Source organism: Lissotriton helveticus, chromosome 5_1 (assembly GCF_964261635.1).
Source record: "Lissotriton helveticus chromosome 5_1, aLisHel1.1, whole genome shotgun sequence".
In the NCBI taxonomy this organism is placed as follows: Eukaryota; Metazoa; Chordata; class Amphibia; order Caudata; family Salamandridae; genus Lissotriton; species Lissotriton helveticus.
The window spans coordinates 578,231,964-578,304,052 of record NC_136065.1 but is presented as its reverse complement, the minus strand read 5'-3'; positions in this window follow the sequence as shown (position 1 = coordinate 578,304,052).

Sequence of the window (72,089 nt, the reverse complement as noted above, 5' to 3'; positions counted from 1 at the left end):
CTTTACTTCTAGTTCTAGAGGGGTGGGTATACTGCTTAAGACCTCACTCCCCCTCGTGGTTGATGAAGTGGTTCTTGATGCTAGGGGTCGATATGCTGCACTGATAGGAAGGTGGGAGGGGAAAACGGTTTCATTGGTGTCTGTGTACGTTCCTCCTGGCTTACAAACCACAACATTTGCAGACTTGGGGCGGATGGTCTTGGGTCTCCCAGAGGGTGTTCTGATATTAGGTGGTGATTTTAACTCAGTCGTCTCTGGCAGAGCGGATCGCTATCCACCCAGAGACCTTACAGCTGCGCACTCCTGGTTGGGTGAATTTTTGGAGACATTGGTGCTTGTGGACTGTTGGCGGCTAATGCACCCAGAGCAGACGCAGTTCACTTTCCACTCGGGCGCACATGGTAGTCTTTCTAGATTAGATTATATCCTAGTGTCGACGGCTCAGTCTTTCTCGATTGGAGAGATTAGACACCTAACTCGGGGTATATCAGACCACTCCCCTCTCTGGTTTTATTTTAACTCAAATACAGGCGCTGAAGGGAGGGTGGCCCCGATTAATCCCTGGTATCTTCTTAACCCTAAAACCCGTACTGAGTTGATTGAATCATTAGATTTGTATTTTGCTGAAAACGTGGGATCCGTGTCCTCGACTGTTTCATTGTGGGAAGCTTTTAAGACTGTTATTAGGGGACAGGCATTGTCTTTGATCGGGTGTGCCAAGAAATGTAAAAATGAGGCAGTTCGTCTCGAGACGGAAATTACTGAATTAGAGACTGCATTGGAGCGCAATGTTACACGAGACGCACTGCATATCCTCAATCTTAAGCAATTAGAATACAAAAACTTAGTAACTGATGCTGCCAAGATGATGAGTAGGGAACAACAGGGACGGTTGTATGATGTGGGCGATAAGGCAGGGAAATTGATTGCCTGGCTGGACAGAAAGGAGTGTCGACGTTTCGACTCGGCTTCTGGCCTCCCGATGGTTTAAACCTGGGCCTTGCGAGTCTTCATCAGGACAGTAACGGGCAACCATACACCAATGGATGACCCCTAACGGAAGCCGAGTCGAAACGTCGACACCCATCTAATATTTACCTGGACCTAGATACTGTCACTCCCCCGTGCATTACAAACACCAATATAGGTTTCAGAATGACCTTATAATTAACGTTTGACTTATGGAAGGCCAGGTCCTAGTGTAGGGATAACTAAGGATCCTTTTGTATAATATAATCAATTTTTTTATGTCACTTATCTTTGCAATTCCTTTCCTTTCTTATCACAAAACTTTATCACTTCTTTCTATGTTTGCATGCTCCGCTTGGGGCAACCTACATGACCCAGATGTATTCTAAATAATTATTTACATCATTCAAAAGTGGTAGAAAAATAAATGAATCACCACTGAATACTTGTTTTGCTGTTGCGTTGTTATCCAATCTATTGATTAAGAGTAGATTATTATACTCTACCAATGAATGATGAAATTGTTGACTAATTGTGACACATTGGAATAATAGTCTTTGGACCATTGCTAAATCATGTTATCAGGTTTTTAAAGCCCTTTAGTAACCGCTCGGCTAATACGACCTTTTCTCCATAGGAGAACATTTCTATCGGATTGATTTACAGCTGCCCACACCCTTGCCTGATGTAATGAGAGACCCCCTCAGGATTAGGTATGTGTTGCGATGGCATGCGATCAAATTTTGGTTGTGAGAGACTAAAAGCGGTTTGATTACTTACTCTTAATCCCCTGTATTTTTACTCTCAAGGTCCCGAGATGGCGCTGTTAACTGGGATTTTTCTTAATTGATTTAAGAACATTTTTGAAAATCTAAAGGTAGGAACGTTCATAATATATTTAGAACATGTTTTTTGACTTGCCTAACATTTTATTGAAATGTGCCCTCACAATCAGATTTTAAGCAATGACATACATACTGTGTGGAGTGCGCTTGCGCCACTACAGTTTACATACCCTGTAGAGTGTGCTTTCACCATGATTACCAGATTGCGGTGTGACGATTTTTTTAGGGATCGTATTTGATTCCTAATTCACACTTGCTAGTGACAGACTACTAATAACAATTGAACGCTACATATATCACGTTTGATTCCTAAATGACTTACGTACGTTAGCTTTAGAAATGTACCATTATGCTGGGAGTGATATGTGAATTATGTTTCCATCTCACTGTGTTGGTATAGTTTTGGTTCACCGACTGTCCTGTGTTGTTTTTAGAAATATCTGCATTTACCTTTGAAGATTCATTTATGTGGCTCTTTTACTTTAACAATGGCAAAATGTGGTAATTAATTGTCCTGATTGGGACTCCATTTTTTCAGATATTTGATGATCTTTGAAGCATCTGTATGATAACGAAGTTGTCTGATTTATTGACCCTGTACTTTGGTCCACAATCCTGTGGCAATTATTTATCCTACCCACCATGGTAAAATACATTCTTATAATTCTTTCTTTTTCACTGACGATATGTCTTTACATCCTCTCCGAATTTGGCTGTGAGATGACTAATATATTATTCAATTTACTTTTATAGAACAACCAGTGTACCCCTGGGTTTCACTTTTATGTCCTGATGAAGACCCCAGTGTAAGGCGCTAATTACGCCTACAGTTGTAGTCTTGGGGTCGAAACGTCGACGGCTACTTTCTTCTACATCAGTTGACGCCACCCCCATTTTGGATATTGAGTACCAGCGTCATACACATGATATTTGATTGACATTTTAGAGATTAACTATTCCATTGTTTGGCTCAGGGACCTGAAGCCAATTTACTTTTGTTTGTTTAATTCGAAATAATTTGTGGTTGCACTAACTATTTATTCTTGCACATCCCCTTTTCCCTTTTCACTATATCATGCTACTATTTCCCCACCCTCCCTGGGGCACTATGACGAACATGATGTTATTATTATCTTCAATGTATTGTGAAGCCAGCTCATTGTGATTAAATAGCAGTGTGCTTTGACTAAATTATGTAATCAATGTGAATACATTTGATAAATATATAACGGTTCGCTTAGTCACTGTCCAGTACCTGCCTGGAGGTAAGTACTTGTTGGAACTAGATTTGTAATTTCCCCCTAGTCGGTGTCCAGCACCTGTCCTCTGGTAATTTCCTGGTTGAGTTAGAATAGTAATTTTGCCCCTTAACTACTGCCCAGCAACTGACCTGAGTTCAGTATTTAGTGGAGTTAGAAAAACAATATTTCATCAAGCTGAAATATCATCATGTGTAACATAATTTTAAATATATGAACCCAGAATGTTTTTTCCGGCAAACTTTAAATACATTTATAGTCGAAATCTGTAAGGTTAGGAAAATAAAAATTAATAGATGTGTTGTATAACTAGGCAGCACAAATAGAAGTATTTCATTGGGAAAGTTCCACTTATTTGGATGGGTAGATGGTGTGGTATGTGATAGTCAAGTCTCGTTTTGGTAAGAATTTGTGTGCTCCAGGACACAATCACTATAGCAGTGGATGTCAAAGCGTGGGCGGGCCTTTTTATATGTGTTTGGTGTGGTAGATGAAAATGTAAATTAGGATATGGGTTGGAATGTCAATTCACTGAGTTTTATTGTGTATGTGTTTTAAATGATTTTGTTCATGAAATGAAAACATTTCTTTGACTTATTGTTGTAAAACGAGAGCCATTTTTGGGGTGAAAGGTGACAGTAAGGTGTTAAAATAAAGGTAAGACTAAGTTGCAAACGTTGTATTTGGGAATGTGTTTTTTCAATATTAGTTGTATTGCCTCATGTTTCATTAAGATATTTATTTGTAGAATGTGTTTTGGAGGATATTTGAACATGTTCTTGTTATTTTTAGAATTTCTTCCATGTTTTAAATATTTTGTAAATTAAGGTGCTTTTCTCCATTCCTTGTCTTAGCGAATTGTAACGGTATGTGTGCTGATGTGATACGCGGTAAAGGTATGCGTGGTAATGACATTTAATGATATTCTATGTATATGCGTGGTAGTGTGTTTTGTGGTGAAAATGTGCATTGTAGTAGTTAGTGCATTATTTAGGTGTGTGTGGTAAAGGAAATCGTTGTTCCCTCTTATATCTGTTATGCATAGGTGGGCTGGCTTTTTTCTTTACTTTGCAAGTGCTCAATATGCAATCTGGCTCACTCTGACATTACCATCACCACTGGGTCTGGCAGTGCTTAATTTGTGCCAGTGCTTTCCGGTGCTTAGCACCTGCACTTACTTTTCAGGGCCAGGTGTACATACTTCTGCTCGACTGCACGTCACATTTGACATAATGTTACCTTTTTGACTCTGCACAAGTGTTTTTCTAACTTCTTGGTCTCCCGAGTCCCAATGAGTGCTTCAGTTGAGTCACTGAGTCTGAATGTGAGCCAGAGACTGCATTGAGCAAAGATTACTGCATTGATCATATATGTGATGGCGTCATGGTGGCCCTTGGTTCAGTGTTGCAGGTGGTGGGCGGGAGTCAGACAGCGATTGGGTTGGGCTGGATTTCGTTGTGCGCGTTGCATGCAGATTTATTTCGGATTGCCACGCCCACACGCACATTCAATGGGGACTCTTTACAACAGAAATAACCAGCCATCATAGCTGTGTGGGCCTCCTAACGCGGTGTGGGTACAACCAAGAGCCCAATAGTGGACCGAGTGTTTCGGACCATTGTCATATGAGATGCCCAAAAGGTTCCTGCCAGTAGGCAGGTCCCTCCATGACCCCTCCAAAGTCCCAAACCACCAGTCACTAAGGGCAAATGCGAGACAAATGATAAAGCCCAGAGGCAAGAGCCATCTTGAAGGTCAGCTGGCTATGGGCTCTAACATGTGCCAATTTAACCATGTTTCTCGAATAATTAGGAAAGAGAGGTCAAAGCCAAGTAAAAACGAAATCTTAAAAATTGCTGTCATCAACATTCTTTTTAAGAAAACATTCGATACTGAGCCAACTTTAAAATCACACAGTAACCAACTTAGTGTATTAAACAATGCTATTGAAAGAGGTCATGGTCTGGAACTGTCAGATTTCTCGGTAATTCATCCCTTAGTTGAATGGTTATTTACCTACCCTTGTTAACAGAAAATGCTACTGTCTTACGGATGATGGAGGCAGAATGTAACAATGCACTCGGACAGGTTATGTTCTCTACACTTGTCCTCCCATTGATTTGAGAGACCCTTACTGCTGACAACCTGTCACTTATCGCTGAAAGCCGTTTGATTCATTTTTCAGCTTTGAACCATTGTTCCGCATTTGACTTTAGAAGCCTTGTGATTGAAAAGTGCAGCGATGCAGTAGACTTAAGACATTCTTGTAACTGGCTTCTTAAAGAATAAATATTGAGATGGAAAAGTCCTCTTTTGTCCGCTGTGTGTGTATGGCAATCACACTGAATAGTCTGGACCAGATATTGAGAAATGCAGGAACCTTGTGTTCCAGAAAGGGCTGGCAGTATTGCTATGGCCAACTGTTCGGGTCATGGCCCAGACAAAAGAATGACTGCCGTGACCAGTGGGTCTAACCCACCAACTGCACCTGAAGAGTCAAAAGGGAACTCTTGAGTATGGTCTTATAGATTGCATTCCCTGATGGGGCCACCTGTGAATGGGGAATAACCGTGAATATGTTATGTGAAGGATGGCAGGACAGGGTTTTGCCTGACAATTATTAGTCTCTCCGACCTCAAGGGGGATTGCGTTGTTGCTTCTGAATGACATATTCTTTGCATGTGTAGTGTTATAAATAAAATACTACTTTATAAAAAAAAAAGTATTGTGTTGGACATTGATTTATTGTTCATACTGTCTGCACCTTGAGTTATGAGTTGTGTTCTCTGACCTGTATCTGCATCTCCTCAAACCCTCCCCCTGGGAAGCCTTTACTGCTTGACAACAGCTGCCCTTGACCCTGAAATTGCAGAAGGGGTACTTCGCCTATATGAGTGGGAACCATAGTAGGTCAGGCCCGGGACACCAGGAGTAAAAAGCGTCAACCAGCATGATTGGGCCCTGTAGCCCCAGTGTGCAACGTGGCCCTCTGAATAGGGTTCTGACAATGAACACAGTCTTTGAGCTTTATTTAGAAGTTTATCAATTGCTCTTAGTGGTCAGTAAACCTTCTGTCACCTTGTATAAGTATGGAGGGGCTTAATGCTTAAGTAGCTGTACGAATTATTATCAAAATGTCTAGGGACCCGATTCACAAAAGTAATCTGAGACAAAATCCTAATTTTACGACTTTCCATATTTACAGAAGGCATTTAGGAGTACTAAAGTTAGGATTCCTAACTTTACTACTCCTAAATGCCTTCTGTGAATACCGAAAGTCGTAAAGTTAGTATTTATCACAGCCATGAAAAATATACTACTAAGAAATAAATGAATATATTGTCCAAACATTAGTGGAGGGCTACAATACTTTTTGAAGCGCACTCAGAAGCCAAAAAAGCTTGCCCCTCATCTTCCTTCACTTCTTGTCCACACAGGGGCGCTTCCAAGCCCTGCCTTATCAAATTCATGCCATATATATATGCACGTTTAATTACCCCTGCTCACTGTAAAACGGGGGCACTGCAGGCTAACTGCAAAAACAAATAAAAGTCACTGCCTGGTCACTATCACTTAGTCCCCAATTTGCCACCTTAAATTCAAAGAGCCAAAAGTGACCTCTGGCTAATATGCTGCTTGTCAACATCCATTCCATCACATTTCCCCTATAACCACAAAACACAACACAGATATGGTGGGCTGATGCTAGATTCGCATACTTGGTCACTAAAACTCTATTGAATTTCGTTCAGCTTTTATAGGTATAAAAACGTGAAAGAGGCCAAAGCCAGAGATGGGAAAGTGCAGTGACAAGCAACATAATTTGCCCAAATCCTAATTGACTTAGCACAGGGAGGTGATCAGAAATATAGAGAAAATTATAGTAGCTGTGTGTACCAAAAGATTCCTGAGCATGAATGGCATTTAAAAAATGCCAATAGAAGTTATATGATTTGTTCTATGACCCTAGTAAAATTCCCGGAAGTGGCAGCACGTTAACATTAATTAATAACTTCGCCAATAAATTGAAGAAATGATAATAGTGCAAGATGGATAAAATACACAGAATGTTTCCAAAGCATATTATAGTTTATGTAGAACCATCGTATGTATTAAAGTGGATGCTTTTGTTTTAGGGATGCATCTATAAAATACTCGAGTGCAATTACTGTATGCACAATACAGCACCCTCAGTGACTCAAATCTTGAACAGCAGTCAGCATGCACACAGGTGGAGCCTCAGATGTCCAGGCACGGCCATCCTTGAATGCTCAGCTACTGCCCAAAATGCCCAGTCAAGCACAGTCTCAAATGAACTGGCACAACTAAATGAATACCTAGGCAAAGGCTAGGCAGGGGCAACCATCCTATGACTGGGCGTTATTTCAAATGCCCAGCACATTCTCAAAAGCCCACTGATAGCCTCAAATGATCAGACAACGGCCCACATTTGCAGGATTAGCTTCTAATTTCCACACACTGCTTCAAATTCCCTGGCATAAACATGCACAGTTTTAAAATCCCATGAAAAATCACCAAATAGGCAGTCATATCTTCAAATGCCTCAGCAAAGCCTCAATTGTCTAATTAATGTTTTGAACACTTAAGGCAATTCAAAAATGCCCACAAATCACTTCATAATGCAGAGGCCTACCTACAAATGCCTACGCAGAGCCACGATTACCCTCAGCCACAACGTACCAGCCACAAACATCATAGGTCCAGCTATTCAGGACTCTATTGCTGTTCAGGTGGGTTCGTGCTACACAAATACCCCTATCTCTATTCATGCATGCATCCATACATAATGTTGCAGCCACTACTTGTACTAGCATAATCTCACATGTTCTAGTTAAGATGCAAATGCCTGTTTACTCTGCACATGAGAAGATACAGAACAAAATACTAAAGTATTATCCTAGATATTAAAAATAAGTTGCAAGGAAATGGTATCTTTTTTTTTTAATGTCACAAACATTTTTATTGGGAATTTCAACAAAAGAAAAGCATTACATACATAACTTATAACAAAGGAAGACTGAAATCAGACTGTTAATCATAAGAAAATACAAGATCATGATACATTGACATCACGGGAAGCAGAAATCACAATTAAAACAAATAATAATAATACGTTAAAAACAGGCATATTGATGCAGATAAACATCGGTGTTTGGAGGCAACGTTACAGGTATGGAATCGACACACACTACCACTCGAGAAAGGGGTGAAGGAGCGCAAAAGAACCAAGAGGCAGCACGCACGGGTGATCATGGGGGTTTGTGGAGGTTAAAGTTGTCATCTAGCAAGGTCCACATTTTTCTGTGGGGGGGACGCCAAGGGGTATTCATGAGTGATGTGTTGTCGGCTCCTTTTAAGTTGGAGACCCAATTAAGCCAATGCGGAAAGGATGCCTTGTGGGTGTCCTTCCAATTGTTCAGGATTATCTTAACAGCAGCAGTGAGTAGGAGGTCAAGCAAGGCCTTATCGTTATCATTAAGTATTGCAGCCTTGGCAAAGCCCAATACAAGGGTGGAAAATTATCGTGGCGGAAATGGTATCTTTAAGTGCTTTATTCAGCTAGTTGAACCGTCAGCTTCCAGCCCTGGCAGCAACTGCCAGGGTGCAGAATTTCTCCCACACAAAAAAGCTCACATTCTAGAGTTAAGAAGGTGCCTTCTGTGAGGTAAGAAGCTCAACAATTCAATAACAAATAAAGAAATGCAAAAAAGGAAAATACATTGCATAGGCTTCATTACATAAAGTGAACATTGAACACTGGTTAACACAAACCCAACATTCTCAAAGAACGCATTCTACAAAACTCAAGCCACTACCAAACATTGACTTACAATAAGTACCCATAACACAGTGCCACAGTCTATCTTCCCAAGAACTTCAACCTATCACACAATCCTTGTATTGTCTTGACAACAACATGGACCATGTTAGATAGCACCTGCAGTACGTCACTCACATTTGAACTTACAGGAGGCTTTTCGCTAATACGAAATGTATCACACTTCTTCACATTTGAATTTAAGAATAATGGAAATCATACTTTTGTTATAAACTATATTGCGTTCCGGAACCATTGCATGGTACTTTGCTTTTTTGCCCGCATAGGGGTGCAGATAAAAGTTATCATCCTCTAGATACATGGACAGGTTTTCTGATTCTTTCTCAATCCTTGACGTGCAACATCCTATATGACACACTGGAACCCTACTTTTCCTACACCGCACTCTTCACACCAATCACATACAACCTTATCCAAATCTACAAACTTGCAACCCATCCATTACTCGTTTAATCGCTTGCTAGCCCCTATTTCTCTTAAAAAGGTGAACCTCCTGTGGTAATATGGAGAATGGTCTTCATTGCCTAGAGTTCATGTCTCATGACAGCTCTCCGACCAAGACCATTTACTAAAGTTAATTGTTATTGATCCTTTACTACCCGGCTGACCCTTTCCACCAAATCATTACCACGGGGATGATACAAGGGTATTTTGACATAATGGATCCTTGCAGTATCAAAGAACATCTGCATTTCAGCAGACACATACTAAGCTCCCCAGTGCAGTCACAAATGTATATTACAGCATACCCATGCAAAAATGCAGCTTCAAAAGCTTCATTTAAACTCTCAATATGCATGGTTACCCTCAAATACCCAGTACCAGAAACCAGTGTGCCTCAAGTGGCATTTGCATTCTCCAAAGCAGGGGTATACAAATGCAGCTATTAATATTCAGGTTTTGATATCAAATGATAGGTGTAATCTAAAATGCCCTTTAAAAGCTTCCCTAGTACATGTGCTGCCTCTGTGTACCAATGCAGCCTTCTTATGTGCAGGTTTAGTCTTAAATTGCCAGCATAGTCCACCCCGAGATAGGTGTACCTCTAGATGCAAAGTGAAGGATCCCCAGGCACCAAATTTCCAGTGTAACCTACCAATGCCCAGGATCAGCCTAAGATGCCTAGTGCAGCCCATGGTAGCACTGGTTTAGACTTAAATGCCCACTGCTGCCACAACATGGGTAGGTTCAGCTTCCAATGCCCTGTACAGGCTTTCAAGATACCAGTATATTCTCAGATGCTTAGTGCAGCCTCCTCATGTGCCCAGTTCATTCTCTCCATGGACAGGTAGTATCTTACATGCCAAGTACAGCCTCTTCATGCACAGGAATATCATCAAAGGCACAGTCTTGTCCCTGCCCATTTAATACACATAGTCCCAAGTATCAGAGCAGCCACCCTGTGAAAATGTATGATAACATAGCATTTTCACCTTGCAGCTCAAGACCTTGACGTTCTAGAGCCGAATCGCCAGGGGTCCGTGTCATGCAACCTTCCACAGCACTGTGGTGGTCCGCACACATGCTTGGACTAAGTGTGACATAAGATCATTCTCCTTTAGCTTCCCAAGACCTTGAAATCCCAGAGTCAGATAGCTAGATGTCTGTACCCCAAGTCAATCCTCCCGCATATACACAGACTCACTACACTGCTGACATACACAGAGAAACGACACTGTACCACTCTGCTCTATACGGATTCTCACCCCACACGTAACATGACAAAACACAACCCTTGACATTATGGGACCCTGAAGTTTTAAGACCAAAAAGCCATGGGTATGCACCCTGCATCCCCCAACGTGTCCCCAATGTGGACATTTGAGAGCCCAAACCCTCGTTGTGCCACAATTATAGGGGTTCCACTATATTTGCCACCCAGGCAACCTACGGTGAATCCCTTCACTCTGTAGTGTTCCCAAGCCCACTGTGAGCTTGGTGTGTGCTAATGCTGGGCCTTCAGCATGCATCCTAGGAGCATTCCTTAACAAACTCTGACCTCCTAAAACTCTGACCACTACAGGAATGAAGGGCAACCTATATGCCCCAGCTGTCAATCACAGTTTTCCTCTTCAGCTTGTGGACACCACCGGTAAGTGCATCAATGAAGAAGAGGCAGCTGTTTGGGGTCTGTGTACAGTCACTGCCAGAGGAAGAGGTGAAACTAGCCCTTGCTCCTCTGGGACTCTCTTGGGCTTAATATTCCTCTAGTAGGCTACCTTTAATTTACACATTTTAATCCTATGGAAGGTGCACCTTCTTTCGCCAGAATGGAAATATTTCTTGCACACAAACACACAGTCTTGAACACCAGCATGCCAACTGTACAAAATGAGTGCCCATCGTGATAAAGTGATTTTGTAGGTTGGTACTGCATGCCAGACATTATTACCATAATTTCACCATGGTCAATATTAGAGTAATCAATGCTCTGGTATTATTGTATTCAATGTTCATTGATGCCATGAGCTCAAATTTGTAACTGCTGTATGAATTATTTATCTGTGAATATGAAGATTGCCTTGCCCCTCTGTACCTTTCTGCTTTTCTCCCCCGGGACCACCGTGGACTGCTCCCTCTGAGACCGCAACAAGCTATAGTGTACTATAATTTAAAAGTGACACTTGTTTTGGAGAAAAGCTACTTTAATGCAAAACCTACACCAACCTGCATTTAATATAATATGAATACGCCTTCATCCATGCAACCAGCACACCTCCGTTTACCCATCTTTGGACTTTCTCCAGATATAGAACAGCACATAACGATCAACAAAAATCCAGGCACCATCCTAGCAATCCCACCTACAAATGTTCATGCATAAACCGTACTCCCTAGGCAGAACTGCCTCACTACCATATGCAGAACACAGCACCTAAGCCTTGAAGCCAGGAAAGTACACCCACACTAAATGCCACTGTAACAATCCACACCAGCTGGCAGGATAAAGAACTAATGTCCCCTGACCCCTTCCCCAAATCACAAGAAAAATAGAAATGTATTCAGCAAGGCCACCTATTGACAAAACAACAAAAGATACTCCCAAATCAAACTGACTTTACACTTGTATATACACAAACTATTTTGAATCTAGCCACTGTAGAACCTGTGTACTAACAACACACCATCAGCCACAAAACAACAGACAATGACAAATAACGAATGATTAATGCCCTTACCAGATACACACAAAAGGGTGCCCAGATACAGAATGCTGCACCATGTTGTAACAATATTGGTTTGAGTGCTTAAAGATTTCTTCAAAAGCATGTGGGCTGTGCTGTTGAATGCTGAGCTGCCAAATGCCATGACAGTGTATTCTCGAGTCCACCTTATAACCCTTGAATCCATCATCAGGCCCTTCCTGCTTCTTTACCTCACTCTTGGGAAAATGCTCAAGTGCAAATTAGAACAGTGGAATGTTGAAAGCTCGGGTGAAAACGATGGAGTAGTTCCGGACTTGTAAAGGCTGGTATAAGCCTTCTGCTCCAACATTCGGATGTTACTCTTTTTACTCCCCCCCCCCCCCATTTTTAATTTGGAACACTCTTCCCTCTGTGGGTAGAATGTTCTAATAGCCTTATAACATGGTGTCTCAGCACAGGCGTGTATACCTGTTGTTAAAGGCCCTCACCATAGGCCACAGGTTCAGGGATTTTATCAACCGGTATAGCACTCAGCCCCCGGCTATAAGGCTATACGATAAACAATTACATGAATTAAAAATATTACAGATTGAAGATGGAAGGTCTGTGTCTCATTCGCAAAATGTGTGTGTTTGCCAACTGTTTTACTAATGCAAACAAGAGCTTTAGTTTTCAAGTGGTTCTCCGTTTGTGTAAAAATGGCCATGACAGATGGGTACCCATGAAATAAAAAAGACCGATTGAAACACAGAAATATAAACGTTGGTAGGTGAAACTGTTAAATCAATAAAGGATATATCACTTTGAAAAAGAATGCCAACTTCTCTCCAGGCAGCAGAATGAGTGCATGCGTTAGCACTTGAAAGTCATACCTATTGGCTTTGCCAGTGCTTATCGGTTCTGTGTGTGGCTGTACGTTGAATTTTCACTTTCACATTCAACTCACGTTTACAACATCGTTTTTTCTCTCACAGCACTTCCAGACTGAATGTGCATGAAAAACACACACTTGAGATTGCTCATTAGGGCCCATTATGTTACTGCTTTGGGACTATGCTAAAATGAAAAGCTGCGGTTTTTCAAATGTTTGCTCGTGTTGCCTTTTCTCGGGTTGAGGACAGGGAAGCTATTCGCCTAGCACTACAGCTATATTTATACTGTATTTTTTGCATAATACTGAGCTTTACATAATGAGATATTCACTTTACATCATAATTAGAGTGTGCAGTGATTAATGAGAACACTGTGCTATTTGAATGCTAGTTTTCCATCAGCCCTGAAGTTTACTAAAAATTACTTTGTGTTCATATTTTCGGTAGGTCCGAAGGTAAAGCCTAATTTCCTTTTACAGAAAGGTATTTTAAGAGACAGGACTGGGCATGAACCATTTCAACTGTTTTAATAAGTGGTGAAATCATGCATTTTACAGCACAATTTTAACTTAGTTTACTTAAAAACCCTAGGTTTTACGGGACGTTCTGAAGAAGCACTCCTGTAATATTTTATTATTTTCTTGAGGAACCAGATAAGGCTCATCATCTCTTGCCAATGCAGGTGGAGAGATCACTGGGATGATGACACATTACAAAGCAACTTGGCAAAATATTTGTTACAAAACAGAGCATTTTTGGGTCTAATTTCAATAAGCGAACGTTAGAAAGTCTTATTTTTTGCAGGCAGTTTAAGTGGTCCAGTGATACAATTGTCTATCACCCTGAAAACATATTAAACATATTCATTCAATTCTACCTTTCAACTCTGTTTATTTTCCCACTTTTCCTCCCTAACCCTTGGTGCTCATGATGGAGCGGTTCCGTCATGAGCCATGGTGGCCGTGTGCTCATGACGGAACCGCTCCGTCATGGCACCCACCCAAGGGCAGCCCATCTGCATTGCCAAGCAGGGATGGCAGCGGAAGAGTTTCTGATGCCACCCCCGACCCCCCACCCCCTCGGCGATCCTGTGACACACGCACAACGCGCACCAATGTCATCAGGAAGCGCTGGATGCCTGGAAACCATTTGTTTCCAGGCGTCCTGGTGAGGAATAGGTGACTTTTTGTGATATGCCCCCCCGGCCGGTGGGGCGGGGGGCAGATCTGTTCGCATTGAGGCATCAGGGGAGAGGAAAGAGTGTTTCCTTTCCCCTGATGTCTCAATGCAGGGCATTTATGCTGCACGATCACGCACAGCGTCGCGATCGTGCAGCAGGAGTGCCCCCACAAGAGTCCAGGGATGTATTTTTTCTTTAAAGGAAGTGACCCCTTGGGCAAAGGTCGCAAGACTTTTCTGCCCCCACTGGGGATAGATCACCCACATTTATCTTTCTGTTTATTTGGCCTTTCTGCCCCCCGCAGACACCAGGGAGTGTTTTAAATTTTAAATGGAAGCGACCCCTTGGGCATTGGTCGCTTCCATATGGGCCTAAATAATTTTTAAGACCCCCAGCTACAGATCGCCTGCATTGTTTGGCATTTCTGGCCTGGGGGCAGAAAAGCCCACTAGAGCCAGAGATTTAAAAATAAATAAATTGAAAGCGACCCCTTGGGCAAGGGTTGCTTCCAGGGGGACATATTTTTTTTAATATGTATTCTGCCCCCCGGCAGATCGGCCCATTTATTTAGCCTTTCTGTCCCCAGGGGGAGCAGAAAACCCACTAGGCACCAGGGATTTTGTTTTGTGTGTAATGGAAGCCACATGGTTGCTTCCAAGGGAGTAAAATTTGGATATTGTTTTTTCTACCCCTCCTGGGGACAGATCTGCTCCTTTTTTTGGCCTTTCTGTCCTAGGCGGGAGGGGGGAGGAAGAAAACCCTACTAGGCACCAGGGATTTAGTTCTTTTGCAAGGGGGGCACATTTCTGTCTGCTATTTTCTCCCCCACCTGGGGGACAGATCGGCCTGGCAGACAACGTCACCCGAACCCCTTGGGCAAGATTACCTTCCATTTTTCTCAGCCCTATTTGAAGGCTTATCTGACAGATTGACCATTTGGGTAGTGACATAGTGTGTTTTATTGTGAATTGTTTTATTTCTGTGAATTGCAATTGTAATGCTTTATTTCTCCCTTTTTGTTCTGGTTCAAGGCTTTTGCTCTTTAGACTGTTCAAGGTTCATTCATTACTGATGGTTCTGCTGTTTGTGTAGTTGCATGTGTTTGGTAAGAGACTTTTTTGTACAATGTAAATGAGTTTCATTTCTCTGCATTAATGTGTTTTTTGTAAATGGTGTAATAGCAGTATGTTTGGCTCCTGCTTTTTGAGTGTCAAAAACTTTTTGCATTTGTGCTCAATGTGTATTTTGTTGTCTTGTGAGTAATTGTTTTTTGTTTTTTTCTTTCTAGTGGGATATCATTGGTTTTTTCTTTCTCTCTGCAGAGTAGGTGCTGGTGAAAGTAGCTGTCTCTTGCAAGTGAAACATAACGTTTTTGACTATATGGATCTCTGTGATAAAGGCACATATGTTTTTTAACTTATTTTGCATAGTGTTGGTTGAAGTTGACTTGTTTTAGCAGTCTCCTTTCTTAGTAAGGATAATGGCTAGCCGCAGGATTACTGCTCAGCAGGTTGTTGGTATGCTTTTTGAGTCTTCCTCTGACCATGGTTCAGAGATTGACTCTACATCTGAGGCAAAGCGAAAGGAGAAGATTCAGGCAGTGAGTTTTCTCTCCACATGGAGTCATCAGATGATGAAGCTACTTTTAGTGCAGATGAAGCTACTCTTAGTGCGGATGAAGTGCCTGTTTTAGAGGAGGACATTGATGTGCCGATAGTGCAGCAAGAGGCATCTGGGCTGCAGCCTGGGTCTGCAGGGCTTCCAGTTGCAAGTGATGACCCCTGGGTGCCCCAAGAATGGTGCAGCCAGCATTGCCAGACTTTATTGGTGTTCCAGGGTGTAGAGTAAATACAGAAAGTTCTTTGCCGATAAATTCATTTGTTTTTATGGATGATGTATTTTTGGTAGAGTTAGGTGAGCAGACTAATTCATATGCCGAACAGTTTTTGAGGGGTACAAAAGGGGGTGGTGATGGACGGAGCATCTGAACCAATCAAACACTTACACCCAGTCAACAGATCTGGGTTTAATCCATCACCGTTCTTTAGCCCACTCTGCCACCCCAGTTCAGACATGGCCATATGCAAATCAGTCTGACCCTGTGCCTCATGGGAACAGTCCAGCCTGAACTGCCAAACCATGCTTTGCCAGCACCGGAAACAAGCTTCCTAGGACCGGTTTCTGGCATTACAGCCGTCTTCAGCCAGGCTTGCTTGAATCCAGTGGCAAAGTAAGCAAGGGACTCACGTCTGAGCATACCCTGCCAACCTATGGCGAACAAAGCGGTACAAAAAGGGGGTGGTGATGGACGGAGCATCTGAACCAATCAAACACTCACACCCAGTCAACAGATCTGGGTTTAATCCATCACCGTTCTTTAGCCCACTCTGCCATCCCAGTTCAGACATGGCCATATGCAAATCAGTCTGACCCTGTGCCTCATGGGAACAGTCCAGCCTGAACTGCCAAACCATGCTTTGCCAGCACCGGAAACAAGCTTCCTAGGACCGGTTTCTGGCATTACAGCCGTCTTCAGCCAGGCTTGCTTGAATCCAGTGGCAAAGTAAGCAAGGGACTCACGTCTGAGCATACCCTGTCAACCTATGGCGAACAAAGCGGTACAAAAAGGGGGTGGTGATGGACGGAGCATCTGAACCAATCAAACACTCACACCCAGTCAACAGATCAGGGTTTAATCCATCACCGTTCTTTAGCCCACTCTGCCATCCCAGTTCAGACATGGCCATATGCAAATCAGTCTGACCCTGTGCCTCATGGGAATAGTCCAGCCCAAACTGCCAAGTCATGCCTTCCCTGGACCGGAAACAAGCTTCCTAGGACTGGTTTCTGGCATTACAGCCGTCTTCAGCCAGGCTTGCTTGAATCCAGTGGCAAAGTGAGCATGGGACTCACGTCTGAGCATACCCTGACAACTTATGGCGAACAAGGTGGTACAAAAGGGGGTGGTGATGGACGGAGCATCTGAACCAATCAAACACTCACACCCAGTTAACAGATCTGGGTTTAATCCATCACCATTCTTTAGCCCACTCTGCCACCCCGGTTCAGACATGGCCATATGCAAATCAGTCTGACCCTGTGCCTCATGGGACCAGTCAGCCCAAACTGCCAAACCATGCCTTCCCTGGACCGGAAACAAGCTTCCTAGGACCGGTTTCTGGCATTACAGCCGTCTTCAGCCAGGCTTGCTTGAATCCAGTGGCAAAGTGAGCATGGGACTCACGTCTGAGCATACCCTGACAACTTATGGCAAACAAAGCGGTACAAAAGGAGGTGTTGATGGAAGGGGCATCTGAACCAATCAAACACTCACACCCAGTCAACAGATCAGGGTTTAATCCATCACCGTTCTTTAGCCCACTCTGCCACCCCAGTTCAGACATGGCCAACAGCGCCAGCCTTAGGCCCCACTCTAGAGCAACCCGGTGGACTCCCACAAATCTGGGAGAGATGAAGAAGTTCTTGGATTGAACTTTTTTGATGGGCTTGCCAAGGAAGCCATCATTGGCTTCATATTGGTCTACTAGTCACTTGATGGCAATGCCTATATTTCTGGAAGTCATGAGTCATGATAGGTATTTGCTTCTGCTTTGGATGCTGTATTTTGTCGATAATGATTTAGCGTTGCCACGAGATCACCCTGAGTGTGACCGTCTTTTTAAGATTCGACATAGATCACTTTGTAGATCGATTTCCTGAGATCTATGCTCCAGGGAAAGAAATAGCAGTGGATGAGTCTTTGGTCTTGTTCAAGGGCCGCTTGGTTTTTATGCAATACATTCCTAGTAAGAGGGCACACTATGGAATTAAGCTATATATGCTGTGTGAGAGTAGGACTGGATATATCTCTAATTTCATGGTGTACACCGGTAAGGAATTCAAGATTAACCCCCATGGTTGCCCGTCCACTTTTGGAGTGACTGAGAAAATTGTGTGGGAACTTGATAGAGGACTTTTTAACAAAGGTCACCATTTATATGTAGATAATTTCTACACTGGTGTGCGATTGTTCAGGGAATTGGCCAAGGTGGACACTGTTGCTTGTGGCACAATCCACTCTAACCGTAAAGGTTTCTCAAAAGTACTAGTTTGTCAAATGCTTGTGTAGGGACAGTGCAGTGCGCTGTGTTGCGAGGAACTTCTAGCTGTGAAGTTTTCAGACAGGAGAGATGTCTACATGCTGACTACCATCCATGATGAAAGCACTTCACGTGTGACTGTTTGGGGTTAGGTTGCTGAAGTGAGCCAACCTGTGTGCATTTTAGACTATAATAGGCACATGGGTGGTGTTGATAGAGTATATCAGACTTTGGAACCTTACACTGCTCTTCGTAAGGCTTACATTTGGTATAAGAAGTTGGCTATCCATCTTTTCCACTTGGCAACCTTTAATGGTTTTGTTGTATTCAAGGATTCTTGTCCTGAGTCAAAGATGACTTATGCTAAATTTCAGGAGTCTGTAAGAGGCAGCCTTGTTGTAGTGGAACAGGCAAGTATTTCTAGGGTTGAAGTGGAGGAGGCTGAGGATAGATTGAAAGATCGCCACTTTCCTGATCACATTCCTCCCACACCCTCAAAAGACTTTACCAGTAGGAGATGTAGAGTCTGATGGCAAAGAGGTATGCGGGCGGAGACTCGTAGTACTGCCCCGAGTGTCCTTCTAACCCTGGGCTGTGTGCCTGCTTGTTTTAGAGTGTACCACACGCAAAATAATTTTTGGGAGCGTCCATGAGTGGTAAAGTGAACTGCCTGGTCTCTTTTGTTTTATATTTTTTGTTCAGTTTCAAGGTTGGCCTTTGTGTAATGTATTTAGTTTCAGATTTTGTGTTAGTAGATTTGTATCTATTTGCAATTTGTTTGTGTTTTCTTTTTTGTATAAAAAAATCTTAAATGTGATGGCGGTGGGTGTAGGCTGGCACTTGGCTGGTGGTGTGCGTGAACTGGCGCTTGGCTGGCTGTGTGTGTGGACTGGTGCTTGGCTGGCAGTGTGCATGGACTGGCGCTTGGCTGGCGGTGTGCGTGGACTGGCGCTTGGCTGATGGTGTGCGTGGACTGGCGCTTGGCTGATGGTGTGCCTGGACTGGCGCTTGGCTGATGGTGTGCCTGGACTGGCGCTTGGCTGATGGTGTGCCTGGACTGGCGCTTGGCTGGCGGTGTGCCTGGAATGGCACTTGGCTGGCGGTGTGCCTGGACTGGCGCTCAGCTGGCAGCGTGCGTGGACTGGTGCTTGGCTGGTGGTGTGCGAGTAGTAACTTGCTTCTGGTCACTACACACATTGCTAGCCAAACGCCACTCCACACCATCTGGGAGCTGGTGTCGTTGCTGTGTCAGGAATGTGGGCGTTTGAAAGTAATGGGCCCTTGAATGGAGCTGTCTGCTGTTGTGAGTGTTTTAATGTGCTGGGCCCACGGCTGGCGGTGTGAATGGTTTTGAATGTGTTACACATATGAAAGGTGTATGAATGGCCTGTAAAGAGGTTGGTGCCTTTTCGTGGCTTTACAGCTCTCGAGCTGTGAGTAAATGGTTCAGTTTCTTGTCCTTTCAATTATTAACAGTACATTTCATTTTTGTGAAATCTCTGGTTAGTACAACTGTATATACTGAACGATCACTCACCCTCGTGCCAAATCCAACCAGTATGTATGTGTGCTTGAGAAATAGGTGGTTGTGCAGAAATATTTGCCTTTTCTGTCTTTCTCAAGCAGGGTGTATCTTATCCCTTTTTGTGAATGTTGTAATGTGTTGGTTTCATGCCTGGTGGTGTGAATGGTCTTGTGTGTATCACGTATGAAAGGTGTGCGAATGGCCTGTAAAGCGGTTGGGGCCTTGGCGTGTCTTTACAGTTCGTGAGCTACGAGTCACTGGTTCAGTTTTTTGTCCTTTCAATTATTGACAGTGCATTTCATTTTTGAGAAATCTCTAGTCAATAAAAAGTTATATACTGAACCATCACTCTCCCTTGTGCCAAATCCAACCAGTATGTGTGTGTGCTTGAGGAATAGATGGCTGTGTAGTAATCTTTGTCTTTTTTGTCTCTCTGCCAAGTTGTATATTTCATCTAAGAAAAACCTACCAACTTTAGATATTGTCGTAAACTAAACACCCATGAGAGTACATTGTGATGTCTCTCTTGTGGATCCCAACACGTTATCTAACCCACAATGTCCTGCAAACCTCAAAATGTGACTGTCACATTTTCCCTGCATTATTGTGCCCACATTTTAACGCTGCAGAAAGTAACAACAAATTTCCGACCCCCCAGCATTTCCCCAAGTATCCCAATAGAAATGGTATCTCCCAAACGTGGGTGGGTCAAGGACCCACGACAGACAAGGGCCAAAACCTATGGAGGCGACATCAAAATTACCTATCACAAACCAACCTGGTTTTGCAAGGGGGTGCCTGTTGCGGGTCCTTGATCCACCCATGCAAGTGAGGTACCATTTTAATTGAGAGACCTTGTGGAATGCAGGGTGGGAAGAAATGTGTGGATCCACGCAGATTCCAGAACTTTCCCACACAGAAATTTGGAAAAAAAGTTGGTTTTTTCAGCAAAATTTGAGGTTTGCAGGGGATTCTGGGTAGGAGAATGTTGGGAGACCCACGCAAACCATACCTCGCTGGACTCCCCATGGTGTCTAGTTTCCAGAAATGTGTGGAGTTGGTAGGTTTCCTTAGAGGGCCACCGAGCCCCGGCCCCAAAACTCATGGGATCCCCCTTGCAAAACCAGGTTGGTTTGTGATAGGTAATTTTGATGTCGCCTCAATCGGTTTTGGGCCCTTTCCTGTAGCGGGTACTTGACCCACCCACGCAAGTAAGGTAGCATTGTTCTCAAAAAACTTTGGGGAAAGCGGGGTGGGTAGAATTTTGTGAATCCATGCAGATTCCAGAACTTTCCACTACAGAAATGTGAGGAAAATGTGTTTTGTGGGACAATTTGTTAGGTTTGCAAGGGATTCTGGGAAACAGAACCTGGTGTGAGCCAGTCAAGTCAGCCCAGCCTGGATTCCCCTGGGTGTCTAGTTTTTAAAAATGTATAGGTTTCCTAGGTTTCCCTAGGTGCCGGCAGAGCTAGGGTTAAAAAACAACAGCTAGGCACTTTGCAAAATAAAAAGCGTGATTTTTCCCTGTGAAAATGTGGTGTGTCCTTGTTGCTTTGTGGGCCGTTTCCTGTCGCGGGCACAAGGCTTACCCACACAAGTGAGGTACCATTTTTCTCAGAAGACTTTGGGAAATGTGGGGTTGGTGTAATTTTGTGGATCCGCACAGATTCCAGAACTTTCCACCACAGGAATGTGAGGAAAATGTGTTTTTTTGGACATTTTTTTCGGCTTGCAAGGAATTTGCATAACAGAACCTGGTGAGAACCAGTCAAAACACCACAGCCTGGATTGTCCTGGGTGATTAGTTTAAAAAAAATGTATAGGTTTGCTAGGTTTCGCTCGGTGCCGGCAGAGCTAGGGTTAAAAAACTACAGCTAGGCACTTTGCAAAAAAAGGGTAATTTTTCACTGTGAAAATGTGGTGTGTCCACGTTACGATTTCAGCCCTTTCCTGTTGTGGGCACAAGGCCTACCCACATAAGTGATGTACCATTTTTCTCGGAAGACTTTGGGGTACTCTGAATGGGTGGAATTTTGTGGATCCACGCAGATTCCAGAACTTTCCATTACAGAAATGTGAGGAAAATGTTTTTTTAAAACAATTTTTTACGTTTGCAAGGGATTCTGGGTAACAGAACCTGGTGAGAGCCAGTCAAGTCACCCCATCATGGATTCCCCTTTGTTTCTAATGTATATTGGTTTGCTAGGTTTCTCTAGGTGCTGGCAGAGCTAGTGTTAAAAAACTACAGCTAGGCACTTTAGAAAAAAAGGGTAATTTTTCATTGGGAAAATGTGGTGTGTCCACGTTGCGTTTTGAGCCATTTCTTGTTGTGGGCACTAGACCTACCCACACAAGTGAGGTACCATTTTTATTGGGAGACTTAGGGTAACACAGAATTGTAGAGAGCAACTGTTATTACCTATTGACTTTTGATGCTTTTCTGCCTTCCAAATGAAAGACAATTTGTAAAAAGGAAGTCATTTTGAAAAATGACCTATAATTCTCATGCTAATATGGGTACTTCCAATTTCGTTAATGTGCAAATATCTACTGTTTCAACGCTCTATATGTTGTTCCCATTTCACAAATACATAGCTGTCTTTTATACCGTTTTTCCATGTATACATTTTCCCAAACTAATTGCTATATACCCAGTACATAATAAAAAAACATTGCAAGACGCTGCTCAGTTATTGGCTCTGGGTTCGTTGGGTTCTTGGTGAACCTACAAGTCCTATATATCCCCACAACCAGAAACGTCCAACGGATGTAGCGATATATTGCTTTCAAACATCTGTCATAATTAGAAGAAGTTACAGATGAAAACTTTGACATAAATAGCTGGTTTTTTCAACTAATGTTCAATTTGTCCTATATTTAACTGTTAGTTTCTATTAAAAAAAAACCTTGAAGGATCTATACAAATGACCCCTTGATGAATTCAGAATGTTGTCTACTTTTCTAAAATGTATAGCTTTCCAGGATCCACTATTGCTTTCATACCCATTTCTACCATTAACTGGAAGGAGGTCGAAAGCCCAAAAAATAGCAAAAATATGCTATGTCCCAAAAACATGCCGATCATCACAACCCCTTTTTTATACCATTGCAGGGAAAAAGCCAGACGCTTTCATCTGTAACCCTTTTTTCCCATTTCAAAAGAGAAAAAAAAAGATTTAGCTGTATTTTAGCTAATTTCTGGGTCCCCTCCAGGGGAATCTACAAACCCTGGGTACCTTTAGAATCCCCATGACATTGGAAGAAAAGGACGGACATTTGGCAGGGATACCTTATGTGGTCTAAAAGTTACAGGGGCCTAAGCGCAAAGTACCCGAAATAGCCAAAAAAAGGCTTAGCACAAGGGGGAGGAAAGGCCTAGCAGCAAAGGGGTTAAAGTAGAATTTCGGTAATATTTTATGAGTGAGAATCTACTTGGAGGAGACAGGATTGGTTAGTGAATGAATGGAAAATGTCAATCACCATGCCTGGGATGACAATGATAATGACAAGTATGTCGTCAATGTACCAAGAGAGACCATCTTTTTTTCAGAGCTACCACAATGCCAATGATGTCTACAATATTTTAATGAGAACCACTGTATGTCAGGGCTACTGTGATGCCTGGACGTTCGAGAGTTGATAAAGAAGGCTACTATAACGACTAGAATCCCCTTTGCTCTTAAACACTGTCTCATGTCCACCACTCTTTCAATCCATTTTCAGCTTCTCTTTCGCTGATTCCTCTCTTATCTCTCAGTTCCCCCATCAAAACCCCAAACTACCATTTCAGCCCCACTTCTGATTATACTACTTTGTATGCTGCTTCTCTCCCCTAGCCCAGTCTGTTAGTCTCTTTTCTTTACATAGTGTTCTTTTTTTAATGTCTGCTTGCTCTCTCACGTCCCTACACCCCATACTTCCTCGTCCACCTCTTTCACTGCCGTTGTCTAACTTAATTTTTTTCTCTTCAATCCAATTTTATTTGATATATTTAGCTTCCAATTTGTTCCTTTTTTCTTCTTCCTGTTTCTTTTCTTGTTTCCTTTTTTTCTCTTTCTTCCCACTTTCTATTTTTGTTTACATTATTTTTCACACCCCCTTGCTTTCTTTTCTTGAGCTTTGCTCTTCTTCCCATATTAACCTTTCGTTCCACCTTCTTTTTTGCACTTGATTAGCTGAAAGCCCAACTTCTGCAGCTTGTTGGTGCAGCAGTCATCCAACCCTAGTGCATAGATAGTGTGGTGCAGAGGGACCCCAAACATGCAAAAGATCCAAATCCAAAATAAATGACCACAGAGGACCCTTTACCTGTCCCCTAGAAAAATGAAAACAACCTAAAACCTTCCATTCCAAATATTTGTATTACTTATTTGAAATACTTTGTCTGGAGATTGTGTAGTCCATGACAGTTTTCATTGTTTTACAAATGTAGTCTCCTTTTCATGAATTAAATTATTTCTAGCCCCTTCAAAAATTCATTATGCAAGCTATTACTAAATACTCATACTCAAATTAACAACAATAATCCTTATGTCTGACTTAAGTGACACTGTCTGTGTAGAATAATGAATATACTGCACTTAATTGACTGATAAAACTGACAATTGATTTCATTTGTTATTATTTGAGTGAAACTAGTATCATTATACAGACTAATGCAATTGTAACCGCATGTCGAAAATACGAAGACTAATACCTGTTCTAATAATTATGTGATGTATATACCATTACTGGACGTCTTTTTATAAAATATATGAAAAAATAAGAGGAAAAAAACTTTTATACCAAAAAATGAGTGAACAATTCTAAAAAATAAATAAAATATGAGTTTTTGATATAAAATAATTTTTGGGTGGTTACATAATTGTTTGTGTTAACTTGGCAGTCCACTACTTATGGTGTTTCCTATATAGCTTTTCACATAAGTCAGCATGACAGACCTCTTTCTAGCATGGATGATGACGATTTTTGAGAATTGATAGAAAATGTGTCCTTAGGTTTGTTTTTTAGACCATTATCCACAATTAATTTATAACAGAATGGAACGTCTAATTTTATTTGTTTACTTCAGTTTCATTGATTTTAATTGTACTCTTTCACTTCCAAAACCATGCCATTCAGGAGTGCTTATCCATTCAGTCCAGTTGTGGTGAAGCTGCACTAGAGCCCTGGCTTATCAACTGGCAGGTTGCTGCTACAGAGTGAATCACATCTTTTATACCAGACAGTGATCTCACATGGATCAGGAAGCTACTTATAAATATATAGTAAATGTGCCCTCATCATTTTAGCTTCTGGGACAGAGTCCATAATTAATTTCTGTGAGAATTGTGAGTGAACAGTTTTCTTCCTCAAACATGTTGTATCAAATCACAGTAGAGGATCCTAATTGTTCCACGGTTTAAGAGCACCCTGCAATTCGCCACAGTTCCTAAAATTAGGATCACACTGTCAATAACACATTATTTATATTGTGATTAAAATTGATCACCCTTTATAATGCTCCTTTTTAATATAAAATCGAGGCATCACTACTATGCATTCAATGAGACGAAAATAGTGGTAACTTACCACCAAAACATATTAAAATGTTAAGGGTCTTATTAACAGTAATATCAAAGATGGTAGGTAATCCTAGATAGTTATTGACTGAGGTGGTGCATGCCCCTTGTCTTTGCTTCAGTATGTCACTCGATCCCCCTCTAGAACTACCTATGAGTGCCCTCCCCTTGGATAATAAGGCTTGTTTAAAATCTCATGGGCAGACAAGTTCAATAACTGGGACCGCTTACCCTATGCAAATGCATGCATACATGTTTTTTAAGGGCAGGCAAAATGAAAATGTTTCTTTTTTTTTTTAATGCATCCCTTTTTCTTTTAAGGAAAACGGGCTGTAGAGGGAGGCACGATCAGATGCCACGATCATCGCGGAAAACCTGAACCTGCACCATAATACGACGGGGAAAAGAAAATTATGATGTGGCAACGGATTAGGAGCTCACCAATAATTATCGCCATAGTGTTCTAGCATGGCTCTGAAAACACCGACGAAGCGCCCGCTCGGCGCTCACGGATGCACCCTGACCTGCGTGGCTGGCGATGGCTGTGGCAGGACTCGCTTCTGTGTGAACGACTGCGGAGCGGAGCAATGCGTGATTGAGGACGGTGAGACGCTGAGAAACCTGACCCAGAGACAGCACGTTCGAGAGAGACTGCTCCACTGCTGTAGCATAAGCATCGCCAAAGCAAGAAGAGTAAACAGCACAGGGATACAGTGCGGCCTTCTATATTCTACGCCACAAGTAAGGATGACAGGCAAAGGGGGGAGAGGAGAAAAGGGCAATGCCGGCCAATCTAGTACACCACAGATCTGTACAAATCAGTTGCTGCCTCGAGTAAGCAAAAAAGTGGACAGCACCACAAATCTGACATTTAAAAATAAGGCTGGGTGTGAAAAGGGGGGTGAAAAAGTGGACAGTCGGGGGAGAAACTCAAAGGAGAAGGACTCTTTTAATAATCCGGCAAAAGGAGCTGTACTCGAAAACCCAAGGAGAGTAACAGTTTGCAACCACTAATCTCTACCAGTTTTGCGGCTACAGGAGGTGATCACAAGCCTGCGGTAGGTACTGCAGGCTCAGATCTCCGCTCAACGGAGGGCTTAATAGAAGAAAATTCAAAAGCAGTAGCCGCAGTAGCGCTAGATGGTGCTAAGGACTGTCCGCACTGTGGAGCTTTTTAACCCATCAACCCCCTTCCGTTAATGAGCTCCATAACACCCGTTGGTGATGTCCCCAGCAATTCTACTCTTCCCCCCGGCAACGCCTCAGGCTACTCACCTTCTTTCAGTCTGGAATCAAAAAACGCCAGACAATCAAGACAAGTTTTATTCATTGACAGAAGACTCTGAAATATCAGATATTAGTATTTCAGTCTCAAGCGGCGATGAAGTCAAACAATGATACAGTAGCCCTACCACAGATTCCCAGAGCTCCAGAGCAAGGGCCAAAAAGCTGCGTAAAAAAAGGAATAGGGCACGGGCGCCAAGAGATAATACCGCCTCCGAAAATGAGAGTGCTTGAGAAATGAAATGGGACTACATCAATACCTCTCTTACACTCCTACCTTCCCCCCCTTTAATTTCAGATGGAAACCCCACGGACAAAAACCTAACAAGTAGGTAGTAACAAAACAGACTATTCCCTCGCTGTGGTCCTGCAATCCTTAAAAACTTCCAGGACGAAGTCAAGGCAGATAGTCGAAGATCTCGCTTGGCTGCCAAAAAATCGCAAGGGGCAGTTAGATAAGTTGGGAGGACCTTCGCCGACATCGCGGATCGAATGACCATGGTGGAGGGAAGGACGGAACAACTGGAAAAGGATGTAAGTACTCTTCAATCACAGCATAAGGAGCACGATGGGATGGTAAAAGGTCTAATGTGGAAGATGGAGGAGCAAGAAAATTGTCAGAGGCGGAAAAATCTCCGCTTCTTAGGGATTCCGGAAGGGGCAGAAAAGGACGATCCAAGAAAATTCATGATCAAACTATTAAGAGGAGCATGCCCAGAACTGCAATCTTGGGATCTGGTGAAAGAAGTCCAAAGAGCTCATCGGTTCCCCCTGGTTCCTGGTAAACATGCGTCAGCCTCACAACACCCCCGGGCCATGCTGTTATTCTTTGGCAACTTCTTACTTAGGCAAGCCTTGTTTGATCTAGCCAGGCCTACAAAACCATGGACATTTGAGGGGGTCACGTTCTTTACAAGACCCGACTTTGCACATGCCACCGTGGAACGCAGGTGGAGGCTCCGCCAGCTCTTCGTGCCTTTACAAAAAATTGGAGCCGCAGTGTATCTGCAGAACCCGGCAAGACTAAAACATTTTTTTAAGGGGGCTGTCCGCAGTTTTGTCTCTGAAATACAGGCACAGAAGTATTTGGAGGAACTTTTGGGAGACCGGTAACTGCATGAGGCTGGAATCTTGGCTGGAAATAGGTTGGGAGCAGGCGAATTTAGTTAGATTAGCTAGATTATTCAAAAGGCGAATTAGTACTTTAACAATCACAGATTAAATACAAATGGTGAAATAGGGGTTAGGTTGGGTATAGCTTGTATGGTGCATTATTTTTTTTTGGGCTTATTTTTTTGGCTTTTGCTTGGTATGGTGGTTTTTGGTGGCTTCATGTTGAAACGCCTAAGACAGAGGGGGGCCCAGTGGGCGCGCGGGGCTCTGCACATCGGATGTCACACCCCTGGCTAGGCCAGGTAACCTCCAGAGGTGGTGGGCGGTGGTTGGGTGGGAGGGTGGGGGGAGGGGGGGAGGACAGGGCTGTCTAGGCAGACAGGACATAAAAGGACATAAAAGGGGGAAAAACAAATAAAGGAACACAAAAAAACATTCTTAGGCTGTCAGTTGGTATTTATATAAGGGGAAGGAAAAAGAAAGTGCAATAGGCGCAGGGCGAAAAAGCATGGCTGTATACATATATGGGATATCCTAAAATAATGTGATGGGTCTATTGAGAATTCTGACTATGAATATTTGTGGTTTGAACGACGTAAAAAAAAGACAAATGGTGATGGTTGCACTGCAAAACTGGGGGACAAATATCGTTTGCCTACAGGAAACTCACCTAGAAGGGTCGCAAAATAATATTCTGAATTCACTAGGGTACCGGCTAATTTGCGCCACTTCACAGGGTGCGCGGGTGAAGGGGTTGCTATTTTAGCAAAAGGCAAAGGGCTGATATTTAATCGCTCAAAAACGGACAAATTTGGCCGCTGGGTAATAACAGAATGTCTGTTTAATGGAAGCCAGAAACTGGCCATATGTGCCATTTATGGTAGTAACTTAGATGAGGCCTCTGCTATTGAGGAAATCTCAAATGAACTAGCACACTGGCCTCTACCACTGGTGATCTGCGGGGATCTAAATATGAATCTACCCCACAACTGGTCTGTGAATGAGGAGTGGCACTATACAGGGCGTAAACCTAAGGTTTTCAGGGCATTAAAACACCTATGCATGACTCATGGTCTAGTGGATGGCTGGCAGTCATCAAAACCCGGGGATCCGGGGTTCACATATTTCTCTAACCCTCATCTCACTCATGCCAGATTAGACTATTTCTTTGTATCCAACTCCATTAAATCTAAATGTCGGATAATGAAACTCCCCAGGATCTTATCAGATCATAACCCCCTTATCTGTACTTTGGAGCTAGACTCTGGAGTTAATGCACTTAATGAATGGACCTTTGAGAAAACCTTGCTGACAGATGAAAACTATTACAAACATATGAAGGAATGGATTCCTAACTTTTTATAATGAGGGCAGTGCTCCAATTGAAGTTATTTGGGACACACTAAAAGCCGGGGTGCGAGAGGAGACTATGCAGTATTCATTAAAAACTAACCAACAGAATCGGATAGTTATGCAGGGGCTGGTCGATAATGTGAGGAAAGCCGAGGAAGCCCTAATAGTTGGCACAACTTGTAGCCCCCAAAGTAGTCGAGATGAGGTGGTAAAATTACAGAATCTGGTGGCAATTGCAAAAGCGGAAGTCTGGAATATTTTTACTGATAAAGCTGTCAAAAAAGCTCTAGCTAAAAAAGGAAGGATATACGAAGTCAACGAACAAATCGGGCACCAGTTAGCAGTTCTGATGAGACGACAGGCTACATCAAATGTAATTCGTGAAATTGAAGATCCCCTCGGATCCCGAATAGAAGACCCCAAACTTATAAGGGAAGCATTTTGGCAGTTTTACCAAAAACTATACTTGGGAGCATAAGAGGCTAATCAGTTAGAAATTGAGGATTACCTAGACAATTGTAGACCTATTACATTGGATATAGAGGATGCAAATAGCCTATAAGGACTGCCCTCAGAGGATGAAATTTTAGGGGTAATTAAAAACCTACCTAAAGGGAAAGCTACTGGGCTGGACGGGTAATTACCTTGTTTGACGGGATGGAGGTGGCAGGGGACCCTATGGCGCTGGTCTTGCTCAACGCGGAAAAAGCGTTCGATAGGGTCTCTTGGCACTTCCTGTGGGCAGCAATGGCCACAATTGGGATCCAAGATGGGTACATCCATGCTGTTCAAAAACTATATATAGAGCCCAACGCCGTAGTGATGGTAAATGGCAGTCTGACAGAAGAATTTTGGCTGGTGTTTGTATGGACTAATAAAGGAACACTGAATTCCACATATCTTTCCAACAGCATTTGTGATTCAGCGTCTGCATGCATGTGGCCTAACGAGTTATTACTCTCCAACGAATTATTGGACAATTAATTTTCTAGCGGTGCTTTTTCATTTACGAACAATATAGAGCCCAACGCCGTAGTGATGGTAAATGGCAGTCTGACAGAAGAATTAAGAATCTCACGCGGGACTCGACAAGGCTGCCCGTGTTCGCCTGTACTCTTCGCGATTTATATAGATTCATTTATTAAACACCTAGAACAAGATAGAGCAATTAAGCCAGTAATTTTAAAATCCTTTCCGACCAAGACATTAGCCTATGCCGACGATATTGCTATTGTAACAACCGACCCATGCACTGCTATGCCGGCAATAGATGAAAGGGCAAAACAATTTGGAGATTTATCAGGATATGCACGTAATCAAGGGAAAACCTAGATTGTTCTAGGCAAAGAATGTTTAATGAATGATAATAAAGTGATGGAACATGCATCCTATCTAGGCATCTCAATTACATCCGACCTGGAAAACCTTGTTAACATAAATCTAAAGCCAATAACTAGTGTAATTCAGAAAGAAGTCAAGTGCCTTGATAATCTGCACCTTTCTCTTACAGGCAGAGTAAATGCGATCAAAATGGTTTTTTTCCCCCAAGATTCTTACCTACTTAGAGCTATCTGTCTAGAATTTTCTACTACCTGGCTTAGATCAATTGATCAGATGTTCGCCAGCTTCATCTGGGCATAGTCTCAACCGCGACGCACCCAGAACCTTCTCACCCTCCAGAAAGAGTGGGGTGGGCTGGGTCTTCCGAATTTGCAAGCATACTATTGGGCAACTGTCCTCCTGAATAGCAGGGAATTACTCGAGAGCAACCATATGAATGAAACAGGAGAGACCGCTACACCATCCACCTTCCAACTGCTGCTAGGTAGGGATAGTTTCGGGCACTGGTGGAGGCACCTACACGATAGTTATCACAAAAAAAATTAGATTTAAAACATTATTACGCGGGTTTAAAGTAAGGAAGACAGTCAGGAAGTTGGTAGGGGTTGGTAGACTCTCATTCTACACGCCTATAAAGGATAATGCCGACCTGCCCGCTATATTTAAAGATAATTATATGCGGAAATGGTATGATGCTGGGATTAACCAGCTGGGCTGCCTCTTTTCCACCGAGGGGATAATATCCTTTGAGGAGTTAAAAAACAAATTTGGGCTGGATTGGCGCGACTTCTTTAAATACCTCCATTGAAGAGATTTTCTATCCCTAAAGACGGGAGGGAGGAGAGGTATGGGTAAAAGTAATCTATTAGACATAATAATCTCAGGCACTGGGAACAAGATCGGATGCATCTATCTACATATTATGACATTGTTCCCAGATGATATGGAAAAAAATATCCCAGAAATGGCAGACGAAAACAGATATCACGGATAATGAATTTGACCATGCCTTTGAAATGTCACAAACAATTTTAATGTCAACTAAACTCCAGGCACAATTTTTTAAAACATGTTTTTTCTTATATTATACACCTGATAGAATAGCAAAATGGGGATCCGGTGTGAGTACTTGCTGCCCGAGGTGTAACCTCTATAGCGCGGATTGTATCCATATCTTTGCATCCTATGAGGGTCTAGCAACGGTTAAGCAAGAAATAGAGAAGTTCTTATCCACACTGCTAGACAGAACTGTTGTGTTAACCAATGGAAGCATCCTTCTGGGGATCGCAAATCCAGAAGGCACTGATATCGGCCACGAACTTATCTTTATTGCAATGGCAGTCTTTAGGCTATGCATTGCCTCTGCATGGCGAGACCGCAATGCTCCGTTGTTCCAACAATGGCTAGCTAGATTTCTAGCAGTGGCCAATATTGAAATTGCTATATATAAAGGCAGGGGTAGGCAACGACGAAAGAAAGGCCTAAAAATCTGGAATCCCCTGATAGCTTGGCGACAGGCGATGGGCGGAGTAGAGTAATTTCCCCGCTTTAAAGATTGCTATTATTTGATTATTGTATGGCATCCGTATTTTCTATTGTGTTCTTATACTGTCTGTGGTTATATTGTGCTTCTTGGTTGTATGACTTCGTATTTATTGATTTACTCTCCTGTGGATTTGTGTTCTTGTCTAGTGTATTCATAAGGCGTTTAAATGTCTATTTTTCTGTCTTCCTAGGGAGGTGGGGTGTGGGTCTGTGGGGGTAATGTAATTGTTGTGAAAATGTCGAATAAAAATATTACAATAACTAAATAAATTTAAAAAAATAAGGAAAACAGGCTGCATTTAAAAAAAAAAACTACTTTATTTAAAAGCAGCCCTAGACATCAGCAGCAGGTCACCATCCCTGGGAGGGCCAGACATTCACAATGGGGTCGCAAAATGCGAGTGCCTCATTAATACTAATGAGCCTTGCATTTTGCGACCCCATTGGGAATCGCAATCGGTGTCTCTGACACTGTTGTACATAGTAAATTGCGACTCGCAATCGAGCGCAAATTGCGAGTCCCAATTTACTATGGTCGTACATTTGGCCCTTGGTCATTGGGCAGAAGGTACTTAGGGCAAAGGAAAGGCCATACTTTGTTCAGGAGTATCCAGGTAAATCAGTAATGGCAGCGTCCCAAAAAAGCAAAGCAATGTCCTCCCTCATGGACATGGAGGCAAAGTAGAGATGCACTGAGTTTCCACTGAAGGGTCTCTACGATTTGCAGGGCAACTCCTTTATTGCAGTTGGGGTCTCTACCTCCATCCTTGAATACAGTCACTGACTTGCGTTTGGAAAGAAGTTATTCAATCCCATGAAGGTCAGTCTTCCAGTAGACGTTAGCACTATCGTAAATTATATAATTTTAGCACTGGACAGCCCATGTGCTCATTACCCATCTAAAACTGTTGCCCTCACCATGTTAGTTTGGCACAGTCCTAATTTTTTCAATCAACTCAACAGTCATGTGAACCGCTGTAGTTGCTTTCTTTAATGTTTTTTGGAAACAGCTGGTCTTACATTAGAGGGCCACCCAAAGAGTAACCACTTGAGTTGGCATGGCAGTAGCCTCGCAACATTAGCTTTGTGTTGACTGGCTGTGGTGACAGTTATGAGTACAGGGCTTTTAACCTCTGGTCAAAGTGGTGTTTTTGACCTTCATGTGTTTGACGTGAAAAATGCATGTAGCTTGTGTTTTTGTGTTGTGAATGGACTCGAGGACCTCACGTTACTTTGATGCAGAATGTGGTATTCGTTGTGTTGGGCTGGTGATGTCCATCTAGGCTTCCCAGCCTACACAACCACGCACTGCTGTTAACCTTCCCGGAAACTGGTGTACCTGATAGCTGGGAGAGGAAAGCCACTCCATTCCCTTCCTTCAAAGTATGTTTAACTCTTCCTGGGTGAAATTTGCTTTGCTGTGGCTATCTTTCCTGACAGTGGCTCTCAAGACGGGAGACGATCACATCGCATCTGAGCTTATTTTGATCACTGTAGTCCCTATAGCGTCCTTGACCTGGATGGAGGTCGTACTGAAACTATAACTATCTGAAATGTTGTTCTAGCCTTTTTGAAATGTGCCAGGAAGAAGTGGTGGCACCAACCACTGATTTGCAGAGTCACCCTCCACTGCAGATTGAACTGTCGGGGTGGGAGGGGTGAGATTATGCACAATCTTGAGATTGACGGGCTAGCCGCTTCCTCTATTATAGCTAGCATCATGAAAAATCAAAACACCCATATGTTTCAATAGTGCAGCCCAATAATAAAAATGAAAGCTAGGGATCCCCCAACCCCCTCGCTCTCTAGGCAATATGCACCATTTCATCGCTCTCCTAGACCTACGATAACTCCAGAGAAACCTGGAGCACATTCTATCGGCCTTAACAAAAAAAGGTGTGGGGAAGAGGAGAAGGATTGTGCGAAATAGATACAGAAATTTCGGAAAAATTAACATTTTTAAAACATTACTCCGCCCATACAACGATAAATGAAGATTATTCAGCCTTTCCAGTGTTTTATTTGCCGAGCCGAGTATGGGTTCCGTGTTCAACCGCAATATGTCCTCCATTTTTGCAGAAATTTTAATACCCAAATATAAGGCTTCAGATATGAAACTCATATCCTTTGGGCGTCCAATGTCTGAATGAATTAGTTGGGTTTTAGAAATGTTTAATTTATACTCCGAGTACCCCCCAAATTTATCAGCAGCTTCCACTAGAAGTGGTGGCACCAACCACTGATTTGCAGAGTCACCCTCCACTGAAGATTGAACTGTCGGGGTGGGAGGGGTGAGATTATGCACAGGTGTCTCAAAGTCAATCTGAGGCGAGTGCAGAGCCTGTGATGAGTGAGCCAAGAGTAGGCACAGTGAACCAGGCTTAAAAAAGCTGTAAGTGGGTGCAAGCAGTTTGGCCCGAGAGGGACAGAGAAGAGAAAGGTGGGCACGAATGGGCGAAAGACTAAGAGCTGTTGTGACGGAGGAACGCATCTCAGAAACAATCAAAGAGGAAACAGAGAAAAGTGAGCAATGTAACAGTGATGCAGAACAGCCAGTAATCAGGAGGTTAAAGAGAACACGGGTGACTAGTCTAAGGTATCCAGCTTCTGAATGGACTTCATTTGCTGAGAGTGGAACTGACTCGCAAAGACATGACACTAAGAATCAACAGAAATTGTTTGAATACCTCAGTGATTTAAACTGCTGCACCGAAGTCTAAACCTCGTTTTCTTGATTTTTAATTGACATGATTCAAGTGAAATCTAGATGACTGAAAACTTTTTGAAAAAATTTGTGAAACTTCATAGTCCCAGACTCCAGGAAAAAGTAGGGTCATCATTTTGAAAAGAAGCTGGCATAGGATTAGGGACAACTTCTGAAGTTAACTGAACTCAGTGTGAATTAATCAATATTTTATCAATTTGTAGAAATCAAGTGGAATTTGCCTTGATATTTTATTTTTGTGCTCTTTTGATCTGACTTGAGGGAAACCACGGTGCCTAACTCACTAAACAAGTGTAGAGTGATAATCACTACAGTGTCAATTGCAGTAGCTATTTTAAAATAGGTCTATTGGTGGGCCAAACTTCTGCTGTTAGCCATGCTTCCACTGAAACTAAACTCGAGTCATTATATAGAGGAATAGCATATTTAATAAGAAGATTTTACACAGAGCTAGATCTGGGCGAAATTTCAACGATAATGTTTTCTTTAAACTTTTGTGAGAGCACTCATGAGTCATGTGTGCACATTACTGTTACATATGCACCTACCTTTCTGCATCTCCAGCAACGAGAGTTACATATCACCACTTTCCTTTCACATACTCATTGTCTTGTAGCATAAGTGTTAGCTTTCTTTATGAGAAGGCTATTTTTGAGTATTATTTCGCAAACCCTCTGCGATGAGGTGCCCATTTATAATTATTTCAATCAACATACTCCTGCTAGATACATAAAGTGAAAAGTTATTTTAACTCTCTCACATAAATTGATGTTCCCCACTATCTTAGTGAAAAAATACAATGTAAATTAATCAACCATGAGAAGGATTTTATTGAAGAAAGAAGAGAAGGGATTGAGCTAAAGGCAAGGAGAGGAACTAAGAGCGATTGGGAAAAGGAGGAAGAAAGGTTGAAAGCTCATGGATTGCATCCAAAATTAAATTTGGATTAGCAATGGGAAGGAAAGCTTTAGGAAAGAAAAGGTCAGAAATCCTCAGATGGTGGGTTTGAGGAAATGTGTACAGAGATTTGAAGTAATGGGTGACCAGATATTTACAGGGAAGTATCCTGTTCTTGGAGTTTATCGTGTGTGGGGAGAATGTTTATTTCCAGCTTCCTGCAAATTGGAAATGAAGCTGCTATCTAGCTTTAATGTTTCCTAAGGTGTACCATGTGGATAAAATAGATTATTTCAGAAGTAGTGGGCGCCATTCTTGGTGCTATGATCCTTTCTGTAGGAGTAGTTTTAAATGACTGATTATTAGAAAACATCGCAGGAGCCTTGAATGCTATCACAGCAGGCGTAAGAGTGACTTGCCCATGTGTAATGACCAGGGCCGGACTGAGATCGAAAACCGGCCCTGGCAAAGTGCTCGGCCGGCCCCCTGGGGGTGCGACCGAGCTCTTTGCCGGGGCCGGTGTTCGTCCGTTTTCGTTACAGGGCCGATTTTGCAGCTATGCTGCAAAAACGGCCCTGTAACAAAAACGGCCCCGTAACAAAAACGGCCCCCACGGCCCATAACCGGCCCCCACCCTTGCGGCGCACCGGGGGATTGCCCGGTGCCCGCAACCGCCAGTCCGGGCCTGGTAATGACCCATTGCTGGAGTTGCGTTACTTTTGCGGCACACTCCAGCAATGCATTATTACTGACGTATCTGGAACTCCTTGCGACATGGAGCGCCATACAATAAATAAGGCGCATCCATCGTGTCGCAAGGAGGGCGCAGTGAAAGCTGTCACATCGCTGTTTTCATGCACTGATGCAACAGTTTTCATAAATTAGGTCCTCTATGCCCAAGTCTAAAAGGTAAGCTTTGAGGTGTCCAATTTTGCAGCAGTACTGTTCGGATGCTTGACTCAAATTTGAGAAAGACTCATTGCTCTATCTCTTACCCAACGACCCACGCGTTCACGTAGCCTTGCACTGCTGTTTACTTGTTTTATTTCTGTATGTCTTTGGCTGCTGCCCCATGCTTCTGGCTCAGAACAGCTCCTTTTTAGATTTCCAGTGCCAAGATGCCTCCGGGTGTATACGTCATGCTTTTTATATTAACAAATAATACACACAACCCAAATTCCTTTACCCATGCAGGCCGCAGGCCTTCATCATGTTACTGCTATCAGAGAGCTGTTATGAGATCCTGTATTTATCATAAGAATGATATATTTGGAGGTCTCTCCGGTTTGATTTTTTTCAAACTTTATTTTACTAATTAAATGCAGAGCCTGCCGCGCCACTGTTCGCAGTCTTAAAACACTATCTAGTGCAAAATGATGCCCCCCCCCCCTGCAGAATGTGATGGAGACCACTGAGTCTCATAGCTGTTAATTAATTGACTTTGGCCTGAAAGAGGCACTCGGGTGGGTTCGTTAAGCCCCTGCTCGTCTTGGAGTTGCCAGTTTATTGCTTCAGAAACGTGCACGTGCAGGCTTATACCTCCATCATTTACCTCTAACGTGTCTTTTATTTATAAATGGGGGGTGTACAAACGTCATGGGCCAGCTGGGCTTTCTTCGGGTGCACAGTGTGATCCTTTCATGCATACATACGCCAGACGCTGCAACAAATTGGCTGCGAGATCAGAAGAGGAACAGGTACAGAGGAAGGGGGGGGGGGGAGCAGCAGCAAATCCGTGGGGCCTGTTCTACTCGTTGAGGCATCAGATAAGCTAGTCACAAAGTGCGATTCACTGTCTGTCAATGACTGCACACGTGTATGAAATAAATAAAACCTGGGCAGTAGCGTTATGCCTTTAGTACATGGTATGGTAACAGAGTAATGCAACCTAAATGTTCTAAATAGAATTTAGAAAAATATCTCCCTGTTGGAGTTAAAGCTATCTCCCTTGTCCTCGTAGTTGTACATAACGTACCATAATATAAGTAAAGTGTTTTTACTTTACCAGTTTCCTGACCCGGAAGTAATTGCTAGGTGCCCCAGCAGTGTGTGTTATGTTCAACTATGCTTTACTCTTTTTACACGACACAACTTGCCACCCATGACATGTAGCAATGTGTTTGTCTCCTCAGTATTTACACAAATTACAAATTAAATATCACCATGTTGTGTTATTTCTTTCAGAGCGTTTGGCACTACTCATCCCATTGCTAGGTGTCGGAGCGCTTTACATCACACATAGAAATAATACATTGGCAATAAATCATGTGTGTGTACATCAACATAAAGGTTGAGTTACATAGGACAGTGAAGGTTACAAGGTGTAGGAGCCAAATATCCTTCATACCACATTGTGCTATAATAGAAGGATTACACTTTATGAACCGCAAGTAACAAAAGAATCTCTTTCTTAAAAGCATTAACCCACTTATCAATTTACATAAAATAAAAATGTAATCTGCGTGATACATAACGTGCTTTCCAGGAGACATATTAACCCTCTATGCTACTTTGATTCAAAACTAGGACTAGGTAGAAGAAAGATTTCTCCAGCAAATACGTTATCTTCCAGGGATATCTTACCATTATTATTCACTGAGATTTAGCTGGCACACAGCGATCTCTGAAACAGGTACCTTAACTCTCTGAGATATTTTAAAATACAGATATTGCAGCCAATTAAGCAGAACAGATGTGCACAGATTTACTTCCACGTTTCTCCTTGCTGTCAATTTTTTTGTGCCAGGGTTGAAAAAAACTAAATGTATAAGTTGAGGCCCAGATTTGGCGTCGGGGTTGCGTCAATATTTTGGCACAAGCCCAATGCAAAATCTAATTTGTAAAATATTTTAATGCCTCAAATGTACTCATGATGGACCTGCTAAACATATGTGAGGTCTTAAGATCTGATGCCACTTTCTGTGAGGTCATGGATTGTGATGCCACTTCTGGTGGTGGCAAATGCTATGTCACACGTGGTGATGTATTGTATTGTAATTGCATTTATATAGTGCTTACTACCCCTGACCAGGTGTCAAAGTGCTTTTTCGACAAGTAGCACGCTACTCCAGAACCCATAAAGGATTAGTGTTGAATTAGTATAGTGAAATATGCAAGTGTTTTGGGGGATGGATAGGTTAGTCAGTTATTTGGATTCAGATGGGTAGCGGAAGGATAGAAGAGGGAAAAAAGGTTTGTATTTATATAGCGCTTGTTACCCCTGATGGGGTGTTGAAGCGCTTATTTGGTAAGTAGCACACTACTCTGGAAACCCATAAAAGATTAGTGGTGAATTAGTTTAGCGAAATATGAAAGTAATTTGAGTGGTGGACATTAATCAGTTATTTGGAGTGAAAAGGATAGCGGAGGGATAGAAGAGGGAAAATGGTTTGCATGTATATAGACCTTGTTGACCCTGATGGGGTATTGAAGCACTTTTCTGACGAGTAGCACGCTACTCTGGAACACATAAAGGATTAGTGATGAATTAGTAGAGTGAAATATGAAAGTAATTTGAGTGATGGATATGTTAGTCAGTTATTTGGATTGAGAAGAGTAGGGGAGGGATAGAAGAGGGGAAAAGGTTTTGACACTTCTTGTGATGTCATGAGAGAGCGCCATGTAAAGTGAATTTTGTAGAGGTGCACCATATGTACAAGTAGTCAGCACCCGGATATATAGAGGACCTTTAATCATGTTTAGGTACGATATATGACAAGGCATTTGAATGAATTGAAATCTGAAAACGTGCAGAACTAGCGTTACAAGGTGCAATTCCATGCTTATGCAATGTAGAAGTGTTTGAAATGAAAGCTTTCATTAAAGATAGAAGTGTTTAATAGATTAATAAATGTGCCTTTGGATGAACTATAGCGAAATGTATAATCATGTTTTATGTACTAGATAATTAGTTAAGATTAGAGCAAATGCTTTGTCGTTAAGGTTGGAGGCCTAAGTGAACTAAGAAAGTGCTAATGTAAAGCGTTGGGCCTATAACCAGCAGAGGCCTAGTAAATGGAAATGGCGCAGGCCTGTATGAAAATGTCTTGCTTAAACTCATAAACGATAGAAATACTTATGAAAGACCTTTTAGAAAATGTTGCAACATTTGTAGACTGTGAGTTATGTGCGTATTTCTTTGCAGGCGCCTCATCAAGCAGATAGTAGAGTAGAAGGGCCCATTGTGTATAAGCGTTAGGATGCTAGACTCAGACATGGAGGAGTAGACTAGGAATTTACAGAAGCAACTTGAAAGGATGAAGAGCCTGAGACCCAAGGACGTCTGAACGGACAAGAATGGACTTGTGCCATGTGGAAAAATACAGAACTCAACACCTTTTTGAGGGGCGTCCCAGGAGGCGTGACATTAACATTGTGGGGTTTGGTATTAGGGACAGTGCCCCGAGGGTGGAGGCAGAGCAGACGAGCTGAGGAGCTAGAGAGAGCGGTCAGATGGGCAAAGGGCATAGATGCAAGTCAAGAATGATAGTCTAAGGGAATGTGGGCAAACTTCACTTGGAAGTCACCATGGCTGACACCTTTTGGATAGGACGGGCGGTTGTTGAGTAGGGATGTCATCTAGTATAGAGTAGGGACAGACTAACCTGAATTTATGTCCATTATCCTGATGAGTACCAGAACTCAAGTGATAGCAATTTTGTTTAGCCTGATGGTCCTGGAATTAATTCTCGTTCTGTTCATTAGCCGACTGAGACTTTTCCGTAGGATTATGTTTGTATTAGTACCTGTTTATCTTTTGAACCTCTTGCTGAGGTGCCTGTATCTGCAGTTATTTTTGGTTATGTAATAAACCTTCTAAATTCAGTCTTTAGTCAGTGGTTCTTTGGGGAAAGCAATTGGGTATTTTGAATTTGATCTGTTTAGTGTCAACTAGGTTGCCATATTCACTCCATGACAGGTAAAAAGGTCCAGTCGACCTGTGATGGGATTCTAGAGAATGAGAAGCAGACTCTAGAGGAGAAATCCCGCCGTATCAATTGGTAGCAGTGTAGGATGGTTATCTTCTGAGTGAGGGTGATCTAGAAGTAGGTTGAGATTTCCCTGAGGCCCATAGAACCCAAGGATGAGTGTCCAGAAAATCGCGGATGGCGGAAGGCGTTCCATGGAATCTGACGGAGAGTAACAGTGCGGCAGACAGCAGCAGGTCGGAGGAGAGTGAGTATGAAAAGGGTCATGCGTTCTTAGATTGCGGTGTTATGTGTATTGTATGTGTATTGTCTTGCGGAGTTGAATGCCTGTAGTGTGAAAGAGGACAGGTTGTGAGCGCGCACAACCGGTGAAAATCTTAAGCTCAAGGACAGTTTAAGTGGTTCGGGTGTATCGAACTCCCAAAGTAATTGTCGACCATAGAGAAAGGGGGTCATGAGGTACCATTGATCGCCCACAGGACCGAGATAGGGGGAACGTGTGTGTGTGAGTGTGTGGGTAACGGACGCTGGTCGGAAGTTACCGTGAACTTGTAACCTATCAGAGTGGCGAGTGTCCGGTCGTTCACAGTCAGACATTTGCCAGTTGGTGACAATTACAGTTAGACTGTGGCCGTACAGTCAAGGAAGTGGTTGCTTGGTCGGAAGTAATCAATTTCAGTGCATGATTGGGACGCATGAGAGACCGCGAGAAGAACGGAGAGAGGAGGGGAACTGCTGCGAAACGGAGGCGAGTGACGTCAGAAGGAGCCGCGCTGGGATAGGGCGGTTAGTGTGAAGCCGCGCTGTGATAGGGCGGTTGGCGTGAAGCTGCGCTGGGATTGGTGGATTGTCATCAGGAAGTACAGCGAGGGTTGTAAACAAGGAAACGTGTTGTTTTCATTATGAAATGTTTTAAGGTATTGCGAAAATGGTTCAAAAGAGAAAACAGGATAGAACCTCGGGGTGGGGAGGAGGCTCCACCCGAGGATACTCCAGCTTACTACATGGCAACGAATGTTTGGTTGCATACCATATTGTGGCTCGATAATTGGTGTAAGATGACAGATGGAAACGAGGAATTGACTTTTCCTAAATATGGAACGTTTAGACTAGAAGTGTTATACCAGTTGAAAGCGATTATGGCTGCATTGCGACCTTTGCCCAGACCAACACAGTTCGAAGCACTAAATGCATGGATAGGGGCAGCCCACGACAGGAACAGAGATAGGAGACAAGAAAGAGTGAAACGCTCGGTAAGGGCGGTTCAAGAGGCGAGGTGGGATGCCATGGAAAAGAGATGGAGGGTACAGACCATTGCAGTAGACAAGTTGTATCCATTGCTGGAAAGTGCAGGCAATGGGCAGAAAAAGAGTATAGATGATGAGGAAAGCGAGACAGACGACAGCCTGATAGAAAGGCTGTTGTCAGAAAGGCCACCCCCATACAATCCAGAGTTGCAGGGAACGCAAGCACCGGCAAAGCACTGGGAAGCCCCAGCAGGGGAAGGCGGGGTTCCAATGGGGAACGGATGGGAAACCCCAGGGGACAGGTTTACCCCAGAAAAGGGAGAAAGGGTACCCCCACCCTCCCCAGTGTCGAGAGTAGTGGGACGGTTTACAGTACTGAAAGTTAGGGTAGAAGAGGGCGTCCATTCTCAGAAATTGCCAGATGCCCTGACTGTACCTGTCACCATAGGTCCTATAGTATCAGTGTACAATCCAGAACAGACCCAAGGCGAGAGTCCACCAAAGATGGGGAGAGAGAGGAGTGCTAGTAAAAAAAGGACTGGTGCGGCCGATGGGTGGAAGACCTTACCAGACCAGTAGAACGGAGCACCCCTTTGGTGGCATCGGCAGACTCCTCAGAGGAGAAAAGAGGTTGGAGGGATTTGATGGATTTGAGAGGACCGAGGCCGAGGTCGATGAGAGAGTTAAGGCCAGATTTGAGAACTTGGGAAACAATTGTGGATACCCAGAGCGACAGATCAAAGAATGTGTTTGGGACAGAGAACGAGGAGAATAGGATGGGTTCTCACTGTGCAGCTAGCGAAAGCAGGCAGGAGTGGGAAAACGGAGGGGTGGGGAGCAGGGGGACGTCTCATCATTCCTCCGGAGATAGGAGACAGGAGTGGGACTGTAAGAGTTGCGAAGGTAGAAGGGTTCCTCCTAATACACCTGAAGAGAACAGGAGAGGGAGTCAGGAAGGTGAAGGAAGGGATTCTAAGGAAACCCCTAGCCAAGGCACACTGAGAGCGGCAATAAAGACAAGGAGGTTAGATGTGCTGAGATTAAAGTCAGAAGTAGAGGAAATAGTGGAAGGTACGCTGCCACTAGAAAGGATTGAACTTTACGAACCAGATGAGTTGTTGTTTGTGGCAAAAGATGTTACTCGGAAGGCCAGGACAGCTCATGAGAAACTTTCTGAATTGGCAAACATGTATGTGGTAGACTTGACAAAAACGAAAGCCCTACAGGGAGGCCACAGGTTACAGTATTCAGATCAAGACCTAGAAGAAAAGAGGGTGATCGGATTAAAAACCCATATTAGGGAACTGATAATGGGAATCCGGACATGGTCCCAGTTGGACAAATGGGAGGAAAGGTGGTCAAAGAAAAAGACAGTCAGGCGGAGCGTAATCGAGACATCCCTGGGAGGAGGGTTGATCCACGCTGAAGCGTACCCCTTGCGGGAGGTGGCTCATGGGGGATATGTACATGTACCCTGGAGCAGGGGAGACCTGGCTGCTTTTACGAACACATTTCCTAAGTTGCGGGAGAGTCCAGTGGAATGGTACAAGCAGGTAGAGAGGTTTGTTAAAATTTCTAAGGTGCTGTGGATTGATCTGAACACACTGTTTGATATTGTGGTTCCAAGTGATTTATGGATAGCATGCAAAGTCAGTGTCCAATGGCCCACTGCGGAGCCAGAGAGAGATAGTGCCACAAATGGACCGTCACCTAGGGTGATGGCAAAGTACGAGCAGGCGATCACGTGGCTAAAAACTAAAGTACCACCACAAGACATTGATTGGGTAAAAATAGACCGTACAAGACAGGAACCTAAAGAGACAGTGCATGAATTTTATGAGAGGCTATTGTTGATCTTCAAGCAGTACAGCGGATTAGATGTGATGGATCCGAAGGATATGGGACAGTTCGTATCCAAGTTTGTGCTGGGATTGAGGCCTGATATCTGCCTTATGATACAGCAGCATTTGATTTGTTGGCAAAACAAACCTCTAGATGAGATTTTGAGATATTGTGGTTCTGAAAAATCTGGATTCATATAATAGTACTGGACTCGAGAATAAAAACTTCGTCGAAATAGGACGAATTTGGTATTAAAAGACCGAGAATGACGAGTACATCAAGTACATGTATTTTCAGCGTATTCGAGTGACGATTTCACCTCGAAATCGTCATTTACATTCTAAACCCTTAGCTACATGTTGCCCTTTACATAGGCCTTAATCCAGTTGAATTTGATTCCACAAGGACACATACTCCTTAATCGACTTCTCCCTGACCTCAGTACAAGTTAGAACCATTGCCCCAGGCCGAACTCGTTAGGTCAGTTCCCTCCCAGTGGCCGAGCAAGATAGCATCTAGGCTCAACCAGCCATAAAACCATTTCAGCACGCACACCTGCCATATCTCGCTCACATCTTTTCTCCACTCCTTTTCTTCACTTGCTTTATGATGGGGAGGTGACCGTTTTTATTAGGGGTCCAGCGATATCTGATGAAATGTTGGGCCTTGCCGGATGATTTGTTATGGGCAGCACGACGTGAAATATGTACATGTCATCATGACTCTGCTTTTCTTTTGTAATCAGTAACTATAAATGAAATACCACGAATCCAAGGAATGTTTTGCCCAAGGCTGAAAATTATGTATAAGAAGAGAAGCCTGACTTCGTGAAAGTGTGCAGTCTCCTGAGAATATACCCGTGTTGTACTTCTAGGACCCTGTTACCTTGGTTGCAGCCAATAAACTAATCTTTGACTTCACCTAGAAGACTCTGAGTTTCTGTAGGTCTGACTCAGGAGAACCCGAGGTCTCTGGGTGTTGATCCCCTGGCACCGCTGGGTTACCGGTTCTGTGCCGGTTCTTAAAAACCCAGTACCTCAATTGGCGCCCAGCGTTTGGGGCGATTCCAGTGGTACCAGTCAGCCTGAAGATCGTGAGGAGCTTCGTGTGGAAATTCCGGAGGAGGGCCCACCACCTCATCGACCCCTGCATGTCGACGTGGTCCGAAGGTCTTTGCTGCGAGGTTCCCCGCTTCCCGACGGCTACAAGGACTGCTGCCCTGGCTATCGCCCTGATGTTGGACCCTTGAAGTTTTCGGTAGAGCGAAACGCTGAGACGAGTCTTCTGGTGACGCCATCGATATTTTTCAGTTAAGTATAAGTGGAGCGTCTCCCAGTCCTTAGTTGGACTTACTTTGTGGTATCTTGGAGATACAAAAGGTTTTTATTGGTTCTTGCAAGCACCATAACCGAAGGACTCGTGTATTCACGAGAAATATCGTAATCGATAAATCCTTTGAAGTTTTGGAACTAGACTAGAGAGCGAGGATGCCTAGTCTTAGACTTGGGAATTGGTTTTGTCTTGGTAATAATAATAGGGACTCCCGATTGGAGGACTCATGTCCGGTTCCTCCAGTTGGAACTCCGACTTACGAACTATACGTTAAACATGGGGTAGGCCCCATCGTTTACAACGAAGTATGGATTAAATACACTAGCAAAGATGGTGTTTTAAAATGGCCCCAATATGGTAGCTTTGATTCTGAAATCTTAGACAACCTTGAAGTTAAACTCTTCAAAAAGAAAGCCCGGCCGGCGATGTTTGACTCTTTCCGCTTATGGCGCAAAGAAGCCAAACAAAAAGAAATTAAATTAGCTAAGAAAAATAAGAGAGAAGGGGGACTTTCAGTAATGCAAGCTGCTGTGCAGTTTAAAGATAATGAGGAAGAGCAGATAAATGAGCAGTTGCACAGGCAACGTAAAATGGCAATAGATAAGTGTTATCCAGTTTTGCCGTCTCTTCAGCAAGGGACAGCAAAAGAACGTGAAAAAGACCCATTAATGTCGCAATTATTAACTTCACCACCCCCCTATGCGCAGAATGCCACAGCACCCCCGCAACCTTTAGTTGCACAAGCTGCGCCCCCGGCTCTTCCACAGCACCCACCAGCTGTTCTTCAGCTGGCTCCTACTTCTTCGGTGCAGCCTCCTCCAGGCCCACCGACCACTTATGTTTCACCTGTGTTTTCTACGATTTTGCCTACTGTACTTTCTACATCTCCTAATGCCCCCTCTATGATTTTGCCTAGTACCACATCTATTGTTCCTGATACCTCTTCTGCCATCTCTACCCCCGCCTTATCTCACCCCGTTTTCTCATCTGTTTGTCCTTCAGTCTCACCTTCCATTCGGCAGAAAATGGCCAGCACTGTTACTAATCTTCTTTTACCTCTTTTCGGGTCGCCTGCTACGACCCCTAACATAGGAAGAAGACAGTTGCGAAGTCAACTGCCTGATTATCGAGAGAGAGATTCCCTGAATAGTTTAGCTCGGAAATGGGTCATGGACACTGCAAAATATGATGTACAGTCTGTCATGGAAGTCTTCCACCAATGGGAAGCAGCGACACAGAGATATGTTTTCGAACAGATGTGTGTCTTTCTTGGCGAGGATTTAGAAGACAATGATCAAGAATGCATCCCGCAAGAGATGTGTCGTGTACGATTTAAGTTTGGAGAGGGTATGATTGTAGGTCCCGATGTGGAAAAGGCAGTTGAAATGCTATTATCATATCGAAGTAAGGGAAGCAGTTCTGGGTCGCCATCGGAATCTAGTGCATCTAGTAGGAAAAAGGCACGACGCTACCCTATGAGAGAAGTTCCCCCACAGTGGAGAGAGGGTGACGCGACAGCTGTCCCACCTGTCCTGCCCCACTTTCACCGCGTATGGGTACATGTCCCATGGAAGCGAGCTGAAGTTTTAGCACTCAAACAAACACTACCAGATCCGCGTAAAAATCCTGCAGGGTACTATAAAGAATTGTCGCAAACTGCTGGGTCATGTATAATGAATTTGGCCGATATCGATATGTTATTCAGGAACGTTGTTCCACAGCCTTTATGGGGTAAAATTCGTCATGTAGATCATGACCAGGAATTAGGTGACACGTGGGCTAATATTACTGCTGCAGATGCACGACAAGTTGGTGGTGCCAAGCCTGAGCCTCTGATAGCGGAACTACCTGGTAGAATAGTAGATTACATGAAAACGATAATGCCTGCAATACGCGTAAATTGGGATAAGTTATCTGCATGCAAGCAAAAGAAAGAAGAAACTGTTTCAGATTTCTTCACCAGATTTGAAGAAACATTCATTGACCACAGCGGTCAAGATATGACCACGGAAGGTGGTCAGAGATTGTTTGTCGATAAATTTGTGCACAATCTGCTTCCAGATTTGTGTAGGAAATTAAAAGATTCGGAAAGTTCTTGGGCAGTCTCATCTTCAGCCCAGATATTAGCTACCGCACAGTACTACGAGAATAGAGACAAAGATGAGAAAGATAAAGTAGAAAAGAAAACTAGAGAACTCAAAACGAAGGTTTTGCTACAGCAAGCCTATCCGCCACGTGGTGGTGGTAATCAAAATAATAATGGTCAGAATCACTACCAGAACACTTTTCAGCAACCTCAACAATATCAGAGAAACTTGCAAAGATTCGATTACACTCAACACCGCGTAGGTCCCAACCAGTGTTTATATTGCAAACAAGAGGGTCATTACAAATATAACTGTCCTGCCCTTCCACAACGTGCAAATGGAATTTCTGGCATAAGAGGTCGTGGCAGTCAGCAAGCGCCTAGAGGTAGAGGGCGTGGAAACGCCCCTCAGGACGCACGTCCCCTTCCACCACAAAAACTCTATGAACAGGTTTGACCAGCAAAATAACGTATCTGACAGGACAGCTCAATACTACGTTGATGAGTATTACACAGAAAATGAGCAGTGGGAGAATAATGATTGCTAGGACAGCCTTAGACAAAGAGAGGGAGTCGTTTCAGTTCCAGTAGATCAGAGTGGACCTTACGTTGAGGTGATTACATCGGGTGTGTCAGAACCTTTTCCGTTGGATACTGGTGCTACAAAGAGTTCTATTATGCACTCCAAACTCCCTGGCGCACCTTTGTCTGGCGAAATGAACGTTTCCGTAGGTTTTTCTGGCGCCCCGGTTAGAAATCCGATTTCTGACCCTTTATCTCTTTCTGTTGGTCCTTCTGAATTCGAAGCACCCCTTATTTTGACAACAGGTTGTGGTGAAAATTTGCTAGGATTAGATTTGCTAAAAAGATTGTATGCGACTTTGTACTGTTCTCCCTCAGGAGTACAACTTACTTTAGGTAAGAAAGTGGTTTCTCCCATGTATTTGTCGAGAAATGCACTTCCAGCAGAATTGGCACTTCTCCCAGATATTCTTTGGGCTACTGGTCCGAATGATGTAGGTCTTTTAGAAATTCCACCATATGTTGTAACATTGAAGTCGAATATCAGAATGCCACGAATTCCCCAATACAGAATATCCAATGAGGGCGAAAAAGCTTTGCTAGCGATTGTTTACGAGTTGATTGAAAAAGACGTAATTGAAGAAACACGAGGCAATGTTTGCAATAGTCCTGTTCTGCCTGTTTTAAAACGAACTGACCCTTCTCAGCCACCTGTGTACAGATTCGTGATTGACCTTAGAGAAGTGAATAAAATTGTTGTACCACAATTCCCTGTCGTCCCCGACATTACAACATTATTGACTATGATTCCAGCCTCTGCCTCCTGGTTTTCGGTGATTGACCTGAAGAATGCTTTCTTCAGTATCCCGATTGCTCAGGAAAGCAGGGATATTTTTTCCTTTAGTTTAGGAGGTCGCAGCTTCCGCTTTAAACGCGCTCCTCAAGGCTACTGTGAAAGCCCCTCAATATACAGTCAAGCTCTGAAAACACAACTTGACACAATGGTTCTGCCCAAAGGTGCCACTCTCGTACAGTACGTGGACGATTTGCTCATCGCTGCGGATACTGAGAAAATTTGTAAAATGGCCACGTTGACATTACTGCGTCATCTATGTGATCTGCATCACAAGGTGTCACTTTCCAAGCTTCAATATTGCCGACAAGAAGTGACCTACTTAGGTCATCTCTTATCGAATGAGGGAAGGAAACTGACCCCAGAAAGAATTCAGGCAATAGCAAAATTGAATGTGCCAAGAACGCAGAGAGAAGTACGCGCTTTCTTGGGCATTACATCGTACTGTAGACAGTGGATTCCAAATTTTTCGTTATTAGCCAAACCCTTGTTGGCACTAACGTGTAAAAATACACCCAATCCCATTCCTTGGTCTGATGAGTGTCAGAAAAGTTTTCTCGAATTACGCACAGCATTATGTTCGGCCCCTGTGTTAGGTAACCCCAACTACAGTAAGCCTTTCACATTATATGTCCACGAGAAGGAGGGCTGTGCATTGTCTGTGCTGACCCAGTTATACGGAGATAGACAGCGGCCATGCGCCTATTTTTCGTCAACTTTGGATCCGGTAGCACGAGCATTGCCAAGTTGTTTAAGAGCCACAGCAGCAGCAGCTGTTTCTATTCGACAGTCTGCAGGTCTAGTAATGAATAATACACTAATCGTGATGGTCCCGCATGCAGTAGACACATTGTTAAATAGGACCAAGACACAGCACTTAACTAGTGCTCGACTGTCCAGTTATGAATTGACGCTACTAGCGAGCCATGTGCACATAAAAAGGTGCAGTACCTTGAACCTAGCCACATTGTTACCAATTGCAGAGGAATCGGATGCTTCAGAACAGCACGATTGTTTCCTCAGAACAGAGGAAGAGACGAAAGGGAGAGTTGATTTGTTCGACACTCCTCTTGCTGAATGTGATGGTACATTATGGGTGGATGGTTCATGCTTTAAACTCCCAAATGGTAACGTGACTACAGCATATGCTGTCACAACTTTGCACACAGTCATTGAAACTGCGCGAATACCACATGGTTCAGCTCAAGCCGCTGAACTCGTGGCACTGACGAGAGCATGTGTGTTATCTAAAGGAATGAAAGTGACTGTCTATACCGACAGCCAGTATGCTTTTGGAGTGGCTCACAGTTTTGGACGATTGTGGAGAGAACGTGGGTTCCTGACTTCGCATGGAGCTAAGATTCAGCATGGTCAGTTGGTGAATGAGCTTCTTGAATCACTGACGTTGCCCATGAAAGTAGCGATCGTGAAATGTAGTGCTCACAAGAAAGTGACTGATGATGTTGGTCGTGGAAATGCATGTGCTGATGAAACTGCAAAGGAAACTGCAAAGAATATGATGAGCCGAATGTATGTTGCGAGCCCAGAAAGATGGACTGGTGATGTTGGAATATGTGAAGACACGATAGAAAGTGTGAAGTCCATCCAAGCTGAGGCCACGGAGAAAGAGTTAAGCATGTGGAGAGAAAGTACAGGGAGAATGGATGCAAATGGTTGTTGGATTGAATCGATAGAGCAACAGAGATGGTTGTTACCCGATGCATATGTGCCTGCAGTGGTTACAATGGCTCATGGGATGGCCCATATCAGCGCGAAAGGGATTTGCGAGTTGTTGGCCCCAGTGTGGAAGAATTCAGTGATTCCCAAGTGTGCAGAGAATGTTGTCAAGAATTGCATGGTATGTCTGAAGCACAATCCTGGTAGGGGAACCCCTACTCCAGCTGGTCATTTTTTTTTTTTTTTTTTTTTTTTAAACTTTATTGTTAGGAAGGAATAGTGGTTAATCAGTTGCATACATCCATTCGGTATTCGTTACATTTCGCACAAGTTATCATTGCAGTAATTAACGAACTACATTTTCATAACTTAGGACAAAGTGGTCTGCTGCTTCACGGGTCTTGTATAGGCATCAACTGTAGGATACTTTACGTAAAGTGCAGTCCCTTGGTACCCCCTCCCTCCAATATCAGTGATGGCTACATCTCTTTTCATTTAGAACATTAGTAACAAACTTCCCAACTTACCCCCCCAAACATGTGTCATCGTAACCCTTTTGTGTCTCCCACAGCTCGTAGTAGCCTGTGCCCCTATTCGTACTGCAGTATAAGGCCTGGTTATTGCCGCCCATGTAACATTGTCATGTACCCGAGGCCATCGCCCCGCAACCGTTCAGTTACTCTTCCTCCCCCTCTGAGTCTGATTCCTCTCCTTCTGGTAATGGCTCACAAATTTCCCCTCTGTACATGTTCCAAGCCGCCCAGACTTTGTTCCATTTCCGGGGCGCTGCTCGAAGCACGTAAACCGCTCTCTCTGTCACCATTAGGATGTCCATGTTTTTAGCCCATCTACTGGCGGTGGGTACTTCTGGCACCCCCCATTTCTGTGCTATATCCCGCTTAGCCACTGTCATTGCCAGTGATGCCCAAATCAGCTCATACCTACCCAGATCGTTGGGGTCCCAGATGTTTAGAAGGCACTTACGTGGTTCAGGTAAAATGGAGAGTTTAAGGGCCTGGGAGATGGATCGGAGCACCTGTCTCCAGAATTCGCGTATTTGTGGGCATTCCCATAGTGTGTGGAACAGTGTCCCTTCCTCCCCGCAGCCTCGCAAACAGAAGGGGTGTATCGCTCTCTGTATTCTGTGCAGCAGTGTCCTGGTGTAATAGATGCGGTGTAGGATTTTAAGTTGGACCAATCTGAGCTTACTAGAGATTCCCACCTCCTTCGGGGAGGCCAGGGCCTCATTCCATTCAAATTCGTCTGTCTCACCTAGTTCCTCTTCCCACTTTTCTTTAAGCTTTAGCGTCGGGTCTTTGAGATTGTTGATCAGCTTTTTGTATGTAAGGGAGGTGGCGCTTTGGAGCATGAAATCTGTTAGCAGTCTATCTTCCAAAGGGGAAGAGTCCGGTAGTGTGGTGCCGGTAGGGATAGTCTGCAGTAATGCATGCCTAATCTGGACATACCGAAACGTTTCTGTGGGTCCGAGGTTGTATTGCTGTTGCAGTTGTGGAAATGGTATTACTGAGTCAATGTCCCAGAGGTCTCCTACTGTAGAGATGCCTATTGAGTCCCACCGCTCAAACCCCTTACAGCCTCTCAGGTTCCCCAGTGCTTTCGTGTCCCACAAGGGCGTCATTTTAGTGAGTCGGCCTGCCCACCCCAGCCGGGCCTGTGCCACGTGCCACAGCGCCACCGTGTGTTTGGTCGGACCAATAAGGGCCTTCAGTTGTGATTTGTTGTAGAGCACGGACAGCATACAGTCCGTCCCCAGTTGTTCCCAATCCGCCCGATAGGCCGGGTCGTCTTTCGGGGCGTGGATCCAATAGTTTATAATCTTGAGTTGGGCCGCCCAGTAATATAGCTGAATGTTGGGGAGCGCTATGCCCCCCTCGTACCAGCTCTTTACCAGCTTGTCATACGCTATGCGCGCCGGGCCTGTGTTCCAAAGCAGGACCGTGACCAGCGCAACAATCTGTTGGAAGTAACGCTGAGGTACCAGGTGTGGAGTATTCTCCAGGACGTAGAGGAGTATTGGGAGGGCCATCATCTTGTACAATGCCGCCCTGCCCAGCAGGGTCAGGGGGAGGGCCGCCCAGTGCTTAACATCTGCTCGCAGGCGATCTATGGGTGGTTTTAGGTTGTTCACAAAAAAGTCTGCTTCCCCGCTCGCGATGATAATACCTAAGTATTTGAAAGAGGCCGACGTCGTAAGCATAGGACAGTTCCCCTGCAGTCTCGGCGCCGGGCCTTTTAATGTGTATATGGTGGATTTCGACCAGTTGAGAGTGTAGCCCGATGTGTGCCCATGCGTGTCACATAGGTCCAGAAGGGCTGGGATGCCGGTCTCGGGTGCGGTCATGTAGATGAGCATATCGTCCGCGTATAGCGAGACTTCGTCCTCCCACCCCTCCTCCCATTTGATGCCGGCGAACAGGGGTGTTGATCTGATCTGGATGGCCAGGGGTTCAAGCACCAGCGCGAAGAGCAGGGGGGACAGGGGGCAGCCCTGTCTGGTCCCCCTGCCCAGTGGGAATCTCGGCGACGTGTGGCCATTGGCCACCACTTGTGCAACGGGGTTCGTATAAATCAGCCGTATCCATGATATGTATTTCGGCCCAAAACCCATGCGTTCCAGTACCACAAAGAGGTATTCCCACTCTACTAGGTCGAACGCCATTTTGGCGTCGAGAGAGAGGATCACCGCCTGTTCCGTGAGGAGGTGTGTGCGGGCCAACACTCCGTGAACTCTTCTGAGATTCATCGCAGTGCTCCGGTGGGGCATAAAGCCCGACTGATCAGGGTGGATTAGGGTATTGAGATGGGGCAGCAAGCGGGTAGCTAGAAGTTTAGCTAGTATTTTGGCCTCAATGTTCAACAACGATATCGGGCGGTATGAGGTGCACGCCGTCGGGGGTTTTCCCGGCTTGGGTATAGCTACAACCGTGGCCGTGCGTTGATCCAGCGGCAGCTCTAGTCTGTCCCTACTCTCTAAATACATGGCCAGTAATGGGGCACTGAGGTCTGTAGCCATGGTCTTGTACCATTCCACCGGTATCCCATTAGGGCCTAGTGCTTTACCTGACTGTAACGCCTGGATCGCCAGCTGGACTTCCTCCCCCGTCGGGTCTAGTTCTAGGGTGTCATTATCTTCTTGTGCAATGCTGGGGATGGTGATGTCCGCGAGTGTTGCCATCGCCATTTGTCGTGTGACCCTCCGTTCCGGTGTGTAGATTGCCTGATAGTGTCGTGCTAATTCGCCAACTATTTCTTCCGGGTGTACCAGTGTCCGCCCATCCTCTGTGATGAGCCTATGAATACCTCTCGCTCCCTTCCCTCTCTTATCTAGCCATGCTAGCATACGACCCGCTTTGTCGCCCACATCGTAAATTCTATGTCTAGTGTTTGCGATGTACCCTTTCTCTGTCGTTCTGAGGTGGGCTAGGTATTGTTGCTGCCGGAGCATGAGAGTGTGTGTCGCGGACGGGGAGGGGTCTGTCATATGGGCGTTATTGGCCGTGTCAAGTGCAAGTTCCAGGTCTGTGAGTTCCTTTCGTGAGTCCCGTTTGTGTCCCGTAATCGCTGCAATGGCCGCCCCCCTGAGGACAGTTTTGTACGCCTCCCATAAGGTGGAGGGCGACTCTACTGTGTCTGTGTTTTCAGCAAAATACAGTGACGTCGCCAGTTTGAGTTTCTTTCGAATCTTGGGGATTTTTAAGAAATTGGGGTAGATTGGGTAGAGTCGAGCATTCCGTTTCCCTCCGGTGGTCAGCGATAGGACAATCGGAGAGTGATCTGAGACCCCCCTGGGCAGTGTGTCCACCTTTTCTACCATATCTAGTCCCAACCCCAGTGTCATAAAGTAGTCTATGCGAGATAAGCTATTATGTACCGCCGAGTAGTAAGTGTAGTGGGTGGTCTCAGCGTGCATGTGTCGTCCGAGGTCTACAAGGCCTAGGGCTTCCGCAAAGTCCGACAGTGGTGCAGTGCCTCGCGGTCGGGTTCTGGAGGGATAGGTGTCCCTAAGTGGATCCATGACTGCGTTGAAGTCCCCCCCAACAATCGTGTCGCCATCGGGGAGATCAAGAAGGAATTTGCCCAGTGCTGGTAGGGCCACCGAGTGTAGGGCCGGGGGAATATATACTGAAATCACGTTTAGGGTCCTGCCCTCCCACTGCCCATGGATCGCGGCAAAGCGACCCTGGTCATCCGCCACATGGCGGGATACCATAAAGGGGGAAGATCTTCTCACCAGTATGCCTGTTCCCCTGGAGCCAGTAGTGAAGTCAGCGTGGACCGCCATTGTGTATCCACGTCTGTCTAGGGCTTTGCAGGTGGATCCCGTGAGGTGGGTTTCCTGTAGGAGGACCACATCTGGGTTCTGTCGCTTTATGGCCTGGAGTACCAAGCCTCTCTTGATTTTGTCACCCAGGCCCCGGACATTCCATGTCAGTATGCGGAGTGGGGGAATCCTCCCGGCCACGGAGGAGCCCTCGGCGGGCGTGTGATTAAGTGGCCTGGCCATTAGGCTGATGAGGGAGTCTTGCATACAACGTGTGCTGTGGCTTAACTCATGTGTCGACTTGTGTCGTGCTGTGTAGGAGACATGCAGATGTCAGGGTGATAGTACAATGTATGTGGTGAACGATGACTACAAACAAGATTAAGCATTCCAACATATAAACTTCAATCCCCTCCCCCCTCCCTGCTACCCTGCTCCACGGACAAACACCCGCCCGCAACCCCAACTGTGCAGAGTGCTTTAGCCCTCCCCTATTCATCTTACTTGCTGGTAGGGTTGGTGAGTCCCCTCTGGGCACCGCCTGCGCCCACCCTACTCAGCCACGTCCGAGCCACGGTCCCGCGGCCCACACAATCTCAAAAACAATACAGTTAAGTGTTACACCGGAGCCAATTGTCCAGAGTCTAGCGGATCTGTCTCAAGGTCCGATTCTATTTCTTTCTCGCCTCCCTGGCGTGGTAGTTGGGAGGACTGACTGGGTGGTGTCCGTTCAGTACGGTGTCGCGGTCGGTCTCGCTGTGAGCGGTGCCGCTGCCCCGCTGGTCTCCAGCCCTCCAGCCATTCTTGAGCCACCTCCGGCGTGTCAAAAAACCAGGTCTTCCCCTCGGCCACTACCCGCAGTTTAGCAGGGAACATCATGGAGTACGGCAGTTCCCTGTCGCGTAATGCTTTCTTAACCTCCGTGAAGGACTTGCGTCGCCTGGCCACTTCTGCCGTGTAGTCTGGGAAAAACGCTAAGGTTGCATTTTGAATCCGTACTGGTGGTGAATTCCTTGCCGCCTGTAAAATTGCATCCCTGTCTCTGAAGTTAAAGAGCCGGGCCAGCACCGGTCTCGGAGCCGCCCCCGTCTTGGGCGGGCCCCCCGGGACTCTGTGCGCTCTCTCCACCGAAAAGAAGTGAGATAGGCCTTTGGGCTGGAGTTTGTTCTTGATGAGGTCTTCTATATAGAGGTCCATGGCCCCCTTCCCCTCCGTCTCTGGAAGCCCAAGGATACGTACGTTGTTGCGGCGCGAACGCCCTTCCTGGTCGTCCAACTTGTCGTGCAGGAGCTTGGTGACTTTTTGCATCCTTTCCATGGCCAACTGGAGCTCCGAGGTGTCTTCCACGAGTGGTTTTGTGACCACTTCCACCTGCGACACCCTCTCCGCCATTTTGTGAAAGTCCGCTCGCAGCAGGGATACTTCTGAGGAGATGGCGCCCACTGTAGTTTTCACTTCTGAGAGTGTTCTCATGATGTCTTCTAGCGTTATTTTCGTCGTCTTTTCTGCTTCCTGGGCATGTCCTGTGGAGGGTCGCCCCGTAGTTTGCTGATGTCCCTGGTGTCCATAGGCGAATTTATCCAGTTTGGCTTGCGTGGATCCGCTCCTGAGGCCTTTACCCGCCATGGTGTTTGGGTCTGTGAGGGCCAGAGATATGTCCCAGGCGATCGTGACCTGCGAGTCGACCGAAGTCTCTGGGAGTAGGTAGCAGCCAGATAGTAGTAGGTCGGGGGGAGGTGGCCAGAGTGTCCCCCCGCTGTCCGTGTAGGTTTCACTGGTCGTTAGCGTGGGAGTCGATGAGCTGCCGGTGCTTTTCGTGCCGTTGCCCCCGGTATTCTCCCACAGCGATGGAGCGGTCTCTGTGATCCCCCCCTCGTTTGTCCGTACTGCTCCGTCTCTCTCTATCACAGCGGCCAGTATAGGTGTCGGGCCCGGGCTGCTGCCCTCTCTCGTGTACTGGACAGGCCTCCGCGTGTTGGGTCACTGCCGCTGTGTCTGCGCTGCTGGCGGCGTCCAGTAGGGTGCGGGCCTGGGGGGTTCCCGCGTTTGCGTCCGGTAGGGCGTCGTCCCCCTGGGGCACCGACTTACTGGCTTTAGTTCTGATGTGGTATTCTGGCCTGTTGCTCCCCCACTCCCGCGCGGTGTCTGATATTGCCCCCCGCAGTGTTGTGCCGCCAGTTAAGCTCTCGTGGGGGGGGGGGGGTTGTAGGATGTTGTCCCCGTTCCGCGCGGCCCAGGCTGGGGTTACACTGACCTCTGCGCTGCTCAGGTCCCGCTTGGCGGTCGTAGCAGCCCGTTTGCCACCGGAGGATGCCGCCAGGAGTTTCAGGCTTGTTCGGAGTTTTCCGGCAGGTACCGGGGTGCGTTCACTTCCCTCGGCCGGCTCCGCTGCACTTCCGCCGGGGTCCGGATGGCACGCAAAGCCGGCGCCTCTTCACCGAGTGTAGGGCCCCAACTCGCCACACGATGTAACTCAGGCTCCGGTGCATCGATTTCTTTGAAAATTGGACCGGTGACACCGCTTGGGTCCCGGACTCGAACGCCGCCGCTTCAGGCGTGCTCGGTAGCGGATAAATGTGACGGATATGCTGGAAGGCTGCAGTGCCCTCGGGAGCTCTCACTCTATGCGTCCGCCATGTTTGGCTGCTAGCCACGCCCCCCCCCCCAGCTGGTCATTTTGCACCTCCTACGTATCCGTTCGAGGTTTTGCAGCTAGATTTCATACACATGGAGAGGTGCAACAACTTAAAATACGTGCTCGTGGTTGTTTGTGCCTTCTCAAGATGGGTAGAAGCCTATCCCCTAAGGGACAATACTGCCTTGTCCACAGCGAAAGCCCTTGTGAAAGAGTTCTTCCCCAGGTTCGGAATGCCTAGAATGGTCTGGTCTGACAACGGAAGTGAATTTGTGGGTTGTGTGATGAAAAGAGTGTGTGAAGGGCTAGGCATTAGGCAGAAGTTCCACGCTGCAAATCACCCCCAATCAGCTGGATTAGTGGAATGTTACAATGGCACGCTTAAACTTAAATTGGCCAAAATCCAAGCGAGCACAGGTCTTAAATGGCCTGACGCTCTACCCTTAGCACTCCTATCCACCAGAATGACTGTGCATTCGCGAGTGAAACTCAGCCCCTATGAAATAATCTTTGGTCGGCCAGCCAACATATGGGGAGTGCCTAGGCCCACGAAGTTTAGCGAGCTGCAACACCCCATTTTGCTTGACTATTTGTATGAATTGACGGCTAAATTGCGTGTTTTATATCAACAGGTCCACAACACCTTGCCTCCGGTCTCTGAGACACCGGGTCACTCCATTGACCCCGGTTCCTGGGTACTTGTCCGCAACTTTCAAAGAACAAGAAACGACCAGCCCAGATGGACCGGGCCTCACCTCGTCCTCCTGTCTACAAGGTCGGCTGTTAGGGTGGAGGGGAAGGCCAATTGGGTCCACGGGATCCATTGTAAGAAGATACCCTTCCCTCTGCCACATGACCAATGGGTCCGGAAAGGAGGCACTGACTCAGAGCGCACAACTTATGAACGTGTAAAAGAAGCTAATCCTGATTGTGAAAGTAAGAACATTTTTCAAGAAACTGTGCCACCACCAGAACAGTTGAACTCTGTGGAACCTGAACTACTATTTCTGGACCAGACAATACCCGGGAAAAGACGCTACAATTTACGTCCAAGAAAAACAGACTAAAGTAAAAGTGATTTTTTTTTTATGATCCGAGAGAAAAACCTGTGGACTAATAAAAAAAATGTGTGCTTCCCCAAATCCTATTTTTGAAAGTGCAGATTCTCCCATCTAGGTAACTTGCTTATTTTTGTTTTTTTCGAACCGCCATCCGGGTTCCGCTGCTAGGGTCGCGGTTGATTAAAGACTTTTGGGTGCAGCTGACGACGTTAGGTCGCTGGTTCCGGTTGGTCAAAGGGAGCTGCCCTAGACTGACGGAAGCATCCTTTAGCAGAGACAACCTACCACCGCGGGCAGCACCTTAGAGAGGATGGAGTTTCCTGATGTGGAGAGGCCTGCCAAACAAATGAACTTTAAGCAGAGACTTTTTAAAACAATGACGAAGAAAATGTTTATAATAATGTGTATTTTTATGCTATTCAGCGTAATGGTCTTTTTGATAAGCCATGTTTTATTCTCTTTTCATGTGACATTTGCGCCCACTACATCACCCCTACCTCCTCCTACTGTTTCCTCTCATTCTTTCCACCCTCTGCCTGACCACGAATCAAATAGGAGATTAGAGTTCATTAATAACTCCTTCGTTCAGTTATTACACCAACACCAACTTGTAATGAACACAACTAACTGTTGGGTGTGTGGTCTCATGCCCCACACCACGGATAGAGGTATCCCCTATTTGGTCCTGCCATTTAGTCACAATGGGTCAGTATGGGCATATAGGACAATGTTCATATATGCACGAGAAATCCAACCCCTACGTTCTGTAAAAGACAACCTCAAGACTAGCGCCCTAGTCAAAGGTATAGTTGACATGATCAAGGAAGTAACTTCTTACGAAGATACCCCGGATGATGAGATACTTGCATATGTAGGTTGGAATGTGACCGGATATGGCACTACATTAAGTGAGAAACAGCAAGCCAAGAGATCGTCCCCTATCTGGATCGTACCCCATCAAGGTCACCTGTGTCTGCAAGGTATTGGCAAGAATCCCAGAGCTCAGCTAGGGAAGAGTGTCTGTACAGAAACGTATGTTTTCGGATCTCAGACTTCCCCTGCCTTTTTAGCCGCTAAGGGTACTTATTTCATCTGCCATGATAGAGCCTATACATGGTTGCCCCCTGACTTCTCGGGCTCATGTTTTGTTTCATTCCTGTTACCTCCCACCTACACAGCAGCGGCGGATTACCATCGGACAAGGGTAGTTAGAGGTGTTTTGAGTAAAGAAGACACTGCAGGTCAAGAATTTGGTGACTTTGCAATGGGTTTTCTGCCGTTCTGGGGAGCCATGGCTAACAGCAGAAACATAAGGCAATTGACAAGGGTAGTTGAATCCACCGTGATTGAAACTGCTGGTGCCCTTAGTAACCTGACTGCTGAGCTCCAGTCGGATCGACTTATGACCCTTCAGAACCGGGTCGCTTTGGATGTAATACTTGCGGACCGAGGTGGAGTATGCAAATTGATCCAGTCCAGTTGTTGCATTTTTATTCCAGATAATGCTCCGACAGTGTACAGGGCCATCTCCAAACTACATAAGATTTCCGAATCTATTCATGTGGATAAAGGAGATTGGTCGTTAATGGGATGGTTCTGGGAACTGATATCTGCCTGGGGATGGAAAATTCTGATGGTCATTGGGATGGTCTTAGCCATCCTTTTCCTGTTCTGTCTATGTATACAGTGTGCTCCTGCAATATGTGGCCTCTGTGCTACATCATGTGTAAGGAAGCCTGTATCAAGAAATTAACTCAGCACTAGAATGATGTTACAGCAACATCTCAATGACTTTAGGAATATAGATCTGGACTCAGACTAACATGAGGATAGATTAATTGCCTATGTAAGGGCAAAAGGAGGGTCTGTGGTTCTGAAAAATCTGGATTCATATAATAGTACTGGACTCGAGAATAAAAACTTCGTCGAAATAGGACGAATTTGGTATTAAAAGACCGAGAATGACGAGTACATCAAGTACATGTATTTTCAGCGTATTCGAGTGACGATTTCACCTCGAAATCGTCATTTACATTCTAAACCCTTAGCTACATGTTGCCCTTTACATAGGCCTTATTCCAGTTGAATTTGATTCCACAAGGACACATACTCCTTAATCGACTTCTCCCTGACCTCAGTACAAGTTAGAACCATTGCCCCAGGCCGAACTCGTTAGGTCAGTTCCCTCCCAGTGGCCGAGCAAGATAGCATCTAGGCTCAACCAGCCATAAAACCATTTCAGCGCGCACACCTGCCATATCTCGCTCACATCTTTTCTCCACTCCTTTTCTTCACTTGCTTTATGATGGGGAGGTGACCGTTTTTATTAGGGGTCCAGCGATATCTGATGAAATGTTGGGCCTTGCCGGATGATTTGTTATGGGCAGCACGACGTGAAATATGTACATGTCATCATGACTCTGCTTTTCTTTTGTAATCAGTAACTATAAATGAAATACCACGAATCCAAGGAATGTTTTGCCCAAGGCTGAAAATTATGTATAAGAAGAGAAGCCTGACTTCGTGAAAGTGTGCAGTCTCCTGAGAATATACCCGTGTTGTACTTCTAGGACCCTGTTACCTTGGTTGCAGCCAATAAACTAATCTTTGACTTCACCTAGAAGACTCTGAGTTTCTGTAGGTCTGACTCAGGAGAACCCGAGGTCTCTGGGTGTTGATCCCCTGGCACCGCTGGGTTACCGGTTCTGTGCCGGTTCTTAAAAACCCAGTACCTCAATATGCGAGGTACTGCAGTGATGAGATGGACTCGAAGACAAAGAAGCTTAAGGACAAACTAATGTTAGTCCAGATGCAAGCAGGAGGACAGGGTCAGTCAGGAAACGGCACCATGGGAAGGCGATCAGGGGGGCAGAAGAAGGATGGGGAGGAAGGTCCGAGACCTAGGATAGACATAGAGGCCCTGAAGAAGACGACCAGGTGTCATCAATGTCACGAGGTCGGGCATTGGAGACGCGAGTGTCCCCATAACCCAGACAATCAGATACAGGAGCAGGAGGAGGAGGAAGTCCAAGCCCCTCCGGCACGGAAGGTGACAGTGCCTAAGTCTCAGATGACGAAAGGGGGGTCTTCAGCCCCTAGAGCTCAGGTTCCCCAGCCACCAAAGATTTCAGCAGGGAACAAGGTATACCACCAGATGCCTTTCATAGTTGAGGGGGATGAGTGCTATTACTTTGACCCAGTGACAGGTCGGTACCAGGATGGGGAAGAGGGTTGTACCCTGGGAGCAGTACTGGAGGAAGATCAGAGAGGACCGTTTGTGGAGGCGGATGTAGATGGACATCCCACCACCTTCTTGGTTGACACGGGCGCTTCTCGCTCCACTGTGCGGTCTGCGGTAGTTCCCAACTTACCCCTCTCAGGACAGACCATACAAGTGGTAGGAGTCGCAAACAGAAGAATGACAAACCCCCTGACTGAGCCGGTCCCTGTGATGATTGGAAGTTTTAGAGATCGACACCAGTTCGTGGTGTGTGATTCCAGTCCTGTGTGTCTGTTGGGAAGAGATCTTTTGTGTAAACTTAATTGCACCATCTATTGTACCCCCAAGGGAGTAGAATTGCAGACTAATGATGATGATGCTGATTTTAAGGTTGCAAATACGCAAGAGTGCATTGAGTTGTACCCTGCCATAACTGTGGATGAACTCCCATGGGATTTGAGGGATTCTGTCTCGCCGGAGGTGTGGGACTTTACAGGAGAAGAGATTGGACTGATAAAAGGGGTAGAGCCTGTCCGAATTCAAGTGAGACCAAATGCTGAATTCCCGAGAACACCACAGTACAAATTGACCCCAGATACACTTGCAGGTATAAAACCCCTGATTGAGTCCATGATTAGACAAGGGATCCTGAAGGAGGTTATGGGCAGTCCCTGTAACTCTCTGATAATGGGTCTGCAGAAGCCAAATGCCAAATTCAGGATAGTGCAGGATTTGCGAAAGATTAACAACATTGTCGTCCCATGCTGTCCAGTGGTACCGAATCCATCAGTGATATTGTTCCAGATACCGTTCCAAGCTGAATGGTTTTCTGTGATTGATTTGTGTCAAGCCTTCTTTTCCATCCCATTGCATGAAGAAAGCCAATTTCTTTTTGCGTTCAAAATAGAGAGTCGCGTTTTAACATGGTGTCGAATTCCTCAAGGGTATACAGAGAGTCCATCGATCTTTAATCAGTTGCTGAAAAGGAATTTGGAGAGTCTGGTACTGCCGCAGAATTCGGTTCTCGTACAGTACATAGACGACCTCCTTGTTGCGTCAGACACCGAAGATGCATGTAGGATTGATACCATTGCCTTGCTGAACCATCTGGGAAAGAACGGTCACAAGGTGTCCCCCAACAAGTTGCAGTACTGCCTACAAGAAGTGCAGTATCTGGGTCACAGAATAGAGCAGGGAAAGAGGAAGGTGTCGCCTGACAGGATCGAAACAATCATGGGAATGAACGTGCCCTCGACCCAAAGAGAGGTTAGAATGTTCTTGGGCATGGTTAGCTACTGCAGACAATGGATTGTTAACTTTTCCCTGAAGGCGAAACCCTTGCAGAAACTGACGCACAAGGACGTGAGTGATCCGGTACCATGGGACTCAGACTGTATGATGGCTTTTCTTGAACTGAGAGAGGACTTGTGTCGGGCTCCGGCTCTGGGAATGCCTGATTACAATAAATCATTTGCATTATTCTGCTGTGAAAGAGAGGGATGTGCATTGGCAGTTTTAGTGCAAGATCATGGAGGAGTCCGTAGACCAGTTGCATACTTTTCGGCTACCCTAGATCCAGTAGCCGCAGCGTTGCCCGGATGTCTCAAATCCGTTGCTGCAACAGGTGTCAGCATTGAGAGATGCGAAAGTATAGTGATGGGATATCCACTGACAGTGCATGTACCGCATTCTGTAGAATTGCTGATGACTAGGACCAGGACGCAGCACCTGACCAACAATAGGCTCACACGCTACGAACAGGTTATACTTGCAGCAGAGAATGTGACTCTTAGAAGGTGCTCTGTCTTGAATCCTGCTACCTTGTTGCCATTACCCAATGATATAGATGATGATTGGGAAGATCATGATTGTCTTGATGTAACTGAACTGTGTACCAAGCCTAGGCCGGATATTGTTGATGTGCCGTTGACTGACCCTGATGAAATTTACTTTGTCGACGGCTCATGCATAAGAGACAATACTGGTCAGCTGAGAGCAGCGTTTGCGGTTTGTACCATTTCTGGAATAATTGAAGCAGCCTGCTTGGAAGGAGTACACTCCGCGCAGGTGGCTGAGATAGTTGCATTGACGCGTGCCTGTTTGGCAGCCAATGGAATTCGGATCACCATCTTCACCGACAGCCAATATGGATTTGGGGTGGTTCATGACTTCGGTCAGTTGTGGTCCCAGAGGGGTTACATGACATCATCAGGCTCCCCAATCAGAAATGGCGAGTTCATCAGGTTATTGCTGGAGGCTTTGCAGGGTCCTGCAGCAATAGCAGTGGTGAAATGTACTGCTCATACAAGAGGAAGTGATTTTGTGACAATGGGAAATAAATATGCTGATGAAGTTGCACGCTATTGTGCGGAGCAAGGTTATTCTTTTACCGAACAAAGCATTGAAGGACCAAGGGAAAGGACTGAACTAAGCATGATGCTTGAGATGGCAGACACATGGGAAGAATTGAGAGACATGCAAGGGCAAGCATCAGAATATGAGAAAAGGGTGTGGACATTGGCTGGTTGTGCCAAGGGAGACTTGGACATGTGGGTTTCTGCAGATGCAAGGGCTGTGTTGCCGAATGAGTTGGTGAGTGCAATGGCACGACAGATACATGGTCCTGTGCATCTGGGAAGGGATGCGATGTGTCGTGTGTTCAGGCAGACGTGGTATAATCCCAAATTTAGAAAGGCTACAGAGGCAGTATGTCAGAGATGTGTGACGTGTCAGCAGATAAATGTGGGAAAAAGAACACCAGTTACACTGAGCCACATTGGAAGGTCCGGCGGACCTTTCTACAGGATGCAAATAGATTTCATTGAAATGCCGAGGTGCAATAGCCTTAGGTATGTCCTGGTGATTGTGTGCGTGTTCTCCAGATGGGTTGAGGCATATCCCACTCATAGGTGCGATACACTCACGGTAGCCAAACTATTGCTGAGGGAATTGGTGCCACGATTCGGGGTCCCGACCTCTCTGGAATCGGACCGAGGAAAACATTTTAATAGTGAAGTTGTGAAGATGCTTTGCACTGCCCTGAACATTGATCAAAGACTGCATTGTAGCTACCGTCCAGAGGCGTCTGGTATTGTAGAGCAGATAAATGGGACATTGAAAGCCCGAATGGCAAAGGTGTGCTCATCTACATCCCTGAAGTGGCCCGATGCACTGCCGTTGGTACTAATGAGCATGCGTAGTACCCCAGATAGGAGGACAGGGCTCTCTCCTCACGAAATCTTGATGGGGAGGGCTATGAGATTGCCATCGATTCCTACGACTGCTTTGCTGAATATCACAGATGATGTCATTCTTGACTATTGCAGAGGACTTTCTGATGTCATGCGTTCTGTGTCCCTTCAGGTGCAGGCTGCTGAAATTCCGGCTTCTAGCGACCTTTGTCACGACCTGTGTCCAGGAGACTGGGTCTTTGTGAGAAAACACGTCAGGAAAAACTGCCTGGATGTGCATTGGAGAGGTCCGTTCCAGGTTATCCTAATAACCACGACATCTGTGAAAGTTGGTGGACTGCCAAATTGGGTACATGCTTCTCACACCCGACGAGCTCCAGCACCCAAGGAGGGAACAGCTCCCCTCATAGACGAAAACAATAACGAAGAAGAAGATCAGGGTGAGGGGACAAGTCAAGCTGTGGAGGTGCCAGTGGAAGTTGGGGAATCCCCGAGTCAGGCTGTCTATGATCACGACGACAGTGACACCGAATCTGCCCAAGAAGAGGGAAGTGGCGGAGAGGGTGATCTGAGTGCAGAAGAGCCTGAGAGTGGGGACGAACAGGGTGTGCAAACAAGAAGCAGATGAGCAAGAGGCGCAGAAGCTCATTGGCCTGAGAGACAGAGGCGAAGAAATGTGAGACTGGCTTCTGAAAGAGAATTTGCCCCTGTGTCCGAAGAATCTGATCTGGAAGGGGATGAAGGAGAAGCTGAGCAAAGGGGTCCGAGAAGGTCAAGGAGAGTGCGAGTACCTTGCGGAAGATACGCTACTCCAGAGTGGACCTACCCTTTCGCAAATGCTAGGGCTACCAATGCCAGGAGTACTGAGGTCCGGGAGAGTGAGGACAGTGACGGTGATCAGCACAATTCCCAATGTTAAGCTGGAAGTGATGTTGTTGGTACCTGGACTTGAAATTGAAGGTATACTGACACTCACTATTCCTAATCCCCCTCTCCTAAGCAAGATACGTGATTTACTCCTGGATAGATTGATTTTCCCTACCTTTGTTCCGGATATGCCAGTCTATGATGAAGTTGTGCTCCGTATGGAACTCTTAGATTATGTGCTGCAGGCAATCGGATCAAGTATAATCATCGACTATTGAGAACTTTGAATTGAATTTCGATCTTTGCTTGAACTTTGAATTGCTTAAAAGACTTTTGAAAAGACTTTGTCAATAGCTGTTAACTTAACCTAGAGCCAAGTGGAAGAAGAACAAATTTAGGGACTTTCCACAGAGGACGGAGAAGGGTTAAGGCTGTCTGTTGATTGAAGCAAAAGAAGAACTGAAACAGAATTTTCAGGCTGCCAGGTGTGGTTCAAGAGACTCGAATAACAAAGAAAGAGACTTTGGGTGTTTTCCGAGAACGAACTGCTTTGTGTTAAGACCATGGCGCCTGGGAACCCGAATCGTAGAGCCAAGTGCATAGTAGGCACTCTTTTAGCTGTAGTGATTCTCCTTATAGTTATAGTAGTTTCCGTTTCCTATTTTGCACCACACAAACAAGTAGAGAAGGCTGGGGGGACACCGACACCGACACCTATTACCCCTAGCCAGAAGGAAGAAAGAGAAAGAAGAGAGAAGGCCTTGCTGGCTGCAGAAAGTCGTAGGTTACATACAGATCTGTCTAAGGGAAATTTTGGACAGAACGCGTATGCAAAGCTGCTGTATGAATACATTGATGCGATGGATGCGAAAGACTGTTACGTGTGTATGCAATTGCCAGCTTCAGTAGATGAGGGTATCAGATACCATCACCTTCCATTGACATATGGGATATCCTGTAGTTTGCTGATTAGTATCCTGTATGGGCGAAATCACTTTGAATACTTCTTTTCGAATTATGATGCTGTGTTGCCAGAAGTCCCGAATTACAAGCATTTGAACAAGTGGGACTATTATAAGTCAGAGGACAGACTTGGATATTTTTTCATTCCCACTCAAGAGTTAGACACTCCATATGCACACCGACACAACTTGACCTGTTCACTATCCGAGATAGAGAAAAAGTTCATTGAGCAAGTGGAAGATAGGTACACGAAGCAAAAGAAGTTGCGAGATTCAGGTCAAGGCAAGGTAGATTGGACCGAAGAAGAGAAACAGCATAAGTCAAGGGGGAGTTATGGTCCAATAGCTCTAGATGTAGTACAGAAAGGAAAGTTATGTCTTCATCGACCACAGACGTATTATGAAAATGTGTACGTGGGTCAGACCTCGTGTGACCACACCTTCACATTAGAGTATTATACAAAAGACTTCCTGAAGAGCGTGGTTCAGGTGATTCCTACTGTGTATTTTGTCTGCGGAAGGAATGCGTATGTGAGATTGCCAGAGAAGTGGTATGGAACGTGTTACCTGGCAATTATCTTTCCCAAAATTTACCACACTGAGGATTTTGCTCTCTTAGAGGGAGGGTCTCAGAAGAGGGTGAAGCGGGGGGAGAGTGCTGGAGCCATAATTGGAGACGTGTTTGGGGCAGCGATACCCATGCTAGGTGTCATTTTAAATGACATCAAGATAAGGCGGTTAGCAACTATCGTAGATGAACTGTCAATGAGTACAGCCAAGTCATTGGTGCTGGTCGAGGGTGAGATGTTGTCGATAAGGACAATGGTTTTACAGAACCGTCTTGCTCTTGACGTCATCCTAGCAAAAGAGGGCGGGGTCTGCAAACGTTTGAAGATCCAAGAATGTTGTACTTATATACCAGACAACTCTAAGGATCTGGAGAAATATATAACCAACATTACTACAATCCATTATGAGATTGTGGATTTGACCCAAGAGAATACATGGGAGACTGTTGGCAAGGGATTTGGAAAGGTTGGAAACTGGTTTGCTAACCTAGGGAAGGGATTCCTGGGATTTGTACTGAAACCCCTCATTATAGCAGTGGCATGTGTGATTGCTTTGTGGGGGCTAGTGAGGTTGTACAAATGGTACAAATCAAACCGATTGGCGAGATCAATGAGAGCGCAAGAGATGCGAATGGAAAGGATGCAAGACAGTCAATACCGCAGTTTGAGAGCATTGGAGATGCTCAAGCGAGGGAACATGGCCACAAGCTCCGTTTAGTTCAGTTCTTACCCTGAGTATGATGTGAGGGTGGTGATGACACAGGTCATCAAAGGGGGGAACTGAGAGAGCGCCATGTAAAGTGAATTTTGTAGAGGTGCACCATATGTACAAGTAGTCAGCACCCGGATATATAGAGGACCTTTAATCATGTTTAGGTACGATATATGACAAGGCATTTGAATGAATTGACATCTGAAAACGTGCAGAACTAGCGTTACAAGGTGCAATTCCATGCTTATTGCAATGTAGAAGTGTTTGAAATGAAAGCTTTCATTAAAGATAGAAGTGTTTAATAGATTAATAAATGTGCCTTTGGATGAACTATAGCGTAATGTATAATCATGTTTTATGTACTAGATAATTAGTTAAGATTAGAGCAAATGCTTTTGTCGTTAAGGTTGGAGGCCTAAGTGAACTAAGAAAGTGCTAATGTAAAGCGTTGGGCCTATAACCAGCAGAGGCCTAGTAAATGGAAATGGCGCAGGCCTGTATGAAAATGTCTTGCTTAAACTCATAAACGATAGAAATACTTATGAAAGACCTTTTAGAAAATGTTGCAACATTTGTAGACTGTGAGTTATGTGCGTATTTCTTTGCAGGCGCCTCATCAAGCAGATAGTAGAGTAGAAGGGCCCATTGTGTATAAGCGTTAGGATGCTAGACTCAGACATGGAGGAGTAGACTAGGAATTTACAGAAGCAACTTGAAAGGATGAAGAGCCTGAGACCCAAGGACGTCTGAACGGACAAGAATGGACTTGTGCCATGTGGAAAAATACAGAACTCAACACCTTTTTGAGGGGCGTCCCAGGAGGCGTGACATTAACATTGTGGGGTTTGGTATTAGGGACAGTGCCCCGAGGGTGGAGGCAGAGCAGACGAGCTGAGGAGCTAGAGAGAGCGGTCAGATGGGCAAAGGGCATAGATGCAAGTCAAGAATGATAGTCTAAGGGAATGTGGGCGAACTTCACTTGGAAGTCACCACGGCTGACACCTTTTGGATAGGACGGGCGGTTGTTGAGTAGGGATGTCATCTAGTATAGAGTAGGGACAGACTAACCTGAATTTATGTCTATTATCCTGATGAGTGCCAGAACTCAAGTGATAGCAATTTTGTTTAGCCTGATGGTCCTGGAATTAATTCTCGTTCTGTTCATTAGCCGACTGAGACTTTTCCGTAGGATTATGTTTGTATTAGTACCTGTTTATCTTTTGAACCTCTTGCTGAGGTGCCTGTATCTGCAGTTATTTTTGGTTATGTAATAAACCTTCTAAATTCAGTCTTTAGTCAGTGCTTTGGGGAAAGCAATTGGGTATTTTGAATTTGATCTGTTTAGTGTCAACTAGGTTGCCATATTCACTCCATGACAGGTAAAAAGGTCCAGTCGACCTGTGATGGGATTCTAGAGAATGAGAAGCAGACTCTAGAGGAGAAATCCCGCCGTATCAGTCACACATAGTGATGTTACACCCATTCTGTCTAACTTGATAAGTCCTCCCACTTCTTTTTTTAGGAATTTAGCCCTGGCTGTATCTAACTAAGTAACCCAGTTACATGAGCATTCTTGTAGACATGCATAGTATGCTGCTAGAATGTTTTGAATGTAAGCTAATGTATTCCATAGGTGTATTCCATTGGGGAGAGGAGTTGGCCTAACGGCTAGGGCAGTTGACTTCGAATCTGGGGAACTAGGTTTGAGTCTCAGCAATGACGCTGAACATCCTGTGATTCTGGACAAATCACTTAATCCCCCCGTGCGAACAAAAACATGATTGTGTCCTCATGTAATGCAACTGGTGCTATGGAAAGCGCTCTGATACCCGATTTGGGTCAAGTTCAGACTATATAAAACTCAGTAAAAAAAAAAAAAAAGGTAATTATTTAATGGATCACACATTCCTAGTGGAATATCTGCATTATTACAAAGACATTTTGGCCTTTAGGAAGAAATTGGGCCAAATGTCCTGCTGTTCATGTGGTTGCATGAAAAACTGCAGCGCTGCTTTGGTCAAGCAAGGTATCATTGTACAGCCCTAACTGTTCAAAGAGTTGCACATTGATGATATCACTGGTAGTACTCATGCAAAAAATAATAATGTTGGTTTAGTGTTGCGCTAAACTGTTGCTGTGGGTCACAGATGCAAGGCATTGGTGTTTCTGGTGGTACTTTTACTTGAGGTACACCCACCAATACAAATACCTATCTGATGACAACCAGCAAAGAGTAAGCCATGTTAAATGTTGAAGTTCTCATATTACAAATGTTATGGGTGGGAATGCCACTGGATATTTTGCTTGCCCGTTGTTTGCGCCTTGTTCAGTACTGGAATAGGAGAAAACAAATGTAGGCCGGGAACCCACAAACTGGGAGTCTGAGTGTGGCTGCAGAAAGGGAGTGGAGACACAGGGCAGGATCATGAAAAGTGGAGTTGGACAGTTAACATACATACATACATACATACGTATATATATATATTATTTTTAACTTGTCTGCAAGGAAACTGGCAACAAGGAGAAAGTTGACAGTTGGTCACAATGAGGCTGCATTTTACAATATCTCGGCGATAGAGGCACCTGCTGCAGAGATGATTAGGTTCCCTGCAATTTTGAGGGGATAATAATAATGGTAAGGGTACTCTGGCCATTAATGCACTTGCTGGAGAGCTCTGCATTATGGCTAGCCACAAATTTGGCTCATAAAGTAACATAGTGGGTTAATGTAGATCACAGTTTTTATTTTATTCAAATAAGTGAGTGGTTACTGTTTTTGACACAGTGCCCCTTTTTTAGTGCTGTTCTTAAGTTGCAAACTGTTAGAAATGGGGTTTCTGGTTGGCTAGGGTATGCACCTAAGCCATGCAGAACCCACCACTCTAGTCAAGGTAAGGGAGTTACACACACAAGATAACCCCAGATCACCCCCTTGGTAGCTTGGTAGAGAAGTCAGGCTCATCCCAGAGGCTACATATGAAGTGTTTGTGCAACACACCCACACCAGAGAGACACAACATAACCACAAAAGAGACTTCACACAATGGTAAATGAAAATATCACTTGTATTTTATATAAAACACCTTAGACGCAAATCACTTTGTATCATAGGCAAATCATATTAAACCACAATTACTTTGTATCATAGACAAATCATATTAGACCACAATCACTTTGTAGCATAGTCAAATCATATTCGAACAAAATCACTTTGTATCATAGTCAAATCATATTAGACCAAAATCACTTTGTATCATAGACAACTACCCCTCTAGCTTGCCAGTCAGGCAGGTGCCTTAAGCATATCAGTGAGAACCGTTAGAACACACACTTTTAGGTAGCTTATTTTCATACAAGATCACTTTCCCTGCGCACTCCAGGCCACCCCAGCTACACAGAAATGTGTCCCACTGGTTTCTTCAGGGGCAGGCAAATGGTGGGAATCGCTATAGGAGGATGAAGGGAAAGAAAATAGCCAATAACCCACCTTCAGATTAGCTCCTCTGGGCTAATCACTGGTAAACACACCTTGGATTTTGGCTCCCGAGCCCATACCTTCCTCAAGAATGCGGCTGGAGGACATGCAAGCACAATGCCCCCAACGCGAGTACCTAATCTCCTTAGGTGCGGGAGACCTCTCCGGGTTTCCTGCTCTTCGAGTAGCCGGCAGCTGCTGCCTTCGGATGTGCAGTGCTGATGCTTTCAGCCTGAGTTCCTACAGGGATCTAATCTGAGACCTCGACCGTTCTCCAGGTGCCTTTCTTAGGCAGCGCTGCTTGGGGCAGGGACGCGCCGGTCCCGCCTGGTGCTCTCCGCCCTTCCAGGCTCTATAACGAGGTATTACTTGCCATCCTCTGGGTTTGCCAGGTTCCTCCCTTCACAGGCTGGGGATTTTTATGCTGCGGCTGGCTCTACCTCACTGGAGAGTCGGGCTGGCCTTGTAGCGGCTGATGCAGACACACTCAGTACGTCGGGTCGCACCTCCCACCAGAACCCTGGTTGCCTAGGACCCTGTTGCGCTGCCTCCGCTGACTGGCGGCCACACTTTTAATCACAGACTTCCTCCAATCTTGGCTCTGCCAGTTATGGAGTGGGGCTCAGCCCAGGAACAGTAAGCTTAATGCCCACTGAAGCTTTGTTGTGTCAGCAAACCACAAGGGGACTTTCAGAAGTAAGCACAAGGAGCCCACAGGACATATGCACCAGAAACGTTTCAAATAAGGAAAGCACAACGAAACTTCCAACATGTAAAGCACCAGGAAGACTTTGATGTCTCTGAGTCTTCAAAAACAGGAGGCCAGCACACACAAGCCCATGGAGATTTTATTCACAAGCAGGATACCACAGCAGGGCAAAAAGTGTCCGTCATTTAACCCCACCACAAGCAAAAGTAGCAATTGCAGGCCAACCCACCCCTTGCACAGAAAAGGCACTGCTCCTCACACAGTCCTTCTGCTCTTCTTCTTGTTTCATGAAGTAATCTAAAGTCCTAGGGTTTTAGGTCTTATACTTATACCCCATTTTGCCA